Source organism: Vidua chalybeata, chromosome 1 (assembly GCF_026979565.1).
Source record: "Vidua chalybeata isolate OUT-0048 chromosome 1, bVidCha1 merged haplotype, whole genome shotgun sequence".
In the NCBI taxonomy this organism is placed as follows: domain Eukaryota; kingdom Metazoa; phylum Chordata; class Aves; order Passeriformes; family Viduidae; genus Vidua; species Vidua chalybeata.
The window spans coordinates 127712474-127784308 of NC_071530.1; the positions used below are offsets into that span (position 1 = coordinate 127712474).

A 71835-nucleotide genomic window follows, 5' to 3' on the forward strand; every position below is an offset into this window, starting at 1 on the left:
TACATCTGGCTCTTCCTGAGAAGAAAATAGAAAGTGTTCCTGCCTGAGATGCTCTGACAAGTTACTTCTGATAGGCAGTAGGTCAAATTCAAAGGTTAATGCTCCATTTGATACTTATCATGCAATATGGACATATCTGTTCTGTTGGTGCTGTATAAGAACATGTAAAACAGGACTTTAAAATCCTAGTACGTTGGAAGGTGGCTTTCGTGAAGCTCCTTAGAACAAGCAAACACATGCAGAAGTATCAGTAGTTAAAAACTTCTGCCTTTTAAAATACCACTGCCATGATGTGAAAAAGAGACTGAAAGTACTTCTGACAAAATGTTTAGGTGCTTCCATAATTGCAAGTGTTGGTTTTGTTGTTTCTTTACTTTAAAAAGACCTGGTTTTACAATTGATAGAATATTTTACTCAAGTAAATGGAAATAAGAGATACTTTGCACTGAATTTATACTTGAAAAGTGAATGTTTCAGTTGCTACTGTAAGTTTGGTCTCCTTGTGAGTCCTTTGAGCAAAGATCCACTGCTGGTTTCTTCTTTCTCCATTTCACAGAAATTTTTCTTGGCAGCAAAGTTCCTCACATGGCTTTGTCTCCGCTCACACCCTCAGCAGGTCATGCTTCCTCCCACTCAATTGTGCTGGAATTGCCATCTCTCAAGCTTCCTGATAAACCTGATCAGGGAGTTAGTCCAAGTCATTTTTTTATCCACTCTCTTTCTAATCCCTAACAGCTTTGGTGTGGTCTGGTGCTCTGCCTGATCATATCTGAACAGTTTCTTTGCTGAGACACTTGAAGGGAAGAGGTTAACTTTTGCATACCTGCCCTGCCTCCTGTAAGGAGTGTCCTTAGGGTTTTAAGTGAAGCAAGATTCTCTAAATTAGTACAGTTTACAGGAAATGCAGAAAAGGTTATTATGCATGCCAGTTAGAAGAGACACTGCATATGTATAAGAGTAACACCGTTCACGTTCACGGGAGTGCTTCTAACTGTCCCTGATTTACTGAATGAGCATGAGTTAAGACCAATTACAATGAGGAAGACTTGATAAGAGTGAGTTGTAGAAAAGAAAGGTTACTTTTCATTGTGGATTTTGATGTATGCTCTTCAGAAAGCTTGTTTCTGTTACCTTAATTGCCACAGCACTTGCACAGGCATCTTTGTTGAAAATGTTTTTTGCTGTTGTGCAAATGCTGGACAAGTGCAGAGCTGGTAGCTGGCTGCTTATCTCCCATGTATGCCAGACACTGCAGCTCAGCCAGCAGGTGCATTCTGCTAAATGTTTCTCTTCTTATCCATAACCTAATCTGACATCTGGTGCCCTGGCTCATGAATGTCTGAGGATGTAAATGCAAGTCAGTTACTTCTTAATATAGATGCACGGTGTCCTGTAGAAAGGAGCAAGGCCCCAGAGTGCACAGTAAAGAAAATATTCAGCAACTTTTTGCAGCACAGAATTTCAGAATATCAAATTTATTAATTCAGGGTTAATACATCATAGTTTTGGGAGTGAGGTGAAGCGCGCTAAAATTGTTCTGTGAGAGGAGCTGCCTTGGTATATTGGCAAGCTGAGTTATGTACAGCTACTACGATTTATACTAAACTTATGCTTTCTTCACAAGGGAGCTACAAGTAATCAATGATTTTTTGTTTGTTTTTTTTTAACACAAGGAAGTGTTTTTCTTCATATGGCACAGGTATCTACAGCAGATTCCTCAGCCATAGTGTACATGAGTCCTTCCTTAAAAGAACAGGATAGGGAAGTGCTATAGGGATAGCATGAGTCACGACCTGGGAATGCTTTATGGACTGGAGTTGATGTTTCCTGTTGCTAGGAGAACCACATACTTTTTGTGTGTCAGGTTAAGAGATTTGGGTGACTCCTTTTTCTGGATGTATTTCAGGAATTTCTAACAATTGTCAGCAGATAAAACCAGTTTTTCTTCTCAGAACAACTGATTTGACCTTTCCAGATTGCAGATTTTGGCATGTCCAAATGGCGTGTCGTATCCATGTCCCAGTCCCGAAGTGAATCCTCCTTGCCGGAAGGAGGGACAATTATCTACATGCCACCTGAGGATTACAACCCCAGTAAGAAAACCCGGGCAAGTGTGAAACATGACATCTACAGGTAACTCCTGTTGTCCTCTAGTGGGGCTTGAAATCTGAGCTCAGATATGATTTACTGAACTTAGATTTTAACATATTCTCAGCAATTTTATTATTTTCAAAGATAATATCATAGCTATGTAGGCTAAATTAATTTAGAAATAGAAAATTGAGTGATAGCTGGATTTAATGACTCATTTCTTTTGTGCTGTGACAAGTGTAATGCTCCAAAATTAAGCTGAGACTACAGAAATAGGTGGGGGACTGGTTTCTGTAAATGAGTGTACACATACAGACAATGCAGGGAAAGAAGAAAGCCATTCACACCATCAAGTCAATGCACATACTCTTATAATTAGTGCAATCAAATAACATAATTTTCAGAATGTACTTGGGGGAAAGAAGAAAATGTAATTTTGGAAAGGAGGTAGATAAAAACAGAGTAGTGGGGTTGGAGAAAGTAGTTACAGTTATCTCGTTAAGGAATAATTTACATTATGAAAGTTGTGGTAGTTTTGTGTTGTCCTGAGTACAAGTAGTAGAATAGTAAATCGAGTGGTGGTGACCCATATAACAAAAGGAAATCTCTCTGAGGATATTGGAGTTACAGTCGGCTGGTCTAAAATGGTTTGGAGAGCTGTGAGATTACTTGAAGAATTTTGAGAGTAATTATCATGTGTAAAGGAAGATTGAGGAGACATGAACTGGGCAATCACTGTGACAAAGTCACATTGTCACATCATTGTGGTGCAGTCTGCCACCTTTACCTTCACTGATCTCTGACGTGGTTATATCTTGGTGAGAGATGACTCAGTCTCAGAGGGTCCTACTGATTTCCAGGGAAACCACTATTTCCCTTAATTATCCCTTACCCTTAAGAAACACGTGAAGTTCCTTGACATTCCTTTCCAAAGACTACAGACGACAACACACCTGCTTTCTTTACCCTTTGATGAGAAGATATGGATAAGGAAAACATTGAAAAGGAAAAAAGGTGTATTGAGGGGAAAGAAAGGGTGACTGGCAGCTTAGTGAATGGGTGGAGAGGAAGAAGACAAATGTTTCTTAGAAAGAAAATAATATTTTCAGAGGAATAACAACCAAATAGGAGAAAATAGGAGAACACATCAGAAGGGCATAAAAACCAGATAAATTTGGAAGGAAAGACATTATGTGAGAATAAAGAAGAGAGACTGAGACAACATTGGAAAGAGAGATGTTCAAGGCAGGAAGACATGAAGTTGCAGAGACAGTGAAGGACCACCAGAAAGGCCACACAGGAGGTTCCATGCTCATGATCAGAATGAAATGCTGCAAAGCAGAAATAAGAAAGGAACACAAGAATAGTGTAAAGGGGGATGCTGCAGTGTTGTAGAACTGAGAAAATAATCTTTAACTGTAGAAAGAATCCAAACTGAATGGAAGATATTATTAAATAGCTGGATGTTTTCTGGATGTCAAACTAATTGATCACAGCTGAGTGTTGTTGACATATTGAAGCTAATTTGTGAGGAAGGATCTTTCTTAAAGAAACAATTTGTTTAAACTACAATCAAGCAGCTTAACTTCTACAAAAGGGATGATTTGCTATACCAAAAAAATCAACCTGCATGGATTTGCCAGAATACATCAAAAGCAGACTTTTCTAACAGGGAGGACTGCTTTTATTAAAAGATACATGAGTAAATTTTGTCATTGAAGAATGTTAAAATGTAAGCAGAATAAATAGCTAGGAAAACTCAGTTTATATTATTTGATGTTAGGCACCAGTTATTTGTTTTTACTTCATTTTTTAAATTCTTACTTGGTAGCTGTTGGATGGTACAGTGCTCTAAGGCAGTTAAATGTAACCTGTATGCAAAATTTGGTACTTCTTAGTGGTGTAGGAAGGAACCTCAGTACATTCATACCAAGGGTGGGGAGCAAGCCTTAACAGCAGTTGGTCATGGTGGTTATTTTCTGGAATGACACTGCTGCAATGCTTATAAAGACTTGGACTGAAAATGTGGAAATCCACACTTGTCAACATCTTGAGTGTATTCTGAAGTTTTGGAAGCACTGAAGCTTTAGCCTGGATTGTCCTTTGTAAATCTGGAACCAGGTACTTGAACACAGTGCTGTGATTAATACTAGGAGCTTTTCATGGAATAGAGCTTCATTCAGATATGGTAGAGTATGTAAGGAAAAGTTGAAGAGAAGGACTGAGAATACAGTGCTGCTTTTAAATGAAATCAGCTAACCTTATTTAAATTACAAAGTTGTTTAAAATTACCTCTTTCTAATATATCCTGATGGCTGAAGAGAGTGACTAGTTACTAAAGATGGGGCAAGTTTGTACTCACTGAGCCACCTGCCATTTGTGTTGGTGTGAATGGAAAAGAAGGTCACTGAAGCACATGTGTGTTCAATCTTGTGGCATTTGTTCAGAGGAGTCTTCCCAAGAGTCTGTTTTGGAAAGTGAATGCTGTGTGTGAGTGACATCTCTTCCTATGGAGAAGACTGCAGACGTTGAAAGCATATATGGGGAGGGAGGAAGCTGGAGTGGGCATCCCAAGGGCAAATTTGTATCTTACCTGTCTCTGTGAGGATGTATTGGGATAGAGCTGTGGATCAAAGCCATCCTCCCTGTTAATATCCAGCTTCCCATAGGAATGTCAGGAAATGTCAGTCCATAGTGGGAAGATGCCAGAATACTGCGTTTAGGACAGAGCAGTTGGCTCTCTGGGGCTCACTTTAATTTGTGTGCTGAGATTTAAACTCCATGTACATAATTCACAACATATTAGCAGAACCAAGTTGATACAGATTTGGAATAGGAGTTTATATGCCATGGATCTTGTCTGTACTTAATAGTATTAACTAGTTCTAGGTGAAGTCACCCGCTAGTTTTCATATATTCATGTCATCATTTTAGTTAGCTGTAGTCAGTCCCATGTGTGCTTGCGGGACATTTACCAAAATGTTTTAAATACAATGTAAAGCTGAGCATATTGTGTTGTTAATTGTGTGTAGTCTAAAATAACATCTTGTGTACTTTTTATACTGTAAACAGTTATGCAGTTATCATATGGGAAGTGATGACAAGGAAACAGCCATTTGAAGGTAAGGCCATGTCTTCCTTTAATTTATTTTTCCTGCCTTACCTAGAGGTTAAACATGAAACCTGCAGACTTAATTATAGAGGTTACTTTCTAATAATTCAATTTCTAAGCTTGTTGAAGAACACTTTGAAATACTTTTCAAATTAGATTATATTTTTAGTATCTTTTTTAATTACAGTGTTGTTTCATAAATTAAGAATACCTTTTCTTTAATCAAGAAATGTAACCTTATTTTGATTATTTAAATTCTATGTCTGCAAATGGAATTACTCCTCCTATACAGTTAGCTCTTTATATTGTATATATTTCTAATGACTTCACAATGTCTGTTTTGACAGAAGTTATAAACCCCTTGCAGATAATGTACAGCGTGTCACAAGGACAGAGACTAGACTTGAGTGAAGGAAGTTTATCAATGGACATTCCTCATCGAGGGCTTATCATAAGACTGATGGAAAGTGGATGGGCACAAAACCCAGATGAAAGACCGTCGTTCTTAAGTGAGTTTACCTTGCCAGATTTCTGTTGAACATGGTACTTACAGAGCAAGGCTATAGTCTTGAAAGAGAAGTGTTAAAGATATCAGGAAATCTATGTGCTTGGTCTTGCTGCTTATGATAAAGTGCTTGGCTGCTTCCTTCATGTCTGCAAACAAACTTTTATGAATGAAATTATGTGTGTACCATAAAACCAGGTTGGGTGTTGGAGTCTTGTGCATTTATCATCTCTTAATTTACCTGTAAAAAAGCAGCATGTTTTGTTTAACTACTTGTGTTTGGAGTTTTTTGTTTATTGTTGAAGATAATTTGGGTTTTTTTTAAGGGGGAAGTGGAAGAAGTGAAGTATAAAACAAGTACTGTGGGATTTATGAGCACCCAACCAACACCAATGAACCATTGCACATTAGATAAGTTGTAGAGACTTCTGCTTGTATTTGCATCTCAGTGTAAATCTTTCACTGACACTTTAATTGTTGCATCTCCTTTATCAAGCAAGAACTGGATTTTTTTTTCCAAGCAAGAAAATGTATCTAAATACAATATTTTCTAAAATCAAAAATAAAGTAGACACATCATGACATTTCCATATGCATTCTTGTTTTCCTATGCCAATTAACAAAAAAAAAAAAAAAATTTAAGTGTGTGGTCACACTGAAGGGGAAGTTAGCTGGGCTACGTACCCTAGTGTGAGCTAACTTGGATTCTCTTTTTAGTGCCATGTGTGTAGTAAGATGGTCTTTGAAAAAAAAAAAAACATGCATTGCTTTTGCCACTACTTTACTATCATAAAAAGAAAGAAGAAGTTGCAAAACTATTGCAAAATTAGGGGAAGTCCAGCTCACTGATGGGGAACTTAAGCAATTACCATAGCATAGGGACACAGACACACTGAGGCCAGTGTCATTTGGTTTCACTGGATGGGATAGGTCAGTGCTTTGACTATCCCATCTTCTCTGGCCCTGCCTCATGCCTTAGGCATATATTCTGGATATTGCTGTGTTGGGGGTGTGTTTGTTTATTTTTCTGGTATAAATCTTTACCACCTCTTTTGGAGTGGGAAGACAGCAGCCCACTCTATGGTGTTTGGGTCCTATTCAGCTAAATAGGCTTGACGGGGCTACTTTAAAACACAGCAAACTCACCAATGTCTCCATTCCATGAGTGTAAGACTTACATTATCCTGGTCCAGCATTATCCTGGATCTCTTTTGGTACACATTTCTTTTGGTGGTGTGAACTGTTTTAAGAGAAGCAATCAACTTCTGTTTTAGCAGTATAAGTGGTTTGATACGTGTCAATAGACAAATTATTTTTGTAAATGTCAGAAAGACACTTTAGTACAGTGACAACTTGATTTCCACTTCAAACCATTCACCAAGTACTCTTCCTTTGTTTAGAATGTTTAATAGACCTGGAGCCAGTTCTGCGAACTTTTGATGAAATAGCTATGCTGGAAGCAGTAATTCTCTTAAAGAGATCAAAGGTAAGTGGCTTTTGTTACAGTCATGAGTTGGTCAAATGAGTTGGTAGCTTTCACTTGCTAAAAGAAGCATAATCTTGTCATTTCTCCTCAGTTTCCTTTGTTTAATCTTGTATCTGGTTGAAACGTGTTGTGTGGTGTTGTCATCTTGTCTTATAGCAGAAATTTAATACAGGTAAATATTTCTCTTCCAGTCATTATATGAATCACAAAGTATTTACAAGAGTGGAAAGAAAGCAAATATGGAGCAGATATCTCTAAATATACCTCTGAATCCTGAAAAGGTAAATACTTTGTGTTGCATTTAGTATGTCAGCATCCTGAAAGATTAAAGGAAGTTTAACTTGGTAAGAGGAGCTGTTCTGCACTTTACTTTCCTGTGCAGTCAGGAAAGGCATAAAATGCATTACTTGAGCCAGGGTGAAACAAATGCAAAGCCATGTATGTGAAGATAGAAAAGGGCACGCATGCAGAAATCAGAGGGCATCTAAATAAGGGAAAGCTCTAAATATGGCGTGAAGCTGTCCAGGGGAGGTTTAGGTTGGATATCAGGAAAAGGTGTTTCACCCAGAGGGCGATCAGGCACTGGAACTGGCTCCCTAGGGAATTGGTCACAGCACCAAGCCCAGAAGAGTTTAAGAAGTGTTTACACAATACTCTTGGGCAAATGAATCTTGGGGTGGTCCTGTGTAGGGCCAGCAGTTGGACTTGATGATCCTTGTGGGTCTCTTCCCACTCCACATATTCTGTGAGTTGGTGATCCCCTCAAGGAGGAATGCAGCACATAATGCCTGCCAATAGTAAGAGATTGTCTACTGCTCCCTTACACCTTTATGGAGCTTGCTTGTATAGGGTAATATAGATTTGCACTTATATTATGATTCTTAATGCTGCTGCTTTTGGTTCTTACTAGTAGTTAAACTTGTATACAAGATTGCTGTCATCTTTGAAAATATGTAAGTTTTTTGGGATTACATGCTTTCTTCTGATTTATCGTATTTTAATTGTGCTGTCTATTGAGCATTTAGATAGCAAGGCAAACATGGTGATGGGAAGGTTCTCTTTTAAAGAAATTGCAACTTCATATTTGTTTCATGTGCCTGTTCAATATACACCTGGATTTCTTTCAGCCAACATACTCTAGCTCCATACAGTGCGATGCACTTCCCCTTCGGAGCATCTCTCCAGATACATCAAAATTCAAGTCTATTCCCCAGTGTAATATCCTCTCATCAGGTGAGATGCTCTTGAGTTTGTGTAAATTTAAGTTGCCACTGCAGCTTTACATTCATGCTGTGACACTGCATTTGTAGTAGAAAGTTGGGTTTCTTCATGTCAGGAAAAAGTGTATTTTTTAAACTTAATGCTCTGGGTAAAAAACTAGCATTTTAAAGCTCTGACTTTCTGTTCCTATCACCTGAGAAGTCTCTACAGCTCATAGGTTCAGTTTTCCTATTCAGAGTTTTGAGTGCAGAGCTAATATTTTCTTGTCCCTTCAGACTCTTGGCAGATTTGACAGATTAGTTAACTGCATCTTCTTTTTTTTTCTTTTTTTTCTTTTTCCTTTTTTTTTTTTTTGTGAACTACTTCTGAATATAAAAAAGGCTACACATTTTAAGGCATTCTAGAAGCTGAGTAAACTCAAAGTTTCCAGTGCAAATTTCTACATCATTTTTAATTCAATAACTAAAAATGTCTCAAACAGACTGCTTTGCAAAAGTATCTGCACAGACCTTTTGTAGCTGTCCCCTTTTATGAATAAAAGTTGGCAAAATTCCCTGAGAAAACTCAATTTTGAGGTTTTGCTGACATCTGAAGCCAGAAACATAAAAGGGAACCCAGGTGGAATTGCAGTATATAGTGAAACTAAAACTACATTTGAGTTTCTTCCCTTGACAGAACATAAACATATTTCAAAGGAATAGAGCGTCCTCTGGCATTGCAGGGACTAGGAGTATCAAAGCAGACAAGACTATTGACTTCACTGCTATAAAATAAGGACATTAGAAAGTATTCTGAGGTGCTGCAAAACCAGAGGTACTCTGGTAGAGGTAGGAGAGCACAGGCAATTCCTGTTTCAGCTCCTGTTTGAGCACACACACAATTCTGAACTTCTACTCACTGTACTAGAAATGTATAAAAGAACTTTGATAAATAAATAACAGGAGGCTTAAGGACTTCCAGTTACTGGAGAAAATGGCAGAAAGCAAGTGCAGGGTACTTTGGCTGTACCTCAACTGAAGCATTTATCTATACAGCATAAAAACCTCAGAGACAAAGAATAACTCATATTTACCTAGCTTAATAAGTATGTTTTGGTGAATTTTAGAACATGGAGTATTAGTTTGCGCATGAGCACGGACTGTAAGGGTAATCACATAAGATAATGATAAATACTAGCCTTTCTTGCTGCTATGAATTCCTGTTATGAATTGTTGTGTCTGTTTGTGGAAAGCATCAGTGAAAATTTGTTGGTGCAATTAATCTGATTGGGCAGCTGGTGGTTGTTTTATAGAGCCATTGTTTAGATTTTATTGTGTTTATGTATAGGTACTGTAAAGCTTGTGAAAATAGTGCCTATAAAACCTTACTGCAGAAGAGTTTGTTACTACTTTGCCAATAGCTGCGTCAGGTAGTGTTGTAGTGGGAAGCAAGACTGACATTCATCTTGCTTTTCAAACTCAGATGCAATTGTTACAGGTGCAAATTCTATTCCAGGTAGCTGTTAGCAAGAGAGGGGTTTGGCATGGCACCAAGGCAAAAGTTAATGACTACAGAGTCTAGCTGAGTTAATGACTATAGATTCTTGTTTTTTCCATCAGTACAATCAGAATACTTTTTCAGAAAATTGCTTCTTCAGAGTTAAGACATGTCTTCTAGCCTTTAGCCTTTGTTTTCATCTTTACTTTTTTTTTCCCCTTCCCTAGTGAGCTTTTCTTGGGTATTTCTTTAAACAGATCTTTTCCCTCTTCCCATTTCATTTCTGATACAGAGAATGGGATGCACACTTTCGAAATGCCTTTGTAAAATAAACTTTATTCTTGTAGTATCCTAACTAGTCCTCCTGGTGCATGTTCTAACTTAAGTCAGTGAACTAAGGCTGTGTAGCATTATGAGAGACATGACAAACTTATTCTGTCTATGAAATCCCCCTTACTTACTATACCTTAGAATTTTATTTTCCTTTCTCACAAGATCCTTCATTACAGAGTAACCCTCTTAGGGGTTGTTTTTATTCCTCATCTCACCTCTAATCATCAGCCCCAACTTGAAAGAGAAAGTCTAGATCTCATATTTTTTCCTTCTTTTTCTATTTCTGTTACTCCAATCTTCTAGGTTACCTAGGTTTTTTTTTTAGTAACTTGAGTCAATCTGTTTTTTTCTGAATAACTCTCATTAGCATTTTTTTCTGAGGGAATGGGGTTGTTTAGCATGGAGAAAAGGAGGCTCAGAGAGGAAATTTTGCTCTTTTGCTCTCTGCAACTACCTGAGAGAAGATTGTGGCCTCTTAAATTGGAGGCCTCTTAACTGACAAGCAATAGCAGCAAGCAGTAGGATAAGAGGAAATGGCCCTGAGTTGTGCTGGGGGAGGTTTAGATTGGATATTAGAAAAAAGTTCTTCATGGAAAGAGTTGTCAAGCATTAGAACAGGCTGCCCAGGGAAGTGGTAGAGTCACCAGCCCTGGAGGTATTTAAAGGATGTGTAGACGTGGCACTTCAGGACATACGGCAGTGGTGGACTTGGCAGTGCTGGACTTGATGATCTCAAAGGTCTTCCCAATGGAAACAATTGTGTGATTTTATGATTGCATTTTCTTATGCTGTGTTCACTGGTCCAGGTCATTCTCTCATACCAGTACAATCCTACTGCTTTTGTCTTTATGTTAGGAAATGAAATATGTGTGCCTAAAAATGTATAACAATCTACCCCAGGACCGCCAATTGAAATACTTTCCTGAAATGGTCTTTCACTCACAGTGGTTGTGTCCTAATCCCCTTTTTCATGCAGTAGATAATATCTGCTGCTTCACAGTACATAGCTCTGCCCAACTTTCTCCCTTGTTCATGAAATAAAATACTAGTTACTATGAGTTCTAGTCCACCAGTTTAAAATACTGAGAATGGAGTTTCTTCCACATTTTCCTATTCCTGCTCTGTGTACTTACAGACATATTCTTCTACAGGTCAAGAAAGAGCTGGGAATACAACTTCAGATTTCCCCATTGGACAGGTAATCTTGAGTTGTCCATGGGGCTACCTCACTGTGTCTTTAGATATTCATCTGAATTCTTGCAGTTAGTTAACATATTAGTTATTGTGTCTTTATCAAGTGACACTGTGAAAGTCTAATCAAAGCTATTTGTAGAGTTAGGCACATGTCCTGTAGTCGTTTCTCACCAGCTGTTTGTTATCTCTTCCTTGTGTCATTCCTACTACTGCTTTCATATCTGTCATCTTTTTCTACTATAAAAAAATTCTAAAGGTAGAAACAGTTAAACTTCCCCTCTGATAGAAATCCTTTTTACTTTTCTTTGCAAAAGTTTATATAAAGCTTTCATGAAGTTATATCCTGTTTTGATGGACTACAAAAAGCTTCCATTGGCTTCCTACTGAACGTTAACTTCTCCCACTGCTCTTCATGTCCTTTTCCCCCATCTGAATCTTTATTTTAATATTTTCATGTTTGTTACACTGCCAAACTTCATCAAAATAAATTAGTCTGCTTTCCTGCTGATTTTTAGTTACCACTCCAAATACTCAAAGGATTTCTTCTGTTCTTCTAGTCCCTACAAAAATTTTCTCTTAAACAGAGCTTTTTTGTTGAAGTTCACATCTACCAGATGTATACTCCCAATATTTCTTTAAAATAAAGCAGGACCCCAAACCATAGTCAGGCCCTGGTAAAATATGAGGGGCATAAATACGGCGGCGCGTCACGATGTAACACATAAATGTACTCAGAATTTGAGTATAGGGACTAATTTGTTGTATATCATGTAAAAGTAGTTGGTTTATGACTTCTTTTGTGAAATTGCTCTAAATAGTCTCTGGTGGGTGTATGTTATTTGTGCACAGCAGTAATACAGCTTGTTCTTTTTCTTTTTCTTCTCCTTTTTTTGTCTAAGATGGAAATTGTGGGTATCTACACTCTCTTAGCAGCCAGAGCATGGATGAAAATCTGTCTGTAACTCAAAGTGCCAGACTCCTTGTGCATCCATACAGTGCTGTTCTCTCAACTGACAAGAGAATTTCAGATGCCTCAAGTTCTGCATCCCATGTGCTGCAGTCATCGACGATTCCTTCAGGTAAAGCAAACACTATTTGATTCCAAGACCCACAATAAGTGTTCTAACACTGAATGTATGTCTGTATGAAATAGATACTGGAACTGTTATTCACAAGCAAAATGAAAACAAAACATATGCATATTAATAATGCAAAATTAAGTAATCCTGTCCTTGTTGACTTATATTACAAAGTAAGCAAAAACAGTGAAAAATGTGACCAAGTACAGCTACCTGTAGCTACTAGCTTTTTTTTGTCCCCTCTTAATCAGATTCCTGCTGCCATGGGTCTTCTTTATCCCATTCCCTTTGCCCATAGTATTTCCATTATTTCCTACTGCTGTAGCAGTGCTAGAGTCCAGCAGAACAGGAGAAAAACTTAGCTCAAACTTAGTCACCTTGTTGCCTGTCAGTTCTCACTTTTTAGGCTTTCCAGTCTTCCATTTAGTAATGGTGGGGCTGAGAGAAGCAGCAACTGTCAGCATATCACCTGTAATGATCCTCTGTGTTAGTTAGGAGCCCACTACATTATATTCTTATGCTTCAAATAACTGTTAAAAGTTAGCAAAAAAGTTAACAAAAAGAAACTTTAATTCATTAATTATTCAGATATATTTTTTGAGGGGCCACACAATAATATGCAACTTTATAAAGATCTATTGCATCATCCCTCCTCTAGAAATATGAGAATCAACACTCTTTCACTGTGTGAAACCTCACCTTGAGAAAGATAGCAGGAAACTACAGGGATGTTTTCAGTAATCTTCAATAAAAATCCTCCTGGAAAGTAAATTACCACCTGTCTCTTTTTAGTACCACGTCAGGTTGAACACTGGAACAGGTTGCCCATGGAGGCTGCAGAAGTACCATCACTTGGAGATGCTCAAAATTCAGCTGGACAAGTCCCTGAGCAACCTGAGTTATCCTAGAAGTTGGCCCAGCTTTGAGCAGGACATTACATCAGATGACCTCCTTGAGGTTGCCTTCTAAACTAAATTATTCTGTGATTCAGATAGAATAAATACTCTAACCACCAAATTTGTCAAATTGGAACATTTTAACATTTTTTTTCCCAATTTGTTCTTTGTTCTGTGGCAATATATTTTGAGACAGTTACAATCTCTTCCTTTTTTCTAATCCTTTCCAATCTCAGATTTTGTATTGGAAACCACACAACAGAATGTAGCTCATCAGTGGATACAAAGTAAAAGAGAAGAAATTATTGATCAGATGACTGAAGCATGTTTGAATCAATCACTGGATGCTCTTCTGTCAAGATTTTTACTCATGAAAGAAGATTATGAACTTATAAGCACCAAACCTACAAGGACATCAAAAGTACGACAACTGCTTGATACTTCAGACATCCAAGGAGAGGAATTTGCCAGAATTATAGTACAGAAGTTGAAAGATAACAAACAGCTAGGACTTCAGCCTTATCCAGATATTGTATCTAATTCTCAAAGACTGCATCTTTAAATTTATTCTTTCTTTATGAAACCATGTGAATATTTCTTACAACATGATTCTTGTTTCTATATAGTATTTTATTTATGTGTAGCTTTGTCTTTACTGTGCCTTTGTAGAGTCTCAGAAATGACCCTGAGTTCTTCTGTCCTGCATTTGGTCAGTGCTCAATTAATAATTTGGAGTGCAATCATAAAGCCAAACACTTGACAGTTGTTGACTCATTTTGTAAAAATATTTTGTTTATACATGACAAAGAAAAACATTAAAGGTTTGCCATTTTACATATTTGCCATTTATACACATCCTTTCCTTTCATCTCACAGGATTGAGACATTTCATCTTAACATGGCATGTTTGTTTTTCTCGTTCCATCTGCTCTTTCTCACATAGGAGAGAAAAAAATCTAGGTGCTCTTTTCCAGGGCTGTTCTGCTGTGTGTATAATAAAATTCCTTCCTTAAGCCATGCTGGTGTGCATACAGGAGGGGAGTGGTAGGTGAGAGGAAGTTTATATTGCATTTTTGCAGGATTATTTATTGTTTTGTTTTGGTTGTTTGTTTTTTTTTTTTCCCATTTTGTTGCCGGAGCAAGTGCCTCAGACCACAGCATTAGAAGAATTTTAGTCCAAAGAGGAGCCAAAGGGGAAGGAGGACGTTGTGCTTGTCATCTTTGTTCTGCTCAGAAGTGATACAGTAGAAAGGCTGCAGCTATAGCATTTTACATTGTGTGGTTATAACCACTTCAGCTATTCTTGAAATCATAGTAGGATGAGATCCAGGAAGAACTTACATAAGGGCATCCTCAGTTAATACCTCTTTAACATTTCCTTGGTCACCTGCTTTACCTTTGTCACCTGCCGTTCTACCACCCCTTACTTTGTCACCTGCCATAAATACTTCTCATGTCATGTTGCTAGACCAAACTTCTAACTGAATTTTATTTTTGGTATTTATATAATGAACTACATAAGTAGTTGGGTCTGTACAAAGATCAATGCCATGCTGGAAGTAATGTGCTGGGCTCTCTTCTGCTATCACCTGCTTTAACCTTCTCCAGATCACATCTCTGCTGTCCTTTTTTATCTGAAGGTAACATGTTGAGGCACAAGTGGAGCTACCTGAGAGGAAAAGGTATGTGGTATTTTTTTCAGTTCATTTCACAAGCCCTTAGTGACTTTATCTAGATGACTTCAAAACTAGTAAAAAAATTACTTGCTTGAATTTGTCAGAACACAGCACAGGCAGATTATTTTTGCAAACACTAATAAATAATTACAATTTCTGCTCAGGCTATCTAAAATTTTGTAAAATCCAAACTCCACATACAAGAATAGTGAAATATACCTAAATTACCATGTAAAAAGGAGGAGATAAATGAAAAATCCTAAGTGATGACTGTTTCAAAACCTATGGAGATGTGAGATCTGCCCCATTTCAATGATTCAAGTTTCAGTGTAGGCATTATTGGTTGCCAACAGCTTACTTTTTTCAGTATCTTTATGATTTTGTAAACTGAATTACAAGAATACAATGTATAGTTTATTGGATAGCAGAGGTTTAAAATTGTTTTTAATAAAGTAAGTTTTTGACATGAACTGGGTATTTGCCTTTTATCCTGCTTCTGTCTGGAAGCTGTAAAATTAAAGTTAGCTGAAACCAGGATTATGGTGCAATGGATGGCTGTGGTTTTCCAAGAGCAGACCTAATCATGTCTAGCAGGGAGAGGTCTGAGGAAAGCTGGTGCCAGAACTGTGTGTTTCACTGCACATCACATTTTAAGCAACAATTGTTCATTATTATTGGTGCATAAAATAAAATTTGTGTCTTGCAAGGTGGCAAAGTAAAATTTCTTCAATGTGTGTCTAAAATTCATCATGTAGTAGGAACTTTCCTGAGGACCCACTGTAAGACAGCTACGTGAGGGAAAAGAGCATCCTGCAGCTTTCAAAGTCTCCCTGCTTACTCCTGCCTGTCAGTGCAGAACTAGCTTGGTTTCCCTTAATTACAATGTTAAATGTGGTCCTGTGAAGTCACATTCAGGAATGGTGCTGTCACATTGCTGCAATCACTATGGGCTGCTCCTCTTCATGTGCCATCACCCTGAGGTGCCACAACTGCAGAAAAAGTAATTTTCTACCCCCAGCTCCGAATATGCCCATGTCTGTAAAGCCATGAGCATTCCAGCCAAAGCCCAGGCCTCCAAGGAAACCCTGAGGCTATTCAGTATAAAAGCTCGGGCCAATCTCCCTCCTCTTTCCTTGGACCCTGAGCCTCCCTCCATGATGGAGTACAACCATAGAATAGTTCAGGTTAGAAGTGACTGCTAAGGGTCAGCTTGTCCAGCCCTTCTGCCATGGCTAGGGACATCTTCAACTGGATCTGGTTGCTCAGAGCCCTGTCCAGGATGACCTCCAGGAGAGACACTACCACTCTGGGTGACATCAACCAGCCCTCTCCTACGTGTAAGGCACACACAAATTTCCTTAAGTGAAAGGTGGGAAGGGGCAGCCACAGCTGGGGCTTGAGAGATACAGACAAGGGCATAAGAATGATTTGGTGTCAGCATGGGAGGAGACAGGTTGAGGTTGTGTGCTTGGCCACACAGAGCTAAGGGTGTGTGGAGGTGACAGATGTGAGGGTCAGTATGAGCCACAGTCTGATGCTTCTGTTGTTTTACAGTTGTTTTAACAGTATTTTGCACATTCCTCACTTCTGTATTGCAATTTCTAAAAGATTTTTCTGCTTATTCAATCCAAGAGGAAATGCTGCTGATGTTTCAGACTTGACAGTAAAAGCTTTTCTCTGCATTGTACCAGCTCACTGAAAGCCTTTCAAAATGTGCAAGTAGAAACGTCTTTTTATGTGTACATGGGGGAAAATAGAAACATAGGACTACACATATTATTTTCTGTGTGTTGGCATTAGATTTTGTATGATATTTTAGCACCTATAGTATTTTTGCCACTTAATAATGGCTGCTTCTTGTGCTCTGCTCCCATACCTGAAGTTAATGTGGTTGGAAGAAGTTTGTTGGTCTGTGAGCTATGTTCTCTCCTGCATCAACTTCATGGCAAAATAAGTAAAGATCCAATTTTACCAAGATAACACAAATGCTGGCCTTTGTTTGTCATTCAGAGTCTTGCAGCTAATGGTAGAGGGTGTTTGGCAGTGTGTTTTCAATCAGGGTTCAGTGCAAGTGCATCTGTTGTGGATGAGGACTGCAGGGCCCTGTGCTGGCTGAGGCACAGAGGGCAGAGTTACGGAACAGGAGGAAGCAGAGGACTTGGCAGGGGCACCACTGAGATGTTTGCTGCAGCTGAGCAATGGTATGAATGAAGAGGGCTCTGGAAATAATTAAAGTAGTCTTGTTTCCAGTGCAGAGTATGAAAAGCTTTCCTGACCAGTAATGGAAGTGTGGGCAAGAAACCAGAAAATGCCACAGGTTTATTCAGGCAAGCATGCCTTACTTTGCTGTTCAATCAGGAAATGTGTGTTTATATGTAACTAAGACACACAGAAGAATTACTGTGAACAGTAAGTTGGTATAGGAGCAGCTTCACAGCAAACATTCTTATCAAATCCTGAAATACTGTAAAAACGAGTAAGAAAAACTTGTTACAAAGGCATTCACATTCACTTCTTTACATTATTCATCTATGCAAGATTAAATGTAATCTTCCTTGGCAAAGGAACTAGATTTTGTGTTTACAGAATAAATGTTCAGGGAAAATCCTTTTTGTGCACAGTGCATGCTTTATGATTGCTCAGTGTTGATTTGTGTTGTGTTCCTGTAAATAAATCTATGGCAAATGTCCAGTAGTGTGTAACCAGGAGGGTCAGACCAATAGAAACATGGGAGACATTAAAGAAGAAAAAACTCTTGTTTCATGTTCCAAAATGCAGCTTCTACAGACTTGAAACAAAGGGCTGAGGCTGGCTCAGGAGCAGGATAAATGGACAATATAAAGGTGGTCTGACAGCAAAGTCCTTCAGTATAACACACAATCAGAAAACCAGTTTGATGCCCCAAATCAGAAACAGGATAAACTCAAGTTCAAATTTCAAAGTGAAAGTAATTGTGCATTCTTGAAAATATACATTCTGGGCTTTAGGCTATAGTTTGTGAACATTGCTTGGCAGAAGAAAAAGAACTTAAGATGACAGAGGCCCTGATTAAGGGACATGGTGCTCAGCCTCTGTTTGTCCAACAAGGAACAACATCCCTGCAAAACAATCCCGTTGCCAAAAGGCTTCCTGCTACATTATAATGTATGTAACCACAAACCTGCAGGCAGCTGGAATTGTGCAATCTTTTCAGACAGACTTAGAGAGCTCTCATCCTTCATAGATAAAACAGCTTGAAAGCTGTTTATTCAAAGAATTTGTCCTATACCTGCTTTGAGTAGGGTTTTAAAAAAGCACAGTCATTTCTATGTAAACATTAACTGTATAGCTGTCTCAGTCTATGGCAAAAAGCATGTTTTTACCAGATGTTACTTTAAAATGAAGAAGCAGGAGGAGCACTGGCTCATAAAAGAAAGATTTGTGTTGATTTTATTACTCCATTTGGTCATGGTCGGTTACAGAATGGAACGTGCAACACGATTCTATGCTCCTGCTTGTTTTCTGGTTGGATTGCTCAGGTGTGTTGGAGGAATATCTGTGCTTGGATTCAAATATTTTACTTTCCTGTGTGGATTAGTGGTCCAATATGATGAAGTGCTGTTATCTCCTGCCTCAGCTCTAGTGACAAGACTCTTGACCTGCTGGATCAGCTCCTTCCAGATGCCCTTTGGCACATAAGTACATCATTCTTCACGGAAAACAAAAATCCCAGGTTAGTGCTCTTGCATTCATTAACTTTTTCCTCTGCCAAGAAGATTTTATTTTCTGGATGTTTACTTGTTTCAGTAGATATATACCATACTGGCTTTGCTACAGGATGTCACAGGACAACCTATTACTTCAGAAGACTAACTGAATACACTGGGTAAATAATTTCTTTCTTATATTATTTTTATCCTAGAGTTTTTTTTTAAAAGCTTATTTAATTAAAGTAAGATCTTAACACCAGATCAGCCTGTTTTGTGTCTCATGCATCATGTCATAAATTATTATAAAAGACACAAATCTATAATACTGAATATAAGAAAAATAATTGAGTTTATTAATATTTAACAATGCATAGATTAAACTTAGAAGAAAATTTGGAAAAAAAAAAACAGAAAAACATTTGGTTGTTTGAAATTAAATAATACCTATGAATTTCAGTTAACTACAACTTTTTTCTAGTCTACCCCTCTGAAATACTTTCTGATTTAGCAAGTTATGCCACCAGCATATACATCTTTGTGTAGTGGTAGTAAAAATTCCATTGTGGCTTTCTAAATCAGCAAGAAGGAATTAGACTGCATTAGTTATTCATGGTTTCAGTAACATATGGATGAAGGATTTTCCCCCCCCCCCCAACTTTCCTGTTGTTTTACTTCTATCACAACTTTCTTAGGAATAGAGAGCAGCAGTTGCCTGCTTCTGCCGGCTAATGACCTCAGTTGAGGCTGTTTGGGGAAACCACATTCCAGGAGAGTCAGATCTTTCCTGAAAGCTCCTATTGATTTTAATATTCATGCTACTGTAATAAAAATAGCAGGTAAGGCAAGGCTAAACAGAGAGTGAGAGAAGAGGCTATTCATATGGGTGTTAACTTACTCATCCTGGTGAAACAGAGGTGTTTATTTAGAGCAGCAGCTTCAGAGAAGCACTGTTCTATTCCAGCAGCCTTTCTGCTAAAGGAAGCAAGCATATCACCTACCCTCTGGTAAGCTGCTGGCTTCTCTTTTTAATCCTTTCCTTAGGTTTGGGCTACAGTAGATTTTCTCTCCTGTGGGACCAAGACAGCAAGGACCTTCCTTAGCATCAGAAAGCTTTTATGCTTTGCTCTTCAGACTTCATATTCAAGAGTTACTAAAATACCTGTACTGGTAATTTTGCTGCCATAAAGTTTTATCATCACAATACCCAACCATGTTAAAACAGAATGCGAAGAACCTCAACTTTTTAATTAATGCATAAATTAAAATTTTCTGGTCTCAGGAAGCCACTCTGAATGCTAGAAGATTCTCTGTAAATATTTGTCATCTATTATAATGCAAGATTTTACAACTGAAAATGGCCACCTCTGTAAGAAATCACCTTACAGCTCTGATGTTTGTCCCCAGTAAGCTATCTCAGTTAGTAGCTTTTGCTGTCTCTCACTTGAATTATGTGCACCCTCAAAATGTGACCTAAATGTCCAAATGATGGAGAAGAGCTATTGAAGCATTCTTGAACATGTAAGCTTCTCAGCTTAAGCTTCTTAACAGTTCAAGGCAGAAGCAACAGTGATGGTCCCAGAAAGGGGACATGATGGCATGAGGATGAAGTGACAGTGACAACAGTAGGACAGGACTATTGACCAGGTTCAGTAGGAAAAAAAATAGAAGTTATAAATGAGATAAAGAGTTAGACAACAGACACTGGGTATATCCTTGAATAGTTTTCATCATTGCCCAAAATGTAAATGCAGTATATTATGTATATTACACTTGACAAAAAAAAATATTCTTATGCTATTATACAGGGAGATCTGTACAGGAGACTATTTACTATATCCCACTAATTTTCTTAATAGCATGAAAACTTTGCTGAGAACAAGCATCAGTCACAACTCAGTGACTGTTTATTTAAGAATAAGTGACTTGTTTATTTAAGAAAGACATAGTCCTGAATAAAGAAATCTGTAACTGCTCCAACATTGTGATGGCACTAAATGAAATCAGTGCACTGTCAAAGCTGCTAGAAATTGTTGTCTTGGTGGAGAAGGACAGGCAGAAGTTGTTTAAAAAATTTTGTTCAAAAATTTCTATTTCCAGATGATATAAATTACTTACAGTGAAGTTGCACATCTTGGTTATGGAAACTGAATCTCTTACCCTTTGATTCTCAGGCCATACCTATTTGTGGACTTATTTGAGGGTCTCGGTAAATGTTTTGCTGTGACATGCCTCAAAGTACTGAATTTTAAACTGTTTCTTCTAAATGTTTTTCCTTTCATAATGGTTTCATCCACAGTCACTTATTTATGGAACAAATACTTCCCTACACAGTTCCAGTTACACATTTTTAGAAATTGGAAATAATCTTTTGGTTGCAAAAGAGATAAGAGAAAAATATGCAAAACATTGTGTTACTTAAGAATATAATTTAAACTTTACCTTTGTGCTCTCATGAAAGGTGCAGATTGTAAAAGTGCTACTAGGCTTCAATAGTATTGCAAGTTTAAATGATCAAATTCCCTTTAGCTAGCAGGCCATCTGTACTAGACATCCAAGTTCAGGTTTGATACCATGTACACAAGTTACCTGTACCTACCAATTACTTGATGTATTCTTTTATACAGGAAACTAGCTGTATTTTACTTATCAGTGAGACTTCATTTCAGGAAAAGTGATAGCCACTGGGTTTGATCACTGCTTGCATAGCTCCACATTCACAATTCACCTGGGTAACAACTGCATTTTAAATTCCCACACCCTTTGAGCTGTGCTGACTGAAATAGTTGTGCATTTCAGCTCACAGCCAGAGCTCACATTTAAAAATCTGAAAAAAAAAAAAAATTAAAAATCGTACATCAAGCATAAGAAGCATGCAATCATTTTAAACCAGCTATGCTATAAAATGAGTATTATGCCCAGATTTTTAGCATGCTACTATCATGATGATCTCTCCAAACAGCTGCCATCATGGGAGGGGTTTCTGCTGATATTTCACGTAGCCATCAAGAACAGAAATGGAGGCTGCAGGTTCTGGAAGTATTGGCCTCTATTTTGGGGTGGGAGGGTGACTTTTTCCTCCTTTCTGTTACACAGAAGGAAATAGGTGAGGCTCATCAGGAATTTAAAGGAAGATACATGAATGGTGTATTGGATGCATGAAATTTCTCCCTGCAAAACAGGATGGTATTTTTTATTCATAGAGGAATGATGTGAGAAGTAACAGGAGTCACTTGTGTGTGTGAGGAGGTCAGGAAAAAAAGGGAAGACTGCAGTCATGCTTGGACACTTTTGACAAGAACTCATATTTAACTTTATTCCAGTGTTCCCACAGTGTTCCTGTGGTTAGAGAAAGTGCCATTGGGATGAGAAAAGCATGTCATCTTTAAAGAGATTTGGCATCTTTTAATTTTTAGTACTCATCAGGCCTCATTTGTTATTTGATCAATTAGGAAAGTGAGTTGCATCAAAAAAGCTGAGAAGGAATACATAGAATTATAATATATTCAGGGTTGCTAAAACAGTCATACTTTACAAAGGAAAGCAAACCTTTCAGGAACTTTGGGGAGGACAGGTTGTTTTAAACTGGCCACTGACCCACATTTTAACAACATACATTTATGAACCATGTGCAATGTATAAATGTAGTGTGTAAACATTTGTAATCAAATGGGTTTTGTTTTGCAAGTGTTGTGTGGATGAGCTTTGTTCTACTCAGGGAACTTGGATCTAGGTCATAGGATTTTGAGGAAATTATCTTCAGAAGTGTTTTAGAGTGTGTATGGAGGGGAGAAGGGAAGGAGAAACAAATACCGTTTGAGACAGACGCCAAAAATTAGCCATTGGTCTAAGCACCCTTATACATCAGCAGGACCCAAGAACTGAGACAGTCACTGCAGTCCAGGGTTCCTCATCCCCCGTGACCTCAGCCCTAGAGCAGTGCATGTGTGCACAAGGCAGAGTGATCCATGGAGCTGTGCAGTCAGGTTGTTCTTCCCAGCTCCCAGCACACTTGGATCTTGTCCTGTGAGCACCAGAGGGAGATGCTTTTACAGGCATGTTTTGTTGGACTCTTACACAGAAGCATTCCAGGGACAGAGTGTTCCAGACTCAGTCCCTGTGAATGTTAGTGGCTTCTCCTGAGTTAAGTGAGGTTAATAGCTAACCAAGCTGCATTATTCACTGCAGCAGCAATCTCATCACTAGCAGCAGTAAAAGTTTGGTTTTTTTTTTTTTTACCTTCATATTAACATTTATATTGTGAGGTTAGAGGTTTTGAGGCTCTTTTTCTGTCTTTTCTCTGGTGTTTCCCAGCAGAACAGTTTTCAAGTGAATGTCACTTCACGAAACAAATAATAATGAAATTAAAATTCTTTCTGGGATAAGAACAAATTTTAGGAAGAGGTATTCTTGTAGAAGATACTCCAGCTGTATTAGAATGTGTTTCCAGGGATACAGTGTCTCCTTCTTCCTTAAAATATTTTCAATAACATAACGTAGAATTACAATTCAAGACAAATAATAATAGTGAACTGAGAGTTAACAAAACCTTCAGAGTCTATAACCAAAGACAGTGGCTTCATATTTATGCATTGAAAAGGTATGCAACTGTGAAAGTTAAGAAAATTCACTAGCGTGCTGTTCCAGAACAGAATTTTGCAAGATAAAATCAGGCAAAATAGTTGTTCTTTGTATCACTTGTGCCTTGTATGTTAATTATCTTATCCATATCTCTGATGTCACATGCATCACAAAAGATATTCTTTCCTCTTGTTTTCAGGTAATGTGATTTGAAGATGCCAACCCCTTGGCAAATATGCTGCAATAAAAAGTCCAGAACTGAGCATGCAAAAGCTGAAATGGACAATATGGCAGAGACAAGTGAAAAAATGCAGATGAAAAAAGAAATCACATTACTAAATGGAGTTTCTTTAATTGTAGGGAACATGATTGGCTCTGGTATATTTGTATCACCCCGAGGTGTTTTAATGTACAGTGCTTCCTATGGACTCTCGCTGGTCATCTGGGCACTTGGTGGGATTTTTTCCCTGTTTGGAGCTTTGTGTTACGTTGAACTGGGAACATCCATCATGAAATCTGGAGGCAGTTATGCCTATATTCTGGAGGCATTTGGGGCCTTTGTGGCCTTCATCAGACTCTGGTCTTCCTTGCTAATTATTGAACCAACAACTCAGGCTGTGATAGCAATCACATTTGCTAACTATATTGTTCAGCCAATTTTTCCTCACTGTGAACCACCATACGATGCAGTCAGGTTGATTGCAGCTGCGTGTATATGTAAGTAGTGATTGCCAGAAGTTAAGAACTGTAATTGTACGTGGCCAGAGAAGGTTTTTCTATTTATTTGCATTCTGTGAAAATAATTATTACCTATCTAAAACATGTTCTTAGGAACTAATAATCTTTTATGCAGATGTATTGTGTTTGGGGCTGGTATTACTAGAGGGGAGAGGAGAATTACAACAATTTGGCAGAGAGAAATTGTGACTGCCGATTGAAGATACATGTATGTCTATGGTTTGCTGGTCTAACTGGCTGTTAGGACACTGTCATATGCACAGATTCATTTATGAAAATGAAGGCAAGAGGTTCTTTGGGCATGTGTGGTTGCATGCTAGTGCCCTTACTATATAGAATGATTTCTAAATTATTTTTTGTTTGAGCATTACAAAACCCTTTTTCTTCCTTTCAAAACTGAAGTTTAGATTATAGGAAACAGTAGCAAAGACCGAAATGACTTCTAGATAAGAAATTTGATCCATGCTTGAGAGCACTCTGGGTGACCATGCCACATTTGCTCTTCTCCAGCAGCTGGGCTTCATACCTGATACCAATGCACACCATGACCTTTCCTTTCCTCATCTATCTCTGTTTTGAATCATGGGATTGCAAGAGGGAGAAGTTGCCTGTGTTGCCCTGTGTGTGTGCAAGAGTGAGAGCAGATGGGCACATGGCTCAGCCCCTGGCTGGACCTGCTGCCAGCCAAGGGACAAACCTGACTACAGAGAATATGACAAAAGGAGGAAAGGAAAACTGTTTGATCCCACCCACTCTGCAACCAACTAATTTGGTATTTTTGTTAGATTCTGTCAAAAATGGGACTTGAGAGGACTCTGTAAGTGCGTGCTATGCAATCTTCAGACTCTAGGCCAAAATGTGAATGGCACAACTTCTAAGCCATGAGCACAGAGTAATAGCATGCTAACCTGGCTCAATTCAGTATCTTCTAATAGCATGCAAACTGTTTTTGTGGAGTTGTCCTTATTCTGTACCAAAAGTAGAGCTTAACTCAGCATGAAGAAATTTTTGAAATACAGGATATAAAGAAATAATATCATTTGCATGTAAACAGCTCTTGTTGAGTTTAATAAAATTTAAATATTATTTAAAAGGAGAAGGAGTTAGTCCTAAAGTTCAAAAATCAATATGTTTTGTCTTACCTACTGTCATGAAATCAGTATTCTTCAGAAAACTGTTGCGTAAATTTTAAACCAAGTATTTCATTTTAATAAATCTGTGTGGTCCTGAAGCAGTGAAATTTGATTCAGTTTTACTCCTTGGAAGAGTAGTGGTATCTGGATAGATGGGTTTGAAATATGACTTAAGTGATGTTAAACATCCAGTGCTCCTTTCATGTATATTCTTTTTCTCTGCAGGTTCCTTAACATTTATTAACTGTGTTAATGTAAAATGGGGTACCCGTGTACAAGACGTTTTCACATATGCAAAAGTCATGGCTCTTATCTTGGTGATATCGGTTGGCCTTTACAAAATTGGCAAAGGTAAGAATAATTTTCATTTACCTAAATTCTATGAAATTAATAATATATGATGATTTCAAAATCCATGTAGGGAGATCTTTAAGACTTCCATATGAAGGGTTGCTTATTCTGGAAAAAAAAAAAAAAAAAAAAGTCTGCCATGAAAGATCAGATGTATTTTATGGCTTGTTAAGCAATAGGGGGTTAATTATTCAGGCCAAGTCCTGTGCTGCTTGGTCTGAATAGCAAATAGCAGCTGAATTAACAGCACTTTGCTACTGATTAGTTAAAGTCAGCCTCAGTGTCTGACTCATGCATTACTACCTGTCCTATAACAGGACAGGGAAACAAATTGCATTGCTCCTCACAGTTCCCAGCACCACCATTCTCTCCCCACCTCACCCCACCAGCACCACCCCCCAGCCAAAGAACCCTGCCCAGAAAAGGACCAGAGGGGGTAAATCATAGCTGGGATTTGTGGGAGGGCATGTTTGTTCCTAGAAATAAAGACTGTAACTGCAGTTCTGTGAATCACTGTGGTATGGTGTTACTGTAAGGCATCACAGGGCAGATGAGCCACCTCCTATCAGCAATAACTGGACTGAACTGAACACACTGAAAAGCTGGAGAGCAATTTAGTCTGGTGTTACCTCAGAGCTTTGCATATGGCAATAGATTTGATTTTATTAATTTGGACCGCTGGCACAGTGAATTCTCTTCTAGTTCTACCTCTGCTGCCTAGATTACTAAGGTTTTTACATTTTCATTTCCTTTGGAATTCTTAAATCTCATAGCCATTTGACCTTTATTCCATTGAAATAAAGGTAGTTTCCCCTCTTCAGTTTAGGAATTATCTTTTTCTCCTGCTAAATTAGCTTACAAAACTTAACAAGCATGCTTTCTTTTCCATGTTTGCTGGCCTCCTCCTTTGCTTGGCTGCAGTTGCATCAGCTGTTACACTGTAAAGCTACATTAGACTTTAGGAAAGCTTTCTTGTCTGTCTAAGCCATTACCTCTGCAAGTCAGTTGTCACCAGTTGGTTGAAGTCTGAAGACACCTGGACAACCAAACCCAGCCCTAAGGGCAGAGCTATGAAGATTCAGAGAAGAAGCATTGCTTAAGGGTCACAGTTGCACTAAGAAGTAGTTCCCCTCATAAAACTGCTGCAGTTTTGCAAAAGTGTGATTCTGTGATGTCACCTCTGTAGCAGCACTGCCCCTGCTTTCAAACTGCCTCCTTCAAAATTCCCTCACCTCCTGCTCACTGGTGTGCTGTTGGATCTAGGGGCTGCTCCCTCTGGTCCCATATACTGCCCATTTTGTTCCCTCTGCATTGCTCTATGGGCTCAGGGAGCATAGAGGAAACATTATGGTGAGGCACACAAAAGCTGAGAGCTTTTACTGGTAGTGAAGGTCTTATCTCTGCTTTGTTTAAGCAGAACCAAGCACTTAAATACAGGAAAGACTGGGAGGAGGAATGATGTAGATTTCCAGAGGAAGCTGTGATCAGGTCAATGACCCTTTTAAATGGGTGATCAGCTGTGATCAGGTCAATGACCCCTTTTAAAGCAGCTCTTTTAATGAAAAGAACAGTTATGTTTTAGCCCTGCCATATTCTTTTTGATGTGCTTGGACACGCTTCTTGTGTTAAAAGACTGTAAATATATCTGATTTTGAGTATGAGCTGTCTTTAGCAAAAAAAAACCAAAAAACTTTTCCTGAACATTTTGGGTTTTTCTTTCTTTTACCTTCCAACCATTTGCTTCTCCAAAGTATGTGTACATCTCATAGCTTCTCTTCTTTGGTTCAAACAGTCTCCTGCTCTTCGATGACTGAATTGCTTTTCTAGTATCTATAAACTCCTTAGTTGAATAAGTGCTTTCATTTTACAAAAAAAGACATTAATTTCTTTCCTAATTGAGGTTTCAGCATGTTTCTGTCTTCTCTTAATACTTAACCCACTTCCATTTTCATTAGATAGTGGACTTTCCTTCTGCAATCTCAGTAAGGCCTTTCTTCCCCTTTCCAGCATGGCAGTGAAGGCTTATGCAGTTTCACTAACATTTTTCCTATTCTGCAGCCTTCTGCAGGCTGTCATCTCAACCGATGGAGCTAAACTAAAGCAGAATTTTGAAAGGAAAGATTTTTAATCTCATCTCTTAGTTTTGGGGAGCACTCTTGTGGGTCAGAGCATCCCACTGAAAACCAAGCCTAAAGGAGGTCCCCCTCTAGTGGCCACTAATTCATCTGGTGAAAATAAAAGCACAGCTATTAGGAAGAAATACGAGACAGATTCAGGAACTGAAAATGGCTTTGCCAAATACCTCATCCTGGCTGACAGGGTACTGCATGCCCTTGGTATGGCTCCCTCCTTCGGTAGGGCCAGCAGTAATGTCAGAAGAGGACTCTGAATTCTGGTAGAATACAAAAGTCACATCCAAATAACAAACACATGAAAATGTTCTGTTTTCTCCCTGTGCAAGTGTAGCTGTCTGAACATCTGGCTGAAACTCTCTTGTTTGTTAATTAAAAATGTAATTTGTGCATTTTTAGATACAGCAATGAAACCTGGATGCAGTGGGGTGTTATTTCCTTTTGGCTAGCTGACACTTCAGGTGTAGTGCCCTTCTAAATTGCAATCCTTGAAATGTAACAGCCAATTGGCACCTGCCATTTGTACAGGGGAAATCGAAAACCTGAGAGATCCGTTTGAGGGTTCAGCAACAAACCCAGGGATGATCGCCCTGGCTCTCTACTCTGCCCTCTTCTCCTACTCAGGATGGGACACGCTCAACTATGTCACTGAGGAAATGCAGAATCCTGAGAGGTAAACACAGGCTTTTCCTTTGAACCACTGACAGGTGATGGCAGGACAAGCCACTCTGTATTTGTTTCTGATTAGTCAAATTATTTTCTCTTCTCTTCAAATGAAGGAGTAACTAGGAGAACTCTTTCTGATTATTGTGCTCATTTATCAGTTGTATCACACTAATGAATCATTTACCTGTATATATGTATTCTACACTTCAGACTACAATTTTTAAAGAAGGAGAACAAATCCCTGCTGAAAGCAAGGAAAAGCAAAGGTGCATCTAGCCCTCTAAAATTCTTTGCATCTTTTCAGGTAGGCATCTTTTCAGTTAGGCAGAATTATTTTTCCAAGACATTTTTTTGTCACCAGTAGAGTAAGACTGTGTCAGATTTATGGCTTTTATGATGTGATCTTCAGCATTATTGTTTATGGGCAAATACCATCTCCTCCCTTCTGCAGGGATGTCAGCCCTGCAGCCCTGTGGGAGTTGGTTTGAGTCAGCCACTCAAGCTGATATAGTCCATCGTGTCTTGGGACATGCATAGGTTATGAGTCAGGGAAAAAATGCCCCAATCAAGAAAATACCTGAGTCTGCACTTAAATCTCATTGTTTCACAGTTCTCTTAGATAGCTGCATATAACAGACAGTGTATTAAATTTACATGTATGAATGTTATAAGGATTTTTTTTTAAACTTGTGACAGATACACAAGCAAGAAACTAAGCTTTTTATGGCATTGTTTCATGCATGGCTGCATGTTATTTTGTAACCCCATGATTCAAAATGATGGATTGCAAGATATGATGGAGGTGTACATTCTGGGACTAATCTTCTATTTAAGTATTTCTCATGTAAATAGCATGGAATAATTTTTCCATTTTCCTTTTGCAGGAACCTACCTCTTTCTATTGCAATTTCAATGCCTCTTGTAACTATTATTTACTTATTGACTAATATAGCATACTATGTAGTGTTGGACATGACAGCTCTCCTCACAAGTGATGCGGTGGCTGTGGTAAGTTGTGGAACATAACCCAAACAAAAGACACCACAGGAAAATGTCAGGTAGCATGCTTGGCAAACAGTTGAAATACTTTCATGCTGAAGGCTGCTTAAAACATTTTTTCATGTAACAGTACCAGTATATTAGAAGGTGCATATCAAGAACATATCCAATAAAAATGCTCTTGAAAAATTGTCTTTTATACTTTGTAAAATCCTGCTCTTAACACTACATCATAGGAAAGATGTTTTTGTCAGGATCAAAGAGCTTTAGAAAGTCTGAGTGGTTGAAGAAACAGTGTTTTTTGTCATCGTTCTAATGTACAGTGTGTAATGTTTAACACTGAACGACCACAGCAATATTTTCAGTGCAGAACTGTGCACTGAAATGTTTTTTAAAACTTTTTCAGTATTTTATACAGAAATAAAATGATAATTCATGGATTACTAGAGTTGGGATTTGTCAGAATACTTTAAAGCCAATACATCATCTTCTTTCCCATAATTGAATTAATCTAGGCTTGGATTTTTTTAAAATATTTTTTAATGTATCTGCCAATTTTATTTTGATGCTGATCAGCTTTTCCAAATTCTAGTTTTCTAAGTCACTGTTGGGTGTCATAGAAAAGCATGGCTATGACACTACGTTTGGGATGATGTGTTTTCATGAGAGTTTTTCATAATTATCCATGTGCCTAACATAAAGGGCCTCACCATTATTTTTTTTTTTTCTGTTACAGACATTTGGAGCTGAAACCCTTAGTCATGCCAAGTGGATAATTCCTATAGCAGTGGCCATGTCTTGCTATAGTGGCTTAAACTCATCAATTATTGCAGCATCTCGGTATGAAATAGAAGATTTATTTTAAATAGTTGAAAATGAATCATTAATCTGTATGCTTTACTACTGTTTGGTAATTTTTGACATGTGAAGTCATACATTTATGATGGAGGTATTGTTACAATCAGATGTCTTCTCATGATCAACACCATTTGATAAACTAAAGCCACTTGAGAAGAGAGCAGTACTTACAAGAGAGTAATAAAAGAATTATTTCTTTGCTTTGTCAGGAAGCCAAAAAGCTATTCCTATGGTTGAGTTTCCTTAGTCTTTTTTTAGGCTTTTCTATGTTGGAGCCAGAGAAGGACACCTCCCTGTCAGTCTGAGCTTGATTCACATAAAGTGCTTCACACCAGTCCCTGCTCTGCTGTTCAACGTAAGTGACACCCCCGCCTCGTGCCTGGCTGGGGCAGCTGGGGTTTGGACCTTGGGTAAAATTGCTCTGCTCTGCCCTGGACTTATTACAGACTTCTCGTGCCCTGGAGACATCTTTTGTATATGCCCACAATTTCTAAAACTCATTGAGGGGGTGGGAGTGGTGTTATTTTGTCTGATAGAGGGGTTTTTTTCAGTGGAAAGAGAATGGCTTGATTCGTGTTCATATGCTCTCCAAACACTATTAGTGAGAAGTACAATAGCATTGCTGAGAAAACAGAGAATAGCTAAAGATGTAATGGTATAGACAAGAGCTGTTTAAGTCTTTAATATGAGCTGTTAAAGAGGAGAATATGTCAGGAACATCTCTTTGACCCTGCTGTAGGCTGATGTTCTACAACTGTAGTTATAACAGGAGAGACAAAGCTCTTAAAATTAAATTTCTACCATTGGATGCCTGTAGCCCTTTTGACTTTTTTTTTCTGGTGTCACTATACAAATGAGCTCTTGTGACACAAAATTGTGGAACCATAAGTTATAGAATTACAGGAAATTATTTTCATAAATAATCCATGTATTTGAATGTGCATTTTATTTGGTGTCTGCCATTGCCCTCTGTTACATATCTTTTATGATTAGATTGTCATACTCATCCTGTTTGGCACCAAATAATTTACTAAAAATTATAATCTCATTATGAAGACTCTTCTCATAGGGACTCTTGTTTGCTCTAGCAAGTTGATTTATGCTCTCTTAATATACCATCATTCACATTTTTCATGTGGAAAATGGAAGTTTTTTCTGCTCATCTGTTAAAATAAACACTGAATTCCTAGTGGTTTAGATCTTTCTGTGCAGGCAGTATAGCACACCTGCAGGGCACAGAATTTACTCTAATGGTCTCAATTTATGAGTGGACTGATATCCTAAGCTCATACAAATAGGTTGGAAACAGGCCAGTTTATAATTTTACTCAGTCTTTATTTTCACATTAAAAAGTCTTTGTTTTTATTATCTCTAGGGCTTAATGACTTTGCTTTATCTCCTTGTGGAAGATGTTTTCCTCCTTATTAATTACTACTGCTTCAACTACTGGCTCTTTGTGGGTCTATCTATTGCAGGACTAATATATCTGAGATATACTCAGCCACACAGACCACGGCCTGTTAAAGTAAGTAAAAAAGACAGGAAGAAAGCTCTAAAAGCCAGCTAATGCATGTGTTTATATGATTTTTAATATCACAACCATAACAGTACGAGTTAATATTATAGATTATTTATTAGCCATAGAAATTCTTTCAAAATACAAGATGATGGAGCAAAACCCATTAGAGTCTGCAAGAACATCTGTTCTGGTAGTTTTGCAGTGAGATTGAAATGATATATACCGTTTATTCTTCTTTTATTCAGATTTATAATATTTTTTGTTTCAAAACAAATAAGGAATAAATAAATGTCTGAGGTTTCTAGCCCATCCTGGAAGAACAGCAGACCTCAGCAGAGCTGGTGATGGAGGCTCCAGAGAGACTAACACTCTGATCAAACCTACATGATTTAACAAGAACAGTAAAATGCCTCCAAAGCCCATGAATGTCCACAATTCTGCCCACACAGAAGTTAGCTTAAATAATCAAATATATTTTGAATGTTCCCTCCCACTGGGTAGTGGTCATAGACCATAAAATGCAAGTTTAATGATTGACTTAGAAGAGCATTTGAATATCGGTTAGACATGGGAGACTGCACAGAAACAAAGTGTGCCTAAATCCTGTTTCTAGTTTTAATCCAGTGATTGTCCAGGAAGCAAGGATGGAAACACACAGCAGGCACACAAACCCATGCACTGGCTCCTGTTTGTTGGCTTGGTAACCTGCATTTTGGCTCTGCAGTGATGCAGTAAAAACCAAGAGAATTACAAATTAACACCCCCCAAATATTTCTTCTTTGTCAATATCTCTTCCTAAACTCCTGCATCATTTTTACAAACACATTTTCTTTCCATTTGTGTAACATCCTGATTAATTTTTTAAAAGTTCAAACAAAGGCATAGAATATCCTAAGCACCTCCTGCTAAAAACCTTCTCCATTTTCCACAGCAGACAAAATTTTCCTGAAGCATGTTCACACTCAATTTCCAATCTTTCCCACAAAATATGTGGAAGACAATGACTTATTGGCAGTTTTGCCTCTGACTCTACTAAGGATTACAGTCAGATTTTACACAAAGACTGTTTCATTCCTGTCAGCATTTGCCAGCTTAGTCAACACCACAACTCTTCCTACACCATTTCCTTTTCTGAAATGTAGCAGTTGGTTTTCATCAACTTGCATTTTTAACATTTATAAGGAAAAACAAGTATTTATACCAGTAAACTCTCACCAATTTCAGCTGGTATTCAAATGTCTACTCCTGGACCCTTACAAGGCTCACTACAAGAGGCAGTTAAAAAAATATTAGTGAAAAATAAATTGATAAAGAGGTTTTTGAAACTTTCATCGAATCATAGAACCATAAAATGTCAAGGTTTGGAAGTGACCTTGAAGATCTCCTAGTCCTAACCATCCCTGCCACAGGCAGGGACAACTTCCACCAGACCAGATTGCTCAAGGATTTATTCAACCTAGCCTTGAACTACTGCCAGAGTTGGGGTATCCACAACCTCCTTGGGTAACCTGTTCCAGTGTCTCACCACTTTCACAGTAGAGAATTTCTTCTTAATACCTAACCTAAATTTCTCCTCTTTCAGTTTGTACCCATTATTCCTTATCCTATCACTACAGTTCCTGATGAAGCATCCCTCGCCAGCTTCCCTGTAGGCCCCCTTAAGACAGTGGAAGGTTGCTACAAGGTGTCCATGAAACCTTTTCTTCTCTTGGCTGAACAGCCCCAACTTTCTCAGCCTGCTGTCATAGGGAAGGTGCTCCCGTCTTCTTATCAGCTTTGTGGCCCATCTTTCCTTATTTATGATATAATATTTAAGTGCCCGCAAAAATGGTTGTAAATCAGTCCATTAGTTCTAGAACATCAGGATGGTAATTGACGGTCTAGTGAGGTAGTTCCCAACCAAAATTACACATAACAATTCAGAATTGAAGTTGGAGAGAAAGCTACCCATTATTTAAAGTATTTCCTTCAAAGGTTGGTCTTTTACTAATTGTAAAGGAACTGAGTTTATGCAGACCTGAAAACAAGAAAATAGGCAGATGCTCAGATGTGCACCAAATAATAGGCTCTCAGCAGTGTACACGGAAGCTAATAAATTATGCTGATTGTAAGCAATCAAAAAGATTCAGCACATGTTTTTATTATTGACATTTCTAACTTTAATATGCAAAGCCTGTATTTTTACAATACAGTGTTTGTTGCATCTTTTAACAAATGCTGTATTTTTTTTTGTCTTCACAGCTTAGCCTCTTCTTCCCTATAGTATATTGTTTGTGTTCCCTATTCCTGATTATAATGCCTCTCTACAGTGACACAATCAATTCCCTTATTGGCATTGGTATTGCCCTCTCAGGCATTCCTGCATATTATTTGGGAGTCTATCTGCCAGTTGAAAAACGACCTAAATGTCTACTTTGGCTCTCTGGTAAGCAACATCATATCCCAGTCACCATGTCAAAACCTTGGTCAGAAGAAGGAAAGCGTAATTTTTCCCCAAATCCTTTTTTTTTATGAAGTTTTGCTATGCTTTAGTATGTGGCATGTCTGAGATCATCTGCTTTATCACATGGTCCTGAAAATAAAACCATGCTTACCTGTACACAACATTCCAATATGTGGGTGTCATAACTATGCAGGCTCTATAAAAGCCATGTAGGATTGTGAATACTAAACCTAATCTTTTTAAAACCCTGATACCAGAATATCTTTGCTTCACTTTCCATCCAAGGAATGGAACAATCCAAGTCAGAGGAGTGCACAGATTTTCAGAAACAATTAAATCATTAATTATTGGCTTGAAGGGTAGTTTCCAGTCCTCAAATTCAGGCAGTCTTGAAAAGCAAATCTTTAATATTTTTATTTATTATACTTTAAATTCAGCTATCAATTCAATGAAAATGTTGATGAAAATCAGATTAAACAAGAATTTCAGTTTCATTATTGACTTCTTTTGCCTTTAGCTATTTATAACTTAAGCTTAATTCTATTGATTAAAGTGTTTCAAGATTTTCCTAATATCTGTGTAGTGTTTTCAAATCCTCAAAATTCAGATGTATGTCTAAGATATATTTAAATTTCTGTCACACATTTTTGCCAGTACAGCTACAACAACAAAGTATGTTCAGATGCTCTTCTACTGTGCTCTGTCAGACCTGGACATAGACGTGGAACCCAAAGCAGCTAAGAGTAAATAGAGTTGCCTCAACATCGAGAACTGTGCCTTGACGTCTCCTGTCTGGAACAATCTTTATCATGTGAAGTTCTCCCCATATGTTCAGTCATACTAGAGCACTAAGCACTGTACTGTGCATCAGTTTGATGTTAGTTAAGTTGTGATGGTTTTATAAAACACTCTGTTTCCCAGATTTCTTTTTAAAATTCTGTTTGTTAATATTGACTTATCATGTAAAATGTTGAAACTATCAAGCACTTGGTTGGAAAGGATGAAAGTTTGACAAGTCTCACAGATATGTATGCTTGGCAGAAAGCTCATTGAATGTAGAATCTGAGAATGAAATAGAGATGGAAGCAAGTTTTGATATAGAAGAACAATAGATGTCTAAATTGACAATTGCTGGACAACTAAGAAAGCAAAGGTTAAGTGGAGTTGTAAAGAGATTTTATAACTTAGAGCAAAGGATAAGCTGGCCACAAACCAAAGGATGTTTTTACCAAGCAGAAAGATACCACAGACAAACAAACGTGTCGATGTGGAAAGTGGAAAAAAGGTCTAAGAATTCTCCACTGCAAGAAAAACTGAAAACCAATTTTAAACTTAAACTGTAACATACTAACTCTTGTGATTGGACAGTATTAACCATAATTTGGTAATGACAGTAGTTATGATAGGCTATAGGTAAAAGTAAAGGTATAGATTGGTTCTTATGTATTAAGATACAAAGCAAAGAAAAATATATAATGCATTATAACCAAAACTAAAGGGTCTTCAGGCTTGTCTACAGCTGGAGCTGACAGCTGTAGATGCAGGCTCTGTCACCCATGACCCTGGACTGTTGTAACATCTTGGATACAATAAACTGCATTTTGAAGAACCACCTGGAGTCCCACATCTCTCCTCTCAGGCTCTTGCTAGCCACACCTGCTGGAGGGAGGGAGGGAGGGAGGGAGGGCAAAAACAGTTTAGACTGGAAGAAAACCTGCTTGGTGATGTTTGAGAACATTTTACCTACATGCAGATACCAGAGTGAGGAAAAAAAAAAGAAAAAGAAAAAGGGCACGTACTGGTTTAAAACTAATAAATCCTTCCTCTATGTAGAAGTGCAAAGAGTCATTTAGAAACAGAAGAAAGGCAAATTTCATAGTAATGGTCATAAGTAAAGGACAAGCTGCTGAACAGATGCCTGATGTGCAAAAGAATTTCAGATATTGCAATGCACAGTGTGTGTTTGGGTCTTATAGTCTTCATAGTGATACTACCTTATTTCTGATTATACCTTCCTCTTGCCCATATTGTGCCATCATATTCCAACCTATCCTTCAATTTACATCCATCTTTCTCTTTCTATCTTAGGACTTAGGTCCTGTCTGTCTCTGAGACTGGGTGATTATGGAAGCAGTATTTAAATTGCCAGTGGAGTCACATTTGACTCCACAAGAGGGAGAACTCCTCTGCCTGATGCTCTCAGGAAAGCAGTAGAACCAGAGCGATTCCTGGTCCCAGCAAAAGCCTTGAGATGCACACACAGGCTTAATTTCAGTGTAAAGTGTCAGCTACATATTCTGAATAATATGTATGTACAACAACCAGCTGCAAGTCCAATGAAGGTGAGGTTAAAGTTCAAACATTCCTCTTTCTTTATAGGATTGCCTTTTACTTGGTGTCTGTAGCAGCAGACAAATTTTTTTCATTCTGGCTGTTTTCAATATGTAACAGCATGAATGCAAAGGATCCTTTTCAGAATTTCCACATTAAGCATAAATAATAAATGAGCTATTAATAGCTAATAGGTAATAAATTAGCTATTTTATGGAAATGAAGAAAAATTGTTCTGCCTGAATGTCTGAGTAGTTTTCCATCCTTATACTCCCATTTTTTCTTCTCTATCTTTTTGTCAGATAAAACTTGAGAAAAACCCAAGTATCTCTGCTATTTGGTAGTGAAGGAATATTTATAAAGACACTCTTGGGAAAATACAATGTTGATATCAGATGCCTGTTGACCTGATGCCAATATGATGTCAATACATGGACAGCTTTGTTCTATAGTTGTTATTTTTCTGTATCACTCTGTTGAATTCACTTCCACTTTAACTGCCTTCTAGAGCAATCCCCTAGCTCTGCTCACTTAGTGGTATACCAAGCCATCCTTGCCCTCCATCTCAGTTTATGATATCCATCTGCTGCCAGTAATTCTCTCAATACATGAAGGTACTCTTAATCAGCTCCTCCTAGTAATATCTGCAATAAACAATAGGCACAAAGTGGACAAGATATGTGTAAGAGGTAGGCAGCAAAAGGTAGCAAAATGGGGATACAGATTTCATATTATTTTCTTAATTTTGCTTACTTTACTCTCAGGCAGTACCTGTGTTAGTTGTACTGCTTGCTACAAATCCAGACGGTAAAGAGATGGAAAGAGTACGGGAATACTTCCCAGTTTTGTGTTGGCAAGGTCAGGAAGACCAACATGAGCTGAAGCTGAACTTAGCAAAAGATGCAAAGGGAAATAAAAGGGTTGCTGCAGGTGTGTCTGCCAGAAAAGGAAGCTCAAAGAAAGTCCCATCCTGGAAACATTCAAGAGCAGCTTGCATAGGGCTCTGAGCAGCCTGATCCAGTTGAAGATATCTCTGACTATGGCAGGGTGGTAGGACTATTAAAAGGTCCTTTCCAACCCAAATTATTCTATGATTCTATGAGTCTGAGTCTATGATTCTTCATTATGGCTAAATTGCTGAGTGGAGCAGAGAGCATGCTGAGTTCCTGCACCGTAATTTTTTTGTCCTGTTGATATCCATGGCAATAAAATATTAAGTTCCAGGTTAGAGAAAGGATGGGGACTGACAGCTCAGCCTCCTGTGTGCCTGGGAAGGTGTATCAGCACAGGCCAGGGTGGCATAGTGCAGTCTCCCGAATACAGCACAGGTAATCAATTTCTGCTAATGGGTCAAAGCAGGGTGCTTTTGCAAAATCAGTTCCCTGGAAACAAGACATAGGGCAAAAGATTTGGACAGTGAATCATCTTCGTGTGTTCAACACCCTGGGCTCAAGCCATGCTGGTTTTCAGCTGCTCTGTGGCTCTACCACATTGCTTTGGTAGAACAAAAAAGGCTGTAACACAAACATGGGCACGAGGAAATAATCAGCCAGGAATGATTTCTGTGTGAAGTAGAGCCACAATATATATTTCTCACCCCTAAGTGCACTCTAGGGCACTGTCAGAGAAATGCTGTGCTCTGGCTGAGCACAGGCATCAGAGCAGTCCTGTGGTGCCAGGGAGATCTGAGGATAAATGACAATGGCTTGAGCAGAGCTGAAGATGACAGCCAGGTGTTCAGAGCAATAGCATTGCTGAGGACGTGAAGAGACGTGAAGTAGCTTTCTGCACAAAGGGAACAGACACTCAGCATCCCTCAGACAGAACAGGAATATTCACACTCTGACATCTACCAGGATATAAATAATCCTAATGAAGTGGCTGCTGCATTGATAGACTGGAGGCTGTCAGCCTTTAAGTGGTGTGAGCTATGTGCTTCTGCTGTTCCCTCTGTGAAAGCTAGCATGGCTGGGCAGTGCCTGTGGGGAGCAAGGAAGGACAGCAGCTAGTATTGAGGCTCTCAAATTAATTAACCTAAAAAAACCCCTGAGATCTAATAGAGCAGTGCTGAATTCTTTTCTGTCAGGCCTTTTCGTTTCTCTGTTTATTCTTTAGTTGCATTTCAAACCTTCCACTGCAATAATGAGGCATGGAAAGGGCATTTGTTCAGGTAGGTTTGTTCTTTTATTAGTTACTTTTTGGTTTTAAAAGGAGAAAGTACTGTAGAATCAAAAGATTCAAGTTTGGGTTTAACCACAAACACAGAACAGATAAAAGCAGAAATGCAATTAACAATTGCAGAATGCAGAGAGCTGATATGGAACAAGGGAAGAAACCAGCAACTGGTGTGGAAGGACATCAACCTTTCTGCAACAGCTATGCCAGCAGAAAGCCCACAACCATTTTAGAATGCCATATGCCTGTTTTTTTTTACTTTCTCCTTTCATATACCAGCAGTTTACTTCTTTTTATTTTCTTTCCCTTTCTTTTCCCCTATTCTTCCTTTCCTTACATTTCACTGCCATAACTAGAATTCACATGAGTGATTTTACTTTGTACAGAAGTATTAAGGACAGTGATTTCTTCTCATTGCCTCATTTTCCCCCTCCTCCCCCTCAAGATTTGCTTTAATGACTTGTCCTAATTAAGTTTAAAAAAGGCTTTTTTATGTTCTCAGATTTTCCATAGTATGATCACTTAACCTGTAAATTATAATTGCAGATTTGGTACCCATGCAGACTGATTATTATGATTGGTACCTGCTACCTCCCTTTTAGTTTTCATTATATTTTTGCACTCAAGGAAGCTAAGACAGTTACATTTTAGGAATAAACAGGATACAAAAAAAATAATATGTTTGTCTTTCAAGTGCTTATTGCTTTCATATAATATCATTAACTATTAAAAAGAGAATCTGCTGAGTACTATCTCGGTATGGTAAGAATTAGACCACAGTTTGAAATTTAAAAAATACTTCTGAGCACATTAGAAATGGACCAAAACTCAAACCAGTGTTTGTGAGGTCAAAAAGACCTATGTTACCTGAAAACTTGACCAGATATATTTTCAAAAGCAGCTCTGCCTTGCTCTGGCATTGAGAAATCTACTGCTTCTCACTGAAAATATGAGTGATGAGTGGTACAGGCCTTCTTTCAGTAACATAGCTTCCTTGAAGTCTTCCATATAATGAAGAGAACTGCATGACATCTGAGTTAAAGATTTTGTAGGCATGCCCTGCAAAGCAGGAAAAAATCAAAACAAATTAATCTGAATTTGGTCTAGCAAGGAAAGTATGAAAAGAAAAGTGAAAGAAGGCTCTAAAAGAGTCAAAATAGGCTGGTTGGCAAACACCATTTAAATTGCCACTCCTTTTTAAAAAAATCATGCTCCTGTAAAAAGTGTCAGACATGAAAAAATTAATAAAAAATCTTCACAGAATTTGGCTAAAGTTTTAATTGGTGAGCATTTAAGGTTTTTTTTCCTTTCATCCACTCTGAACTTGGGTAAAAGGGTAGAAGAAAAGTTACTGAATTAGAAAATTATTTTAAGATGTGATATTTTTTAATTACCAGCACATCACTGATTCTGGGTAAAAATAGGAGCCCATTTTCATCTGCTATAAATGGCAGAAATCAACACAAATTTACATTACTCTCTTGCCACCTAATAGTATGTAAAACCAAGACACAAGGATTTAATTTATAACATTTTTTAGGTTTGTTTTTGATTGCTTGTTGTACCTCTTGTGCATTGCCCTTTCATTCACAATAGCATTTAAATACCAGCTTAAAGGTTTTAAAATGTTATTGACTTTGTGTCTATATCTTTATGGACCTATCTGATTTAATTCCAAACCTTTTTGTTTATGAGACCTAGCCTGAAAATTTTGCTCTGCGTTCTCATTCCTGAGGGTGTTTTACATTTCTGCCTGTATTCAATCTTAGGAGATGCAGATTTGCCAATGGAATGGAGAGCTGCAAAGGCATTCTATGGCCCTTGCAAATACATTGTTTCCAGCATCAAGTTTCTCTTATTTAATTCTGTGCAGATTTGATTCAGATGGGGCTTTTCTTCCTTAGAATGAGAGAATAATAGAATCATTTATGTTGGAAAACATCTTCAAGATCATCAAGTCTAACTGTTAATCCAGCATTACCACTGAACCCTGTCCCTAAGAACAATGTCTACCATCTTTTAAATAACCCCAGGGATGGTGACTCCACCACCTCCCTGGGCAGCCTGTTCCATTTTCATAAAATTAAAATGTGATACATAAAATATATAAAATGATAAAAGAAGATAAATGAGAACTACACTACTACAGATATGTAGTACAAATATGTACTGTTTCTATAAAAGAGATAAAAATAAAATGTAGAAATACATTTCAGCTACTGCTATTGTGTGAGCCATTTAATCCTACTGGTGAAATAGCTCTTGGTACCAGCACTAGCTCTGCCCTTTGGCTGCCTTATGTAGTGCATTCACAGGCTAGCACAGCTTTCCCACAGCAATGATAACAGAGACATTCTGCAACTCATCCAGCAGAGCCCAGCAAAGCAGTTCTGTGTTCTCCCTTCCACATTTCCTTTTCTATGCAGCTATTCTCCCTTCCTAGGGAGCTTGTAAGGAAGCTACCTGTTTCTCCTACCATTCCCATCTTGGTTTTCTAATTCTTCCTTGCCCTGATGCCTGTCAGCTATCACACCATTCTCTATCCAGCTGTATTTCAGCCCTCCTCTCCCCTTTCACCCACTCCGTGGGGTGTGGAATTTCAGGGTTTGCACAAAGTATTGCAGTTGTTATTGTTGCAAGTCTATTGTTTATAATGCAGGCAGTCTTCTTAAGCTATTTGCAAATTCAAAATTCACTATGCTCTTGCATATTCACAAACTTTCAGCTAAAAAGCATTGCTGCCTTTTCTTGTAAGCATCAATTTACACCATGGAAATAAGAAGTCACCTTGATGAAGGAAATGTTTCCACTGGTGATCATGCTACTTTAAAAGGATAGAGACCCTGTTCTATCACAGATTATAGACATATTATGGACACATTGTCTAGATTAATTTCAAGCTGTGATAGTATAGACTGTGTCAAGCTTTTCACAATGGGTAATATGCTAAAAAAATAAGAATCAGAGTGAGGAGTGAAATCTGCTGAAAAATTTATTTTAGTTTTTACCTAAGGAGCAGCCATGTCCTAAAACAAGCAATGCTGTTCTAAAAGGAACAATGCTCCTACAACCACTGGCACAGCCCAGAAAGTTCCCTTTGCAACCTGGGGAGGGCCACTGCTGGGACCAGATGAAAGGGAAGTAATGACAGCCTGGAAAGGTGGGAGGGGAAAAGCCCAACTGCCAGGGGAGAAGGAGACATGGGGCTCCTTCCAGGTCCTCACAAATGAGCCACAGAGCCATACCAGCCCGTGTTGGAAATGGTGGCCATCCCAGTCCAGATGACAGCATTCAAAATGGATTTACACTCTAAGAAGAGCCATGTTATTTAAAATAAATTAAAATACTAAGTAATGAAGCAGGACTTGTGCTAATAAATGTAAAAATGGCTGAGAAAGGCCTGATATCCACTTGTCTACAGTACAATTTCCTTCAGAAAGAAGTAGGCTGCTAGGTCATGGAGCTTGGTTTACTGATTGCATTGATGCTGGCTTACTCAACTAATTAAAATCCTCATTAGTGAACTTAACTGAAAGTCTGCTATTTCCAGGTCAGGCTTCTGCCTGCATTCATTTGTCTGATCCTGGGGTTAAAGCACATGGACTCAATAGCAGAAAATAGATCTTCCCAGCCACCTCATTCTCTTCTGGTGCGTCCTTGACAAGACACTTGATCTGTTTGACTTTCTTTGCCAGGTTGTAAATGTGAAGGCAAGAACTTCCCACTTGTCAGACACACAGAAGCTAATTTTTTAACCTTTGAAAAACAAGGTGTCTGATAAAAAGGTATCAGTTGTATTTATTCAGTCACTGACATTAGTCTGAACAGTGTGTAAGCACAAAGAGGGTGACTGCCTAAGACCCCTGAAGACTTTGTGTTGCAGCAGACCTTAAGCTGTTTACACACAAGTTGTAACAGCACTCTGAAAACCCATGAATGAGATAGCCAGCAGTAATATTGTTGTGTGCAGGTAATACAGACTAGCTTGGTTAAACAGGGAGAGTAAATATTTGCGCACAGAGGTGTGCAAAACTGTATATGAACACTGTTGAAAGTCATCAGCTTCCCCTAAAGCACACTGATTAAATAAGTTTTCCATGGCTTCCTATGTCTTTAAAGCTCTGAACAGCCTTTTGTTCTTTAGGTAATCAGTTCACAGTACAGTGTGGCTGCAATGCACTTCAGGATTTCTGCCTTTAAAGAGCTTATTCTGAGCCACATATACTAAATACAACTGCCAAGGTTCATGCTGATTGAAACAAACAAATGCCTGCTAAAGTTGAATGCAGCTACATAAAACAGAAATGGTACACTAGAGTTTATGCCCTCTACCTCCTCCTCATTTTCTCATGAACAAAGATTAAACTGGGTCTAAGAACACTTGAAAAATTTGTTTCTGTGGTGAAAATCTTACCCTGTTATCTTGTCACCAAGGATGTTCTGCAGTTTGTTTCACCCATATTGGAATGTGTAGTCCACAGCTGCAAACACAAAAAACAAAATACTGAAGAAAACTTTCCTTATTTTTTAAATATTGTATGTCATAATGTACAACATCTCTTTAAACATTGCTGATTAATACTTCATTTTCTACTTTAGAATTATTATTAATTATTATTAATTAATAATGGCAAAATGCTAATGTAAATTGCATTTCTCTGGAAAATAATTTTTTAACAGTTGCTTTACTGAAGAATTGCATAGTACTCTCAGCTAATAACAAAACTACATGCTTTCTGTAGTTTTCTAAATATGGGGAAAAAAGCTCTATTCCAGATGACAAATCCTGATACTTTATAAGCTTATAGGGGGTCATCTGGAATGAAACCATTTTTCTACATCCCATTGTAGGATATAATGACTCAGATATATTCTGAAAAATTATTTCATATTCTGAATGATGATTTCATAGACCAAAGAGAAATATCACTTGGGGAGGTGATGGCTTTTGAGCACAGTGGTGACTGGGGGCCAGTGTGAGAGGACCCTCGAAGGTGTCACCCTGGGAAGGAGAGCCTCTGCAGGTATGTTCTTGGGGACTGCTTGTTTTCAGAGATTTCATCTTCCAAAAAGCACTAAGAATTTATCTCACATTATATTTGGTACTGAACATACGCCATTACAAATGGCTTTCCATAATATATGTCTCTACTGGGAAAGAATGAAACAATTCTGGTGGAGCCAGCTAGAAAGTATAGAAAACACTGTGGGAAGTTTTGACATGAAAGAAGACAATTTTAAAACAAAAGGTTTCTGCTCAATATTTTAAAATCAGATTATGAAGTACTGGTCACAGGAGCCTTTATCCTTACATTAGTATCCTCTAAATGCTGAGAACGCCAGCATACTATGCCATTATTAAAACCTCAGGCTTTTTCATGTTTCCTGTGATTTTGTAGAATGAAAAAACAAAAGGAAAGACATTTTGGAACGATATTTTTCTAGATGCAAATCAGACAATTGCACAGTGTGAATTGCCTTGAAGTGTCTGGCTTCTACTGAGAAGTAGACAGAGAAACAACTTCAAGTTTAGGAAGCACTGGAGATCAAGAACTGCTGCAATGCTCCATGTTCCTTTTTTGCTATTATTATTTTATTTTCCCATGGAAAAGTGCTGCCTTTATCTTCTCAAAACTCATGGTCTGCCTGAATGGCATCCCTCCTTTCCACTGTTTTTAACCAATGAACCCTTAGAAAAAAATCTACTCCAACTGCAAGTTCCTCAGATCCTTCTCTCAAATGGGACACAGTGAGAACATTTTCACTGCCCTTTGCCAAATAATTACAAGCTCTTTTCCCTTGTGCTCCACTAAGAAATATGATGCTTTGTGGAAGTTTTCCTGAAAAGCACTGTCATCTCCATCTCTACTTGTAGCATGTAGTACTCATGCTACAAGTACTCATAGCACCACTTCAGTATATTTTCCAATGGTTAATACTAAATAATATTGCTGATATTTTTTGCTGTAATACTCATGTTACAAACATCACAAAAGCCAATTACCCACCTATACTGTGTACCTGATGAAACTCTAGAGACTTCCCTCTTGTGGAACACTTAGTCATGCAGGTGAAGTGATAGCGGAATAAATAGACTCCACAACCTCGCATCGTTATGAAGTGGGTATGTATGTCAGCGCCCGGCACAAGTGAGATAGCTCTCCAAAACCTTGTGCCCCAAGCCTCAGCCTGACCCACACCTTTATTCACAAAGGTGTTCCATATGCAATACATTACACAACTTTTCCATGCATATTAAACCCCTGGCCCCACCTGTCCTCACCTCTCATGCTAAATAGGTCCACGCCCTTCTGGGCACGCGTGGTTTGCTGTGGTGGTCCTGTGGGGGGTCTCTCGGTGGTCCTGAGGCTGAAGATTGTGGTCTTGCTCATGGCTGAACTTTTGAATTTTTCTCCTTTGCTTTTGGTCCTTTGGTGCTTATCTGAGTACGTCTGTCAGTCTTGATAAGCTTGAAGTAGAGGAGCCCCTTTATCTGGGCTCTTTGCATCCTTGGTCTCCTCCGGTATTGTTCTTTATGCAAGAAGCTTCAGAAATTTGCATTTTCCTATGCCCTTTGTACCATGGCAGAGATTTCTTAAGTAAAAGGTTAAAATTCAACACATAATTCTACAAGCTAAAATTTAAATGCTTAATTTATTTTGTTAACTCAAGTGAACTCCAAAAATCTCTATTTCATAGGAACAGAATATTCAGCTGGAGCTTCGGGGAACAAGCATTTGAGGAAAATATTTGGCTGAAGGAGAGGATATCATGAGACAGCTTTATGGGAAACCAGGGAGAAGTGGATTGTAAATCTTTACCCAAGTAGAGGAGGCGCAGTTGTCTGTTTATTTAGACACAGATTGGATTCCCTACAGTGAACACGACAGTATAGGCTATTCACTTGGACTGTATGGACACAGTATTTCAGCAGTGTCACGAAAAAAGATAATTGGTAGCAGAAGTGAAAAAGGTTGATGAAGATGAGGTTAAAAAATGTTAACAAGGCTCATACACACTCATCATCATGTTGTACTCCTTTCTAAACAAAAAGATTTAGGGAAAAGGTGAAATGTAACACCAGTAGCAAATCCTCTCCCACAGAGTGATTCATAAATGTTGTTTTAACTACAGTGCAATCAACATTCTTGACAAATAGTGATGCAGACTGTACAAAAGCTAATCTTAACATCATTTATCCCCTTTTTTTTTATGTTAGGACTTGTTTTTTAAAAAGCAAGGGCATATTATTAATAATAATATGCATTTCTATTATTAATAATATATTTTATTAGACTGACTGCTACAAGTAGAAAAACAGGTCCAACTGTTGGACATGCACAGTGTTGAAATAGTGCAATGGTAGTAGATCATCAAGCCCTTGTACATGCTTCTCACTTGCAATTTCATATGCTGGAACACACACAAGCATTGAAAGATGTGTTAGAAAATAATCCTCTTTTGAAATAGGGCTCTCCAGATCCTCCCTTCCAATTGCACAGGCCCCAGCCTCACTAAATTCACTAGGAGAGGCAAGTTGCCTGTGGCCAAAACAAACTAAATGTATTTAGGCCCTTCACAAATACAAAACTTAACGAACATCTCTCCTCTACCAGCACAACAAATATGCCTTAACACAGAATAATCAAATCCAATGCCTGTAATTCTGGAGACTTTTTATCAGGTGCATTGAGTGCTCTCAGGGTAACTATGCAGGCGAAACTAAGCAACTACTGGGCAGCTTAAAGAATGAACATTCACAAGTAAAGGACAGAGGTTCCCCAGTTATCAGGGAGAGAGTATGTCTCACAAGATAATCACTGCATTTTGAATATCTTAGGCCAGACCCTCAAGGATTCCTACAACATTTTTCCAAAGAAAAGCTTGGGTGCTTTCACAAATCTGCTGGATACCAAAACCCATGAATTCACAGTCAGTGCTTCTGTGAGAGAAAAACCTCCCCAGACTCTTCTTTCTCTTACTGTTGCTTCCTTTAACTTTCCATCTGAGATGGTCTGAGCACAACTAATGTGACAATGCGCTCAGCTTGTACTTAGCTTTGAAGACTTCTGCTTCTATTTCAGACCTGAAAAAGGACTCACATGCCCAAAAACTCATCTAATTTTGCCAGTGATACAAGCTGATCTAATAAAAGATACTGCTTTCAGCAAGAATATCTGTCTTGATTATGTCTTTAGGCTGTCATAACAACAGCATTACCACCATTATTTTTCATGTGACATAGTCAATCAGTAGATATTTTCTGTCTTTCCATAAGTGATCCATAAAGCTAAAATAAACCAGGCAGTGGTTTTTTTTTTTTAGACTGATGGCTCAGAGAAAGAAGGAGAGAGCACTACAAATAGTACTCCAACCAGCAGAGCCATAATTCAGACAGAAAGTGTGTGTGGGAAAGGAAGGGGCAGAGGTGGGGAGGACTTGTGGTTTAAGAAGACATATACAAACACCTGAATTAAAAAATTAAATTCAGAACCACAGCATGGTGATAACAGACAGATATGTTCAACCAATGGCATCTAAAGATCAAATAAACTCATTAATTAAATCAATATTATTTGTGGAAAACTTATAATGTTAAATTAAACTGATTGTTACTCTTAATCATACAGTGAGGTTGAATACTTTTGCTTCCAGATTTCTTTTATTCCTTGTAAAGACTCATTTATTAGGAGTGTCATTTTGCAAAGAAACAGAAGAGGAAAAAAAACAGATGTAATAAGAGAAGGAGATAATTTGCTAAACAAATACAGGGCTGAATACAAGCATAGAGTGAAAAAGAACATAAGCAAAATAAGGAGTCAGGAGTGTTTGAAAAAGCACACTGAGGAAAAGGAAAATGGAGAAAATAAAAGAGATGCAAATATTTTTTTCTAGATGTCCAAAAAGGCAAAAAATTGGTGACTCTTAGAAACATGATGTAGCTCAAAAGTACATGTGAAGAGACAGAGGGGAATGATACACAGCTTGATCAACAAGAGAGGAAGATGATTCCTGTGGCAGCAGAGTAACCTCCATGAAAGACCATCCAGCAAAAAGAAACAGAACCAATAGCTTTACTAATTATGCATAAGAAACAGAAATTCAAGAAAGCTGATTCTGTCCATTGTTTTCACATAATTTTTGTTATAAAATGTTAAAATTTAATCTCAAACTACAGCATTTATTATAAAACTGAGCTTCTAAACGTGACAACTGCTTCATATATTCAGATTAGTTTACTTTATTAAATGCCTGATGTGCTAAATGTAAAGCAAACATTTTCACATCTCTCTTTTTCATTGACTACTGTACTGCTTTCAGGGAGTAACAGCAACCTGTTTCCAAGTATGTATTTCCTTGAAAAAGATGTCTATTTAAAGAAATGAGTGGGGTGATCTTCACATATATTTTCAGACTTCCAGCTTGGATCCATCAGAGTTTTAGTCATACAATCATTCTTCAGCCTTCTCTAAGGACAGTCATAACAAGCAGACATCTGAATTTCAGCATAAGAATTTATCTCTACTGAGCATCATCTTCTACCCAGGTGCAATTATACTCAATTGTCAGTGTTAAAAAACATGGACAAGTCAAAAATGCCTGTTACAGTGTTCCACTCCATAAAGACATGGAACTCTCAAAAAAAGTTCTGAGATTTGCATTACCTATTGTATCTAACTTGTGCTCTTCCTTAGGGTATTTGAGACATATGTCCTGAGCTCCCCAACACCATCTGAGCGGCATAAAGGGTATTTTGAACAAGACACTGAGCTGGGCAGTGAGAACATAGTACTGTGACAAAATTTTCTGCATTAGTTTTCCTCTGCAAGATAAGGCTCCTCAGCTACCCTGTTGTGGTTTCCTTTCACTTTTTCAGGTACAGTGACCTTTTTCTTTGATCTTGTTCCTTCTCACATATTTATTTGAACTATGAGGAGCTTACTTTCATTTCTCATTTATATGTCAAAATACAAATCATGCTTGCTAACTCTCTTGCATCCCATTTACTTTTTAAAAGTTTACATTTTTCTTGCTAAAAAAAAAAACAAAACAAAAAAAAAAAAAGACCAAAACAAAACAAAAAAAAACAACAAAAACAAACAAACAAAAAAAAAAAAAACAAACCACATAAAAAACATACAAAATACCTCAATCTTAATGTCACGAGTCCAATTCTTCCGGCTTGGATAATCATCATGAGAGGTCCTGCTGAAATGTACAGAACTGGGCTAACCCCACTAGTAGGTTAATACAAAACACTCCATTTTTTTCTCAAGACACTCAACAATTCCTAAAGATCCAGGCATGTTGCAGAAAAACATCTAATTTCCTAAAATAATACTGTTATTTCTTGCATTCTGGTCTTTCTCTACTAATAGTCTACATATGTGATTATTTTCCATATGAATTCCTATTGGATTTTCTGATCATGCTTTTAATTTTCTGTTCATGTAATCATATTAATGAATTACTTGGGCAGCAGCTTTCCTTCTCAAGAATGAGGTGTCAACTAAGTTCATTTGTAATCTGAAATATGTGCACCTAGCAACCAAGCTTAAAAAATGCTGTATTCAAATTCCAAACTGTGTATTCATTACTTCCAGAATTCAACAATCATATCAGCTTATTATAGAAGTGGAAAGTCTGATTGCATGATGTCAATTTCAAACAAACTATTTTGGTAAATTTTGTATTCAAATTCAGACCATTTTTTACAAACTTTTCACTTTAAATACTGTCAAAAAAAAAAAAAAAAGAAAAAAGAAAAAAGAAAAGAAAAAAACAACAAAACAATTTTTTGCTTTTGAGTATCTGTTAACGCTGAATATTTACATGTTGGACAGTCTTGTAATTTAATATTTATAGAAAAATAGAAAGTAAAATTTAATAGTTCTGCCAACAGAGTAAACTTTGTACTATGTAGCATTTATTTTTATAATAATTTATATCTTTAAACTGTGACAAATGACCAAAATAATTCCGGTCAGGCAACATGGTAAAATCCTTTACTAGCTAAAAGTCATTTTATGTATGAGCTCTTTCTTGATTGACACACATTAAAGTAATTAACATACAAGATAATTTCTCCTTGCTCATTGGATTGCTCATTTATAGTAAGACTACTGTGCTTAAGTAAGACTACCAAGCCACAATTATGAATTCCCTGTTTAAAAAAAAAAACAAAAAAAACAAACAGATGTAGGTTTTGGGGTTTTTTGCAAGCAGTGTCTGTTCAAACAGTAATAATGTGGCCTCTGATGAAAAGACCATTACAATAAGTCTGTGATTTGCAGTGGAAACCTACTGCAAATACAAGAGGAAAAAAAAAAAAAAAAAAAAAAAAGCCTGCAGTGGAACATGTCCTTGCTCTCAAAATTCATCACTTTCTGTTCTAAACTGAATTAGTAACTGAATTAGTATTATTAGTAATATTTGCAGAAGAGACTTCTAAGTTACAGCTTTCCTACCTTTGTTTTGATGAATTTGTTGGCATGAAAGGAGTCTTACATAAAACTAAGGCTTGTGGACTAAAACAGGAAAACATTTGCACCACCAGCATATTTAGGTATTAGCATATGCACAGTTGTCATCCCATTCCTGTTCCCAACCATGAACAAACCTTGCAACAATGCTTTTACCAATTAAATTGTATTTCTTATTTGAAATATAACTTATGATTAGGCTCTGTTGATGGGTTCAGACAGTTCATTGTTATCGGGTTCCTACCTGTCTGCATGTGACTTTTTCACTAGAATAGTGTTGTTCTTCTGCTAATAAAGTCTTCTGGAGAGCGGTGGTTGGACATAGTCATTTATCCAACTGTTCTGCTTTCAGACCAGAGCAGAATTAAAATCTTGACACACAGACTACAAGCAGAGCAAACACATATCAGTTACCACCTGCCTATCTGGAGACAGCATTTTATTTTTCTACAGTGACAAGAGATGCTTTATGCATACTATTTTAAGTATAATAGGAAAATAGTAGAAAAATAGGAACATAGTCAAATAATATTGCAATTTCAATAAGGACATCCTGTACAAGCATAATAAAAAGTAAGACTCATGAGGGCAATAAAGTTGATAAGATGGGAATCCTTGCAAAAATGTAGTTTGTTAGACTAGAAAATCTGATATGGTCTTAATTTTTATAACACTGCTGAATTTTACACAAATAAATGAAGTTCTTGCAATATTTTTCACCTAGCCAAGGGTGACTTTCGACCCCCAGCCCATGTTTTGTATCATGTACACTTATCATCTGATTGAATAAACAGTTTAAGTTCTATATTAGTGGTAGTAAGTTTTGGTATGAAGCTATAATTTACCATTAAAATGAGCTTGAATGTAACTTTTACCCCATTGATCTCTGCTCCAATTTGATAGCTCTTTTCAGCAGATGGCATTTTTAGAAAACAACCAGATTCCAACTGTTTCTACCAAAAGAAGGTCCGGATTCAAGGAAAAAAAAAAGGTTTGGCTAAATGCCAGTTACTACCGATTCCAGATCTGGTAATTTAAGCTGAACTCTGTTGACTTGGATGAAACAGCAAATTGATTTACAGGCAAGAAAGAATTCTCACAAATCCCTGCTCCCCAGCTGGCTGTTAGCTACTAAGATAGGGTCAGTGGTTTGGTGAATGGTTCTCCAGAGGAGGGAAAGGGAAGTAAAATGAGAAAGAATTATATAAATTTTTTAGCAAAAGACTTAGAAAAAAACCACTGGAATTTAACATACAGAGGAATAATGGCTGGAGTAAAGTATGCTAGAGTTTATTTGTAAATTACATCAGACAGTAGTAATGTGAACTGCGGTCTTGCGTTATGCAAGTGAACCTAGATTTAATAACGGTGTCTACGCACTGAAAACACAGGTGTGATGATTGACACCAGGAAACTGAAGGACTTAACAGTGTAATAAAAAGTACACAAAATACGGATGAGGGTGTATATTCTGCAGTAACATCTGCACTGCAAGTAAGATGCTTCAATATGTGCCAGAAACCTTGGAAATTAACAAAGTGTCCTCGGCATAAAAATTACCTATTTATTTTGTAATAACTGTTGTGTGCTTATTTTGCTAAAGAAATTAATTGAGCATTCAATCAAGTATGTGAAGTGTTAAAATGCTATATTTAGAGAGAACACTCTTTTTAATGGTAATTTGAGCAGCATGTATTACTGGTTTTCTCTTTCTGGGCTAAACGCTACTTTACTTATAAGGTGAATGAGGGGTACTTGTGGACCCATCAGTTGAACAGCCCTGTGATCATAAGATCAGAGATTTTTCCAGTTATTTGAGTCACATTAGTAACAGCTCAGCTAATTAGCAATTTTAAAAGGATCAACTCACTAACAAATTAAAAGAAGTATCTGTATACAAAGAGAGATTGTTCAAATTGGCTCCAGTCTTGATGGTAATAAATAAAAGCATCTATTGTGTGAAAGCGGGCAAATGTCTCATCTGTAGTGATAGGGATTCATTTTGGATGACACAGCCACAGTTTCTATTTTCTCAGTGTTTTGTGGGGTATGTTTTGGTTTCTGCTTATTGAGAGTGAAATTTAAGGTCAGAGGCTAAATGATGTCAAAATGCCTTCCAATCATTCAATGTGACAAGGCAGCTGAGCTGTTCAGGATGTGTCCCGAACGCCACAAATATGTGGCAATGTTTAAGGGGTCACTGTTGGTGGACTTACTGTTTCTGCTTGCAGATAATTTTTCAAAAGTAAAGTTAACAAGGACATCTTTGAAAATATTGCCATACACCCCTAAAAGTGGAAATGCTTTTATTCTAAAACAAAAAGAGTGCAATAGAAAAAGTGATTCTAGAGGCATTGGCTGAATGCCCTGTTGCCCCAAGCACTGTGATGTCTTTTATGGATGCTATGAAACATTTCAGTTTGCCTTGGATTAGGACACTGGCAGAACAGAGCATGTGATCCCAGCCTCAGCAAAGCATTCTTTCTCTTTGGGATACAGCTATGGAGTGATTTTTCCTAGGAGATTAGATTAGTTTAGCCTGGGCATCTGCTATACTTTTTTCTTTCACATAATGGAAACCTTTTAATCAGAAATGTGACACAAGCTAGTTACAGGAGCCCTTTTGGGTTTCTCAAAGCAAAAGCAAAGACATCAAAGAAAATAAAAAAATCCAATGACCCTAAACTAGTACCCTAAATATGCAGCAGAGACCTCTTATAACAGGGAGAAAACAAGGAACCACATGTTCCAAAAAGAGGTTTACATAACATTATCCTTGTATCACAACTGAAAAAAAAATTGTTAAAATTACTTGAGAATTGCTAGTCTGAACATATCAGGAGTACTATGAACACAGTGCTCTGACTTCCAGGAGGCTAGTGTTAGGCATTATGGAAAGAATAAATGGCCAAAGCTACAGGGCTTTAGTTTGTGACTATGAAGTCAATAGATTTTGTAAGTGAATGGCAGGACAGGATGCCTAGACTACAACTCAGCAATTTCTGAGAGGAAGATTATGACAATACATTGCTTTTAATGTATTAAAAGCTCTGGTGATCTTTCATGCAAAAAGCTCTGTCATGACCTATCATCTCCTGAGATGAAGCCTTTCTGTCATTGTTTCATACTGAGCATAGTAGCCCACTGCTGCCATAAGTAGCATCACACCAAAAGGTAAAATTTTGGCTGGTGGATCTCCAAGGATTGATTTTAAACTGCCCAGAAAGAGTCTAAGAACAAATTAAAAGAGTCCTGTAGTTTTTGATTGTAGTTGAAATTATATATAGTCTGCTAAGATAATTTCTTACAGTGATGTAGTTTTGGTTGTTCTCAGCTGAAGCATTTCTAAACAGTATGTTAGATAAATCACAACAAATAGAAGCAAATAAAGGAAAGGTATTAGCATGAAGAAAAGTCCTGTAGGAAAAGAGTTTAATACAAGCAGCCTGAACACTGAGGTTCATATGCTGGTGGACTGAGGCATGAAGTATTGGAGAAAGAGTTTGGAGAAATTAAAATGGTTTTAAAGCAAGAGAAGAAGGAAAGTATATCTGACATTTAAAATAGAAACAGTGTCATAAGTATCTTCAAGTATTTAACCCAAAGTCATGAATAGTTGAAGATAAGTGGATTTCTTTTAATAAAGAACATAACTGAAGAGCGAAAAAAAAAGTAGTGCATATCAGAAAAAGCAAAATCATATAATAATCACATTGCATATGATTATTGCATAACCATGCAATCAAAAAACTAAAGGCAGCCAGAAAAAATCTGGTTTTCATACTTAAAATTACCAAGAGAAATAGTTTTAATTGTAACTAGCGACCTATACTCAGGGAAAAAAAATCATAAAAACTAAATTCAAAACATATAAAGCATCACTTTTCTATTTCTCTTGTCTCTAATGTATTTTACACCAGCTTTACAATGTAGAATTTACAAGCATGAGCACGTCAAGGACCCAAAGCAATTGCAAATAAAGAGACTCTACACTATTTACATCACATTTTGGTAAAAATCCTTTGCTAATTTATCAATGCCTTTGCATGCCAGAAGAGCTGCATAGGTCAACATTAAATAGGAAGGATGATGCTTTTCCCAAAGCCATATGATACAGCTGTGGCAAGCAGACCTAACTCGATCCAGCTGATGCAGGCTGCACGCCTAACTGGGCTCTGCAGGCAGCAGCCAGAAATCATTCCTAATTCTAGTTCCAGGTGGGTTACTAGAGTCTCATACCTTCCTTACCCTGCCAGATCAGTGTAATATGAACAAGCCTAAATTCTGTCCTAGCATCCCTGGAGTTTCAGAAAATTTAAAACAATATCTTCACTTTCATCTGAATATGTGACAGCAAAATTGAAATGCATATAACGCATAGTTTTCCAAAGAAGAGGTCCCCAATACTGATCATTCAGCAGTGCAAGTGCATCAGGGCTAAGTATTCAGATCCCACATTCCCAAGTAGCTCGGCTGAATGCATACTAAAACGCTAAATGCTTGCAATTGTTTTCTGTAATATGCAAGGGCCAACTGGCTGGCATGTAGAACAGTTAAGCCTTTATTGTTGCTAGACTTAACATTTTCAGCAAGGTTGAATAAAGCTATTATCAAGTGAGACTTCCATCTGTTGTTTCAGGACTACAGCATGGGGCTTTTTGAGCAAATACAGAGACCTATGCTCATTACCGAGGCTGAGCCCAAAACAAAGGTACCAGAAACACTAAGCCACTTAAGAACAAGCAAAATTAAGGGTTTTGTCTGCTTCTGAACCAATTGTTCACAGCAACTTGTCTCCATAGATTTTCATGCAATCCCAGCTAGGAGGTAGATGACTTTATTTCCATCAGGCATTCATCAAAAAAAACTCCTTGACGATGCAAATCAGTACATCTGGTCACCAGGAAATTATATTTGACTACTGAGATAAAAACTTCAGTGGGGGGAATAATAGCATCTGCTTTTACCTGGTACTGAACACTGCTTATTTATTTAAAATATAATTATAAATATGCCTTTATATTGTAGTATTCCCAATGATTACAACCCAGACTACAGCATAACAGCACTGCATGCTGTAGAAATAAAGGAAAAAACATTACTTTTCCCTCGGGTTCTGTAGAATTCAGTACGGGAGTGACAGAAAAAAAAGACAGAGTGATGAAGATCCTCCTGTAAGAACTAGAAATCTAGAAATATTAATGTTATAAACATTTTAAATCATTATTATTAAATAGCCCTTAGATTTTATTTCCCCACTTTTCTCCTCAAAGTAATTGCTATTGTTTTCCTTCAGACCTAGCTAAGGTGAAGCAACTATTACTGTTGAGTTCAGGTAATGCATCACGGTTCATTTGGATGGTTTGGATTTTCTTATCTAATTTCAGCATCACTGTGTTACTCGTGCAGATTTAATGAAAAAAAATTAGCCTGTTCAGGATGGTTGCTTATACCTCTTTCACTTCTTCCATAGTTGAAGACTCCCTAAGTCCATAAAAAAGATGCATGTTTCAGCTGTAAAATGTGTAGGAGGTGGGCAAATGTTTAACTTTGTTTTATGGCTTGCTGGAAAAAAAAAGATTTGCAGTGGTGAAGCTGCTAATTTTGTCAGACAGAAATGCTCTTCAAGGAATTAATGTCCTTATGTAATACTTAAAGCATCTAAAGAGCAGTTTCTTTAAAGCTTTTTTTTTGGAATTTATCACAGCTATTACAGGTAGTCTGTGACATGATCAGTTGTCTGCTTCCGAAACAGTTGAGCTTAGCAAATATTTCCTACTATTCCATTATGTCAAGGAGTTTGGCTCAGTGATCCTGATGGGTTCCTTCCAACTCAGTACATTTTATCTTTTTGTCTTCATCATATGAGTTCTCTAGTTTAAAAGCATTTGCCGCTCCTCACCTTTAAAATTAAATGCCCTTTGGTATAAAAAAACAACAATATTGGGTCAGGTAATTTGCTTGGTTTTTAACAGATGTTTTAAAACATTAAGATTTAAAAATACAATTTTAAGATAAAATTTTATAAAAATTTTGCCAAGCCACGACCCAGTTCTAGCCTCAAGATCATGTAAAACCAAAAGTAAGCTGCACACCATTCCTGTGGTCTGCAAAAACAAGGCAATGCAAAACAAAAGACTGGGTTACAAAAGAATGAGAAAAATTATTGTTAGGCAGGCTTACAAGAGGCTTGATAATATATTTGGTACAGAGCAAAAAATCCTGTTGTTTCTAGAGCTTTCTGCAATACTTGTCAATAGGCTGCTTTGCTTTTTGGGCTGGATTTTGTTATTCTTTTAGGACACCTATGTGTAGTTAAAGCATACAGAGTTACATGCATTGTAACACCCTGTTGGTTCCCTCTCCTGTAACCTGCAGTCTCTGCTTTCTACCTACTTACCTCATTACAGACTAGCCATACCTTATTTCACTCTTTCAGTTCCAAGGTCTGTGCAGTCTTATGCCTTTCAAAGACAGAAAGCAATTAATAGATGTGACAATTAAAACAGTGTGACTTAAAATAATGAGGCACTTTCATATGAACTGCAAAGTGTGGTTGAAGTGTTGTTGCTACGGAGGTGCAGCTATAACCAAGCTGTCAGTGGGTACTGGGCTCCTAGAATACACAAATCTAGCATTTAAAGATTAAAAAATTTTTGTATGGCTATTCTTTTGTTTCCTTTGGTGCCTAATGGAAGGAAAGGCAGAAAGTTTGAAATAAGCATATTGTGGATGTTGGATACTGTGAGAAATTACTTCCCTTAATTTTCAGCAACTGCGTCTCCCATTCTGTGACAAAGCTGCAAATCACTGGAAATAGAGGGGGAAAAATTCCAACATTTGTCACTTTTAATTATTATAGGTCAACTTTAGGAAATGAGCATATTAGAAAAAACAGAGACTAGCATTTTGATCATTTTGCAGCAGAATCATAAAAGTACTGATGGTCTTAGCTACACTAGAAGTGACTGCTACATAAGGTTTAGTGAAATTCCAAATCAGCAGTAACTGTCATTTTCACCAAAATATTTTCATCATCTCCTATTTTGTGGGCTTCTTTCATTCCCACTTACTGAATTTGGTTTACTGCACAAGTTGAAAGGCCTAATCAGAAACAAGGCTCTAGGACAGCAGTGCCACCCAAACATACATCATTCTCTTAAGAACACAATCAGAAATAAAATATTACAAATAGACCTTGCAGATAATAGGAAAAGCAGGAAAGAAAAAAATAGCTGTTACTCTAAGACCCAGTAAGTAATTTCATTGTCCAGTTCAGTAAATGAAAGCCTTTATTTTCCTTTTTAATTAAGAGCTATTTTAATTTAAGAGCTATTTTTGAATGCTCTATCTCTCACTACTTGATATGCTCTCCCATAATCTCCTTCACTCCCCACTTGGGCAGTACAATCCCAGTGTGATTTCAAGAAATGTGTGAAGTAGAAAAAGCAATAGGATATTTATGACAGGTGGATTTTGAATAGATTAAAGGAGGGAGGAATGCAGAACCCACAACAAAAACACTTCAGTAGGCTGGAGTGCAATAAATTCAAGCCACAGTAACTGAATAATTTCACCTCTTTCAACCCCTGAGGCTGAGGTTGAGGTTGAGGTTGAGGTTTTGTCCTTGTTTTGAAAACTATTGTTATCCTTCTTTATAATATTCTTCAAATCCCTTGGGCCTTTGTATATGCCAGCCTTGACTAGTTTGCTTGGCACAAAATCTTCTGCTCACGCTTTTCAAACATCCATGCAAATACACAAAGCTTCCCCATGGATTTGGGACTAACCTTAAGAGATGTAACCTGACTTTCAGAACAGGCAGCTTGGGCAATGGCTGGGAACAATCTGTGTTTCAAAACAGAAGAACTGAGAAACCTGAAATTAATATGAATCCAAATGCAGTTTTGACACTTTTAGAACTATGTTACCCTTTTTCCAACATCTCCTATGACATCTCAGTCCCCTATAAAGTGTGCCCCACTGGCTGAGAAGGCAGCAGAATGCATCCACTGGATACTGTCAGGAACAAGCTGTGCATTCCCACATTTACAAAAAAAATGCTGTTAGTAACAAAGCACTACATTTAAAAGAAAGCAAAGTAACACAACAGAGATAGACCCACTTCTTTAAGAAATTATAAATCAGATTTACAAAAATATGGATTTAAAATGAATTTATAGTTAAGGAGTTACTTTGACGAGGTTTTTGCATAATCAGAAATATGACTGAGATACATTATGCAGGTTTTTGGGGACTGAGGATTAGATGTAGCCTATGTAATAATTTATCTTTGGGAGCTGTACTTTGGCAAAATAACAAGGACAAAGAAATACCTGGCAGAAATTGGGAGGGGAAAATTCTATTCTAAAAAAGCACTTTTTATAAATATACTCTGAGGTAATGAGTCTTTTCTAATTAAAAATTGCAAATTGCTTCCCTAGAAATGAATGTGCTTCTTGATAGTTACATGTGATATAAAGTAGAATTATTAGTGCTAGCATCAATGTCATCGGCGATCTTACATGGGATTATTTACAGAATAAAACATTAGGCCACTGCTAAGGAACTGGCTTGGCATTGGAGAGCAGACGGTGAACTTTTTAATATTCTTTTATAGTTATTATTATTTTCCTTTCTTCTTCTGTTCTGTGAAAGTGTACTTATCTCAGCCTGTGAGCTCTACCTTTTTGCTGATCCTCTGCCCCATTCCACTGGGGGCAATGAGCAAGTGATTATATGGTGTTTCAGCTTCCAGACAAGTTAAACCAATGGCAGAGTTCTTTGTCTCTTCTTTAAACACAGAATACCACATAGACACCTTTTGGGATGTTAAGGCAAAATGCACCCTGAGGTGCAAAAGGCCCATAAAACCGTCCTGTCAAAACTTCTATTCTAGTAAAATAATTCTTTGACACATAAATTGTTTAATCTTTATTCTCAAGCAAGTATTATTTCATTAGCACTTAGTAACATCTGAAAAGGACCACTGAAAATAATTTTATTAAAATAATATTAATATATTAATATTAAAATAATATTTAGGTGATGAAAATATACCAGGAACCTCACAGACCTGCTCCTTTAAGATAGTTTTATAAGCATCTTTTCTTGGTCCCTCTTGACAAGTATCTTGACTTTCTGGCAGGATCTGTTACAACTGCAACAGAATTTCTTCACTAAGATTCCCCCATTTTTACAATTTTTTTTTTAACTTGGCCAGGCAGAAAGTTGTTTTGCAGTTAGGCTGCCTAGTTACCATCTTGCTTAACAGTATTGAGAGCAAATAAACTCAACCCTTCCTAATCTTTCCTGACCTTTTTTCAACACCTCATGCTTCAGGCTGAGTGCCACACTGTGATAGCACATCCCTCCCCCAGAGAGTTATCGGTTCCCTTACTACAAATGGCTTGATGGTCGCCATTTTTCCTTTGGGACAAAGGAAAAATGACATTCCACCATGACATTCCTTTTACTTTTCATGAAGACTGCAACTCCTCCAATCCTGGAGCTCATCCCTGCAACGGGCTGCAATTCCCAGTTGGCTGGCCACTCTGAGCAGGTGACGTCTGCTCCTGTGTCCAGCATGCCTGGGTGGTGGATCTTCTCCCCTTTGCAGAACAGGCCATACTCCACAACGGGTTTGCTGGAGCCCACAGCCTGAGCTCACATTATGGTAGGGTTGAGGGGAACCTGTTCTGGGCAGTTAGGTGGCAAAAGGAAAGCTTGGGCAATTGGAGTTCCTTGGGAAGATAAAATGGTCAGTCTGTGCAGCAAAGTTGTACAAATATTTCTTCCCCTGGGTTAACAGTTTACACTTCAGGGACTACATAAATTTGTCCACGACTATGAAAGGTGACCCCAAGAAGTAAGACATTTGCGGGACTACCCAGTGGCCCACGTTTTCCTGTGGGTACTTTATGGACACAGTCATCTTTAAAGTTAAAGGACAGTTCGATTACCAGCTGGTGCCAGGTTCCCACCTGTATTGCTCCATGTGTTGGGTCTTCCTGATGCGCTCAGGAATCGCCAATGGTGCTTCTTGTGGTCCACTACCCCGCTCCTGATGGCTGCCAGTGGATCTGGCGGGCGGGACAGTGGACCTCTCTGGTGGGATGGGGCGATGTGGCATTTGATTTGATGTCAGAGTGCGGGGCTGTCCTGAGCTCTGCCGGAAGTTTCCTGGACGCTACTGGCGCCAGTTATGTCTCAGAGGCTATTGGTGGTTGGTGGAGTGGTGATGTTGGTCCTGGAAAAAAGGCCTCTCGGGACTGTCTTTAAAGAAATGTCCAAGTTCTCCACAACTGAAGCAGCAATTAGACTCTTTGTTTGTTGCTACATAAATGATGGACATCCCTTCTGCAACCCCTTTTGCAACCACTAAGGCTACAGTATTTTCAGTGGAGGTGTGTTTGGTGCAGGCTTCAACCATTTGGTCAATAGTTGGTTCTGTATCAAGGGGGAGAGCTCTTTGTATTCCTTTACACGTAGCATTTGCCACGGCCATTTTTACTAAAAATTTCGGCCTCTGGGCTCCCTACTTATCTTTCAATTGCTATTTTTAGTCTGTCTATATACTAATAAAAGACTCACTTGTCCTTTGTTTAATGTTTGTGAAGCACTGTGTTGGCACCTTGTCATGTGGGATGATAAGCAGGGATGTTTTTGCAGCAGCAATGTCTTTGAGAGTTGCTTCATCTAAGTCTTTGGCCTGGTCTTGAGGCTTTTGGAAGTCACCTTCTCCTGCCATTTGTGGGACAGTTAGATTGGGTTTGTTAGCATCTTTAGTGTATGCATCTGCCAGTTGTTTAAGATGCTTTTTCCATTGCCTTTCCCAAAGCATGGGGAAAGAAGGCAGTTCATGATCTTTTTAATATCATGTGGCACCATAACATGAGCAGTGAAGGTGGCTTCAAATAGGTTGTTGAAAAAATGTGAGCCTCAACCATGATCCTCAGCTGCTTTGCACAGCTCCTTTAACTCCCCATAGGGTAGGGGTTCCCACAAATTAATGGCTGCCGCCCTCCGGCTATGTTTACATACAACTGGGAAGGCAAAGATCTTTTGTGCCAGTGCTGAGTCTCCCAGCCAAGTGGCTTCCATCTGAATTTTGGCCCAGCAATCCTCATACTCAAGGTCTGAATCAGAGTCCGAGGAATCGCTGCTCTCATCCTCTGAAGGGGATGGAGGGCGCTTGATAACAGCGCGGGGCTGCTTCAGGCGACTAGAGTTTGCCTACTGGTGTAAGGCAGTGGAAGCCAGTATAGTCTCCTTCCAGTCGCCATCATCCCGACTTCCGGTCCCAGTATTGTGGGAACCAGAAGTAGAGGGGCCATTGGGGGAGGGGCTCAGGCTGGAGGGGGCATGGACGGGGTCTGCAGTGGGGAGGGGTTTCCTGATGGAAGGGGAGGGTTACGACATGGCTACACCCATCGACGACGTGGGGAGGGGAGTAGGGCACAATGGGAGGTGCAGGAAAAGGAGGGGTCAAGGCGGGAAAGTGGCCATTTTGAGGCTTAAGGGTGGGAAAACTTGGATCTGGGGAAGACAAAATGGTAGGGCTGGCCATGTTGCCGGTACCATTTTGTGGGGAAACCTTAACTGAGGGGGGGACATAACTGAGCACGTGGACATAGGGAAGTGGCTGGGGGAAAGATCCAGAGCGGCATGGCCAGTGCTGTCCTGGCAAGGGGAGAGAGGCGGTTGGCGGGTATCAGGGAGATGGCAGCAACCCTGTGCCTGTTGGTAACAACCACCCACTGATTGCCCCTCAGACGGGGAAGGGGGTTTGGGAGTACAGGGAGAGGTTGAAGGGGAAGCGATTTTCAACTGGGGACCCAAAACCTTTCCCAGAACATTCCCCAAAACATTTCCCAGTTTATCAACAGATTGAACAATAATATGGAACAGAGGAAAAAACTTGGCAATTGAAAAATCCCCATTAGATTGAACCATATATAACTCTTTCCCCACTTCATCCCTAAACAAATCCATATGAACTGAATTACAATTGACTCTAGGAAAACGTTTGAAAACCCCATGAATGAACCCTTTCAAATCCTCCTTTGAAAACTTAAAATTTCCCGCAACAAGGGCACCCACAACTTGGAGATAAAAGTCCCTCTCAAGAGTGCTGAGCTTAGGCCTACTAAGCTAATTTCCCATCCTGGTTGTTTCACTCCCCACCCAGCACCAAAAGGAAAATGAAAAGCAAAAGACCCAAATATATGTAACTCACAATCTTTCTTCAGGCCGATGCCTCGTGGGTCAACGAAAAGCTGCTGGATGGGTGGTCACCTGGTGGCCGGTCAGGGAAGGGGATCTACTCCTTCTCCTCCAGCTATACAGCGAGGGTCCCGGTTGCTGTCTGTCAGATAGCCCTTACTGAAACATAAGGGGTTCTCCTCTGGGGATGGGCAGCCCAACAGCAGCTCGCTTTGCAGTGAAAACTGCAGCAGACGCTTCTTCAGGGGCGCTTTGGGATGCCACACATTGGGCGCCAATTGCCACAGCGGTGAGGTAGCAGTAAGGGTGCCATGACTCTCCTGGAAAGTGTCCTCAGAAGGACGGCTCAGAGGCACAGGCATGTCCTTCTCCCAGCCCAGTGTGTGATTTTCAGCTCTGGCTTTTTCCCTCAGGCAATGCAGAGAAAGAAACTGGAGCTCTGTATGGCGTTCCACAGAGTGGTAGCCGTTATTGAGAGCAGGGCCCTCTGTGGAGTGAGCCCAGAGCAGAAGCTCCCCAAACAGGGGAAAAACAGGGGGTTATATAGGGAAGGCAAGGAGCGGGGTTAAACCAGCAACCAATGGGATACAGGCTCAGGGCAGAGCGTGACTGGAGGGACCAATGGGCAACAATGAATCAACACAGAACTGCAAAGGCCTCTGGGTGTGAAATTTACTCACCCTGAGCAAAGTCTGTGACTCAGGGGTTAGCCCTCCAGGGGAGTGCAACAAGCCCTTCTTGGGCTGGCTCTTCAGCCCCCACATGAGTTATCTGGTCAACAAAAAAATCATTCACACAGTTTCCTGGACTAAAGACAGAGGACAGAGCAGGACAGAGCAAGCTAAATGCAGCTTCATGTTGTTAATTCTGGTCTAAAGACACATTGGACCTGGTGCTGCACTTGAAGAACAATAGGATTAACTGAATATGTTTCACCCTTTCAAATATAGATTTTATATCTATATCCTGTATTTCCTCAGTGGTACAGCTCAGTTCCTGTGTTCTTTTACCTTAAGCTTTTACAGAGCACATATCTAATAAAGTCCTCCTTTGTATCGGGACCAGACCAGAGCATTAAACAGTAAATATTCTACAGACATGACAGTGTTGATTGAACAACCTTGAGCTGAACTGGGACAGTCAGCTGCCAGCAACTACTTCAGACACAGCAACGCCACAGCTTTGTTAATATCTTGGTATTGCGGGTTTATAGAACAGATTCACAATGAAGAAATACCTACTTGTCAAATTTATCTCTGTGCAGAAGGCTGAAATTGTTTAATTAATAATCATAGATTTATTGGCATTCAGTCTTATTGTATGGTAGACTTTGAGAGAGAAAAGCAGTGTAAGACATAAATGTCTCAGATAGCAGACTGACTACTATGAGCAAAGGCTTAGAAAGCTGGGACTGTTTAGCCTGTGGAAGAGTAGTGTTGGAGGGATCCTTAATCTATAATTGGGAGGGGATGAAGAAGACTTAATTAGGAAATGGGAGGGAACTCAGTGGTTCCCTGGGAAAGGATACGAGTCAATGGGCACAAACTGAAAGACAAAAAAATCCATGTGAATCTAAGGAAACACTTTTTAATTGTCAGAATGGTCAAACACCTGAGCAGGTTGCTCAGGGAGGCCATGAATTCTCCATCCTTGGCCTTGGTTTTGGGCAGCTGGCTCAGGATGGCCCTGCCTGGGCAGGGGGTTGGACTGGATGACCTCCTGAGCTCCTGCCAACCACAGTCACTGAGACGGGCGTGACTAGGGAAGGAATGCTTTCTCCCCAGATAACCACTCCTGCAAAATATTTGTAAGACACAATTCAAAGCAACTAACTGATCATATATGAAGCATTGTTCCCGAATAGGTGGTTGTTAGTCAAAAGGTGCGTCGAAAAATTTTTAATTGTTTGATTTCTTCATGTGCGTCTCACGAGAAACCCGATGGGACACAGCAGGATGCTGCGTGCCGGGAGCCTCCCGCGCCAGCCCCGCAGCGCGATGTCAGTCCCCTCCGGAACGGCACACGCCTCACGGGGCCGCGGAGCTGCCTCGCTCTGCTGCGCCGCCTTCCACCCGCCCTAAGCCCGTGCCGGGTCGGGGCTCCCCGTGCCGGGCCGGGGCTGCCCGTGCCAGGCCGGGGCTCCCCGCCCTCCCCGGGGGAGGCGGCGCAGCCCGCATCCTCCTGCGGGAGCGGGGCCGCGGCAGCGCCGGCAGGAGGAAGCGGCATTCTCCTCCCCGCTCCTCTCCCCTCCTCTCCGCTTCTCTCCTCTCCTCCTTTCTGCTCAACCCCTTCGTCCCTCCTCCTCCCTGCCGGTGCTGGCGGCGGCTCCTCCTCCCGCGTGTGACCCGGTGCCGCGTGTGAGCGGGGAGGAGGGACCGCGCGGCGCGGGTCCCACTGTGGCGGCGGCAGGAGGAGGAGCGGGAGCCGGCGTGCGGTGTCTCCCCGCAGCCTCATCGCTGGGCCCCGCCGGCGCTCCCCATGCCCGTGTGGTGCTGCCGCTGCTCCCTGGCCGGTCACTTCAGGTGAGGCGGCGGCGGGAGGCGGTGGGGCGGCGCGGGAGCCGGACCGCGGGGCGGCGGGCGGGGGCGGTGCGGGCAGGACGGGAATACCGGCGGGGCTGCGGCCTCCGCGGGGCTGCGGCGGCGAGCGCGGCGCTGCCCGGCCCCGCACGGCCCCTCCGGGGAAGGGATGGCGGCGGCGGGGCCCAGGCGGGCGCGCGGTGACCTTGGGCAGCGCCGAGGCGCAGCCGGGCCGGGGCAGCCCGCGCCCGCTGATGCTCGGTGCCGCTCCGGGCTTCGCAGCGCTGCCCCGCCCGGGATGTCGGCCCCGCGGGGCACCGCTCCGCCCGCTTACCTGAACGAAATCCAACAGTCTGGCAGTGGTAAATTCTCTTCTCGAAGTGTCAGGTTGAGACCAAATTCAGATTCCTTTTATATAACGAGTTTTCTGTTAACCGCCCACCACAGTCCGTTTCTCCGTTTCTTTTTTCTTTTTTTTTTTTTTTTTTTTTTTTTTTTTTTTTTTTCCTGAAAGTGCGCAGTGTATTCTAGCATCTTTCAAAACGGCTACCTGGAAAAGGTACCATTTATTTTAATAATCTGCAACAAATTATGAGTTGTTATCAAATTATTATTATTAGCTTTTTCAAATGGGAGAAAAACTGTTATGTGTATGTTGCGTTTTTTCTCTTAATGGGTTAAAAAAAAAAGCAAAATCATGAAGGCACATGTTTGCATATATTTAGAATCTGGGCAATTGACAGAATGTAATTCCCCAAGTTATTTGAGTGACCAGTATAAGATAAATTAGGCACTAGTGTTGGAACTGACTCATCTTGTGCCCACTTGCATGTCTGCAGTACTAGAGCCGTAGGTGATTGTGCGAAGTCCCCACCACTGCAAAGCTGTCTACCGTGAGTTTTATCAAGATAAAAACTGCTGGTACTTGGTGGCTTTCAGTGATACTCAGAGGTTAGGAAGGTGGTGGCCCCTAACTTCAGATCTTGCTGGGTTCTGGTATGGTGTTCTTGCAAAGGAAGAATATGCTGCTGATAACACTCCTTCGTATGCATTGCATTTTGTGTGCAGGTATTCCTATGCAAAGAATGAGAAACTGCACGTTGTGTGCAGATATTCCTGTGCAAAATCACCAGTTTGGTAATTTGTGATACAATAAGCTACACAGAAGCAACATTTTTATTGTTAAAAGATTTTTCTGTAGCCTGCAGCATTGTGCATATATCTCTTAAAAGAAGTTTTGAGATGTTTCTTTTGTTTTTATGTTCCATCAAGCACAGCAAGTATAGTAAAGCCACACTAAAGCATGCATGCTCCCCTTAAGCCTGTCTTTTGCAAAACATAAGGTAGTATTGCCTTAGTCAACTTTGAGCAAAGGCTGGGAAATAAAATAGTCTACCTGCTCCTTTCTAAAAGCAGAAGTGAAAAAATCAGTATGATAATTAGATATCCCCTCTCTGACTCCTCATCTTCATCTAATTCATGCTGTTTGGAGGTTAGGTGTCTGCAAGAGCTAATGTGCAGCTGTAATCAAACAGTAAGCAAGAAATTTGGGGTTTTTTTTCTGTTGTACTGCAGGGAATAGTTGATATCAAGTACTTTCCAAAATAAATGCAACCTCAGAATAGCTCCCCATTCTTTTTAACAATGCCATCAGAGAGATGTGTTACAGATTATGCTACTGCTGTTGTTACTGCACAGCTCTGTCTCCAGTTTACTTCAGACTTCCCCACTGAGGAAAGGCATTTGAAACAGAATCTTGGGTGCTGTGAGAGTTGAGGCAGAACATGGTTTACGTGGCTTCTTGAAGGCCCTGGGAATTGGATTAGCTTCTTACAGTTTTGATCCTGTGTAGAAAATAATTGCTGAAACACTAGAATAGCTTTAAGATATGCATAGTCTTAGGAAATAGATAAGAGTACTTTTATTTATTATTGATAATTAACCATGTTTATGAAGAGAAATTTTTTTAGAAATTTTTCTAGAAAAATATCCCCTTATTGGTACAGGTATTTTTGATTAAAAACTGGTTGTCCTTACTTTACAAAAGACTTGACAAAGTAACTGCAGTAACAGACTTTTTAATTTGGCTCTGTCTTTCTAGCTAGACTGGTAGTTTCTGTGCTTCTTCAATGACCTGGAAAGGTTTCAGAAAGGACTCCTAAATAATTAAATAGAAAACATTATAAGACAAGTCTTTGTATTCTAGAAGCACATCTACACGGTGAAGTTACAAGATAAACTTAAGTGTATTTTTCAGAGAAAGAACTAAAAAATCTAGGAAAATGGCTAGTGGTGAAAGCACTCTGCTGTGCAGGAGCTGACCTGACTACATGGCAATTCCTTCTGTAAAAACTTTTAATAGTGGTAGGATGGGTTATGTCTAGGGCTTAAAGGGATCACTTCACAAGGATCCATCCTCACACCACTGCCAACTTTAACCCGCCTCACTTCTCTCTGAATGGAAATTTGTTGACGTGAAGTCCTGTGCACTGCTCAGCCAGCAGGAAGGGATATGAACGCTGCTGTTGTACCTTAGCTGCTCCTTCAGGCTTTGTCTGGCCTTAATGTTGTTAATTGGCTAGGCAGTGTGTATCTCCTGATTTGATAAGGATAATGAGGAATGAGTTCTACTGTGTGTGGGATCAAAATAATGCTTGTGGCTATACTTTGGCTTTGTATAAACTGAGATTAGGAATCTGCACTTCTGCAGAGCCATCTGTGCCTTTTTGTTATCCTTCTGTAGACTTGCTGGAAGAAAGTAGACTTTTAAAAAATCTTCTGTTAGAAAAGCTGTGCTGAAGAGTAAAGTTGTGTAGATTGGATAAAATGTATCTGTTTTGGTCTAGATTTCACCAGTTTCGTAGCTTTTAAAATAAAACATCAAAAGCGACTATTTTTGAAGAGGCTGTTCTGACAACAGTTCACTATTTCATTTTAGTTTTCTTCCATCTGTCCTTCTTAATTAGAACTTACAGCGGCACTGAAACCGAAGGACAGCTTTTGAATTCCTTTGTTCAGTACTTTGGTGACAGCCTTGGGAGGAAGATTAAAAGAATGCCTTTAATTGAAGAAACTGTTCTGCCTGGGGACTCCCTTCTTACTCTGCCTGTAGTAATAATAGGTGAGTTTTTTCCCTTTTTAAAGATTCACTGTCACTGCCATTGCCTTTATAGACCTGCTGCATGAAATAATTTATCAATAAATAACTAATGCTTAGAACCCTTACAGTGAAGACCTTTATTAGAGTAATACAGTTGTTATAATTAACAACAGTAACATTATATTACGTTAAGGGACTTGTTGGAGTATATTTGAATTTAAATTGTGCTCTGAAAAAATCAGCTGTGTTATTTAGCAGCAGATATGGGAGTATTAATGGAAGAACTGTATTGATTCTAGTGTTGATAGCATAGGGTTTGATTAATGTGATATGTCTATTTCTGTATGCACAGAGGTTGTCAGTGGTACACCAGTGGAAATCTGTGGGGTCATTTGGATGAGTGAAAAGCATAATGTGTGCTCTGTGTTGGTTAGGTGCTAACCTCTCACTAATTGCCTTTTTTTTTCTGTTGCATCCATCACTAATATCTAAATATTCTCCCATATTTTCCAAAATTAATCCAGCTCAGTTCAGCTATTTAAAATAATAAATTGTAGTCTTGATTGAACACTTAAGGGCTTGTACTTGTAAAATGACAGGATAACAGGAAGGAGGCTCATAGGTACACAACTTAATCAAGAGTGCCAGCATAATGGGCCAAGGTTTTTCAACAGCAGCTGGTCACCAGCTCATTATTGCCATGACTTCATGAGGGGATAAAGAAAAGATTTGAAGTAAAGAAGGTTTTCAATAATCTAGTCCAAAGCTGTTGGGACTAGAGCAAGTACCTACCTGCAAACAAGCAAAGATTTTGGAGACTGATGTTGCAAAATAAATGTGTTCACAGTGTCCCCACAACTTTGAAAGACTGGTGTTTGTACAGTGCTTTTTCTCAAAGCTCTCTTTATGATAGTTTAAAATAGTGCTCATGGAGCAGACTTAGGTGTATGTGACAGACGTGAATCACTTGATGAGTTCTGCATCATGGTTGAAGAGAACGGTGTCCTGGCATTTTGTCAGCCTTAGTATAGGTTTGTCATGTGGTTTATGATTCAGTTTCCACTGTTTAGTTTTGCAAATATATATTATGCAAATACCTGTGCTCAGTACTTAGTTTGTCTAGAGCACTTTTCTAGGTGCTGATACCAAACACAGCTGCATTGACCACTTCTCCATCATCCAAATGCTTCTTCACAGATATATTTGTGACATCTTGCAAGCTGATCTTCTCCACTGGCAGCCTATTATCATTGAAGAGCCTTCAAAGGGATCTAAAATGATTTGATAATGTAGTAGAGGAGCATGAAAATAATTGTCATTCCCTCTGCCCCCCCAGTGTATGAACACACTCTCTACTGGTTTAATAACTTCTGTGCAGTACCTGTGTTGGGAAGAAACAGATATATTCCATCAGGGTTGAACAATTTCATGCTGAAACTCTTTAAGTTTAGAACATGTTCTGTGCTAAACATTTTCATCTTCTGCATTAGTTTTGATCATTACTATGTGGAATGTTGTCACTTCCTTTCCAAATAACAAGGCTGTTATGATACTTGAAGTTGAATATTTGCATTAAATTTAGACATATAATGTAAAGATGATAGTACTATAGTTTGCTATTGATCAAGAGAAGATTTTGCTGATATTCAAACAAACTTCTTACTGCCTCTTAAATGAACAGGGCCATGGAGTTTCAGATTATATTAATTGTACAACTAAAGTTTGTGTAATAGTAGTATCTCCTAATTGCAGTCAGAGGGTCTTATTGAAGGCACTGTGTGTAAATAAAAAACATTTGTCATTTAAAAAGATTTTTTTCTTTTTTTCCCAAGAATTTTCTGAGAAAATCATAGCATGGTTTTCCTGTGTGTTCTTAACAGTATATTCTCAAGGGATTTCCTTTCCCTTTGATTCAGTCTGCTTAAAGAATAGGAGTTGGGTTTGGATCAGCTCTCTCGATGGTCCCAGAAAGGTCTAAGGAACTCAGTGACAGTAATTCACCTTAGCATCACAGAATGACAAGGTTGGAAGAGACCTTCAAGATCATCGAGTCCAACTCATGCCCTAACACCTCAACTAAACCATGGCACCAAGTGCCACATCCAGTCTTTTTTTAAACACATCCAGGGATGGTCCAGGGCAGACCATTCTGGTACTTTATCACTCCTTCCGTGATATCACTTTTTCCTAATATCCAACCTATATTTCCCTTGGTGCAGCTTTAGACTGTATCCTCTGGTTCTGTCAGTTGCTGCCTAGAGAGAGACCAACCCCCCCCTGTCTACAGCCACCTTTCAGGAAGTTGTGCAGAGTGATGAGGTAACCCCTGAGTCTCCTTTTCTCCAGGCTGAGCACCCCCAGTTCCCTCAGTCATTCCTCACAGGGCTTGTGTTCCAAGCCCCTCACCAGCCTCGTTGCCCTCCTCTGGACACGCTCAAGTATCTCAACGTCCTTCCCAAACTGAGGGGCCCAGAACTGGACACAGCACTCAAGGTGTGGCCTCACCAGTGTTGAGTACAGGGGAAGAATGACCTCCCTGCTCCTGCTGGCCACACCATTCCTGATACAGGCCAGGATGCCATTGACCTTCTTGGCCACCAGGACTGCTGGACTTCACCTCAAAAAACTTCCATTCAGAGAGAAGTGAGGCTGGTTAAAGTTGGGAGCGGTGTGTAGATGGATCCTTGTGAAGTGATCCCTTTAAGCCCTAGACATAACCCATCCATTCCATCCTCAGTAATCTCCTTGGCCCTTGCCAGTCTTTGTTTGGGTGACATTTGGTAACCATTTAGTTCTTTTAGCCTTATCCAGTAGGAATGATCTTTAACATGGCATCCTTGGCTATGGCACACATTTTCCTCTTTCCATTCTGGATGAGCTTTCTTTATAGCCCAGCGGGAAAATAAAGCTAGCTGTGCACTTGTAAAAACATAAAAAATTCTTTACTGCATTCAAGCTATAATTCTAAAAACAGTTAAGAATTTACTCAGCCATGGAAATGCTTGTGAACTACTGGTACGATTAATGTGTTTTCATAATTTCATTTGATTTTGTTGTGGATAGTTTCTCTGTATTTTTACAGTTCTCTCTCACATCTATCTCATGGCAAATGGGTGACAGGAGGGGCTTGCATCTTCTTTAAGCTTTAAATTCTTGGACTGAAACATATCCAGCTATCTTATGTTGATCTGTTTGTGGGAGGGCAGAACAGTGTGAGAGTAAGGAAGAACTTTTTCACTGTCTTTAGATTCTTTAGATGATTTCCTGTAGCCTATGGCTGTGACCAGTTTATGTGCACAGCATTGTAATAAAGTATGGGATATTCTGTCACTGGAGACCAGGTGAGTATAGCCTGGTGAAAGAGGAAAAAGAGATCCAATGTATGAAGAAACTGGGAATGAACAGGGCCTCAGTGAAGTAATGGAGGTTTTAGGACTGAGGAATCAGAAAAAGGAGAAGAGACAGGCATTGGAGAAAGGGGATTGTTAACAGGTGATGAAAATAGTGTGTGCAAAGGTGATGGGGAAAAGTAAATGATCTGTGAATTCTTGACATCAAGAGATGAAATGGTTAGAAGTAAGAACAAATATCCAGCAATGCCTGCTATATTAAAGTATGAATGAATTAGTAATTTAAACCCAGAATTTGCACAGTGTGTGCTAAATACCATGTGTCCAAACAAAGACAAAGTACTGGTAAGTGGCTCATTAGGAAAACACTGTTTTTCATTCAGTTAATGAGCAAGAGAAGCTATAGAAATAACAACACATAGCCACATATTTAAATTTTGTATCATAGCACATACAATTGTGATTTAGCTTTCTGTA

The 71835-nt window shown here is 38.9% G+C and overlaps 3 protein-coding genes and 1 long non-coding RNA gene across 7 annotated transcripts in view; 3 read left to right on the top strand and 1 right to left on the bottom strand.

Moving 5' to 3' along the window:
- Positions 1-15535, top strand: part of RIPK2 (receptor interacting serine/threonine kinase 2) — a 21053-nt gene extending 5518 nt beyond the window's left edge. For both annotated transcript variants that reach the window (XM_053945406.1, XM_053945415.1), the window contains 8 exons: positions 1976-2133; positions 5164-5213; positions 5551-5712; positions 7109-7194; positions 7386-7475; positions 8322-8427; positions 12318-12497; positions 13630-15535. In XM_053945406.1, coding sequence (XP_053801381.1) covers positions 1976-2133; positions 5164-5213; positions 5551-5712; positions 7109-7194; positions 7386-7475; positions 8322-8427; positions 12318-12497; positions 13630-13955 — 1158 coding nt within the window. In that variant the 3' untranslated portion in view covers positions 13956-15535. The remainder of the gene's footprint in view (positions 1-1975; positions 2134-5163; positions 5214-5550; positions 5713-7108; positions 7195-7385; positions 7476-8321; positions 8428-12317; positions 12498-13629) is intronic.
- A 3340-nt stretch (positions 15536-18875) lies between these two features.
- LOC128788971 (Y+L amino acid transporter 2-like) lies at positions 18876-34926 on the top strand. The gene is made up of 10 exons (XM_053944346.1): positions 18876-18934; positions 23536-24053; positions 25433-25558; positions 28219-28363; positions 29241-29364; positions 30092-30195; positions 30472-30568; positions 31589-31738; positions 33974-34157; positions 34835-34926. The coding sequence occupies exons 2-10, from the start codon at positions 23552-23554 to the stop codon at positions 34924-34926; spliced, it is 1524 nt and encodes a 507-aa protein (XP_053800321.1). The 5' UTR covers positions 18876-18934; positions 23536-23551.
- A 29034-nt stretch (positions 34927-63960) lies between these two features.
- Positions 63961-65310, bottom strand: LOC128799756 (uncharacterized). The gene is made up of 2 exons (XR_008434824.1): positions 65243-65310; positions 63961-64183 (listed from the first exon to the last, which is right to left on the bottom strand). It is a non-coding gene; the product is annotated as an uncharacterized LOC128799756 (long non-coding RNA).
- OSGIN2 (oxidative stress induced growth inhibitor family member 2) overlaps positions 64487-71835 on the top strand; it is a 14681-nt gene continuing 7332 nt past the window's right edge. The window contains exons 1-3 of one of the 3 annotated variants that reach the window (XM_053964428.1): positions 65209-65270; positions 65423-65467; positions 67875-68029. In XM_053964428.1, coding sequence (XP_053820403.1) covers positions 67963-68029 — 67 coding nt within the window. In that variant the 5' untranslated portion in view covers positions 65209-65270; positions 65423-65467; positions 67875-67962. Of the gene's footprint in view, positions 64912-65138; positions 65296-65422; positions 65468-67874; positions 68030-71835 lie in introns of those variants that run through there. The other 2 variants (XM_053964418.1, XM_053964409.1) reach the window with 2 other exon arrangements.

Excerpts from the sequence above, each read along its gene's own strand:
- LOC128788971 (XM_053944346.1), top strand. The coding sequence starts at position 23,552 with ATGCCAACCCCTTGGCAAATATGCTGCAATAAAAAGTCCAGAACTGAG. Across the intron at positions 24,054-25,432 it reads GATTGCAGCTGCGTGTATAT|GTTCCTTAACATTTATTAAC; the intron begins GTAAGTAGTGAT and ends TTTTCTCTGCAG. Across the intron at positions 29,365-30,091 it reads CAAGTGATGCGGTGGCTGTG|ACATTTGGAGCTGAAACCCT; the intron begins GTAAGTTGTGGA and ends TTTCTGTTACAG.